The sequence below is a fragment of the Mustelus asterias genome, chromosome 15 (assembly GCF_964213995.1).
Source record: "Mustelus asterias chromosome 15, sMusAst1.hap1.1, whole genome shotgun sequence".
Classification (NCBI taxonomy): domain Eukaryota; kingdom Metazoa; phylum Chordata; class Chondrichthyes; order Carcharhiniformes; family Triakidae; genus Mustelus; species Mustelus asterias.
The window spans coordinates 96,905,905-96,977,993 of record NC_135815.1 but is presented as its reverse complement, the minus strand read 5'-3'; the positions used below and the strand labels follow the sequence as shown (position 1 = coordinate 96,977,993).

At 46.1% G+C, this 72,089-nt stretch overlaps 1 protein-coding gene across 2 annotated transcripts; it reads left to right on the top strand.

Moving 5' to 3' along the window:
- Positions 1 to 27,911: 27,911 nt before the first annotated feature.
- On the top strand, positions 27,912 to 44,284 carry mpc1 (mitochondrial pyruvate carrier 1). 2 transcript variants are annotated; one of them, XM_078230363.1, is made up of 5 exons: positions 27,927 to 28,102; positions 36,581 to 36,584; positions 39,344 to 39,440; positions 42,708 to 42,840; positions 43,809 to 44,284. In XM_078230363.1, exons 1-5 carry the CDS (start codon positions 28,032 to 28,034, stop codon positions 43,834 to 43,836), a joined length of 333 nt encoding a protein of 110 aa, XP_078086489.1. In that variant the 5' UTR covers positions 27,927 to 28,031; the 3' UTR covers positions 43,837 to 44,284. The 2 variants fall into 2 exon arrangements, with proteins under 2 accessions (XP_078086488.1, XP_078086489.1); XM_078230362.1 differs by lacking the exon at positions 36,581 to 36,584 and having other exon boundaries at positions 27,912 to 28,102.
- Positions 44,285 to 72,089: the final 27,805 nt, after the last annotated feature.

Here is a 72,089-nt window from a genome sequence, read left to right as displayed (position 1 = left end):
AGCAGCGCTCCGAAAGCTAGTGGCATTTGCTACCAAATAAACCTTTTGAATTTTAATCTGGTGTTGTTAAAACTCTTAATGAGGTGAATAGCTCATTCGGAGAGCCAATGGGCCGAATTGCCTCCCTCTGCATGCAATTCTATGAGAACACACAAAAGGACACTAAGTTATATTAAAGAAAGAGAAGAAACACTTGCGTCAGCAAGCATACCAAACCACTCTGTAGCCAACAAAGTTGTTTTGAAGTGTAGTCACTTTACACACTGTAAACACCCACAAAGAGCGATCTTTAATCACCCGGTGATGTTTTTGATTGAGGATTCAGTGTAATGGGTGGGACACTCGGGATAATCCATTGACTTTGCCTACACTTCCCGCTGCCTCGGCAAAGCAGCCAGCATAATCAAGGATCCCACTCATCCCGGACATTCTCTCTTCCACCTTCTTCCTTCGGGAAAAAGATACAAAAGTCTGAGATCATCTACCAACCGACTCAAGAACAGCTTCTTCCCTGCTGCCATCAGACTTCTGAATGGACCGACCTCGCATTCAGTTGATCTTTCTCTACACTCCAGCTATGACTGTAACACTACATTCTGCATCCTCTCCTTTCCTTCTCTATGAACGGTATGCTTTGTCTGTATAGCGCGCAAGAAATAATACTTTTCACTGTATGTGACATGTGACAATAATAAATCAAATCAAATAACTTCCCCTCTCTGCCGTGGGACCTTTCATACCCGCCTGAGGGAAAACTCAGCTTAATATCTCAACCGAAAGACGGCACCTCCGACAGTGCAGCACTCCCACTGGAGTGTCAGCCTAGATTTTATTGCTCAAATCCTAGATCATAAGACATAGGAGCAGAAATAGGCCATTCGGCCTATCGAATCTGCTCTGTTATTCAAAGAGAGTATGACTGTTCTTCTTTGATAATCCTCAACTCCACTTTCGCACCTTATCCCCATTACCCTCAATTCCCTTACTAATTAAAAATCTGTCTATCTCAACCATAAATGGACTCAATGACCCAATTTCTACAGCCCTCTGTGGAAAATAATCCATAGATCCACTACCAACTGAGAGAAAAAATTCCTCCGTGTCTCTGTCTTCAATGGGCGACCCCATTACTCTGAGATTATGTCCTCTGGTCTTGACTCTCCCACAAGGGGAGTGGGACCTGAACCCAAAACATTGTAACGCAGAAGCAAGGATGTTATCAACTGAACCATAGCCATCACTTATGCCAACCTGGTATAAATAGCTAAATTAGCTCCAACTAGGGTATTGGGGTGGACTTTCCCTTTCCACCCACCACGGGAATCGGAGCAGGCGAGAGGAGGACCATGGAAAGATCCATTGACCTTGTATTTTCTGGTTTCGGGGTGAATGCGGCCGGAAAACCCCACCCATTGTATCCAACTCCGAGTGCCACCCTTTAGGAAGGATGTGACGGCTTTGGAGAAAGTGTAGATGGGATTTACTAGGATGGTTTTGATTTGATTTGATTTATTACTGTCAGATGTATTGGGATACAGTGAAAAGTATTGTTTCTTGCGTGTCAGACAAAAATATACCATTCATAGAGTACATAGGGGAGAAGGAAAGGAGAGGGTGAAGAATTTAGTGTTACAATCATAGCTAGGATGTAGAGAAAGACCAGCTTTATGTAATGTAGGTCCATTCAAAAGTCTGATCACAGCAGGGAAGAAGCTGTTCTTGGTTCCAGGAGCAAGAGGACATCTGACAGAGATATTAGTGATCCTGAAGTGTTTGAATTGAATTCATAAACTGTGCCCAATGTCTGAGGAGTCGATGACCAGAGGGCACAGGTTTAATGTGATTGGAAAAAGAAACAGGTAAATAAAAACATTCTTACACACCAAGTGATTAGGATTGACAAGTTCGACAGAGAGGGCCTTATTGTAACCCTGAGCAAGTGAAAGAGTATTGAATGAGTTAAAACATCACTGAATCACAGCATGACACAGTGCAGAAGAGGCCCTTTGGCCCATCGAGTCTGCACCGACACATTAGAAACACCTGAACTCCCAACTAATCCCTCCTGCCAGCACTTGGCCCATAGCCCTGAATGTTATGATGAGCCAAGTGCTCATCCAGGTGCTTTTTAAAGGATGTGAGGTATCCCGCCTCCACCACCCTCCCAGGCAGCGCATTCCAGACCCTCACCACCCTCTGGTTAAAAAAGATTTTCTTCACATTCCACCCAAAACCTCCTGCCCCTCACCTTAAACCTATGTCCCCTCATGACTGACCTTTCAACTAAGGGCAACAGCTGCTCCCTATCCACTCTGTCCATGACCCTCATAATCTTGAACACCTCAATCAGGTCGCCCCTCAGTCTTCTCTGTTCCAAAGAAAATAATCCAAGCCTATCCAACCTCTCTTCATAACTGAAATGTTCCATCTTAGGCAGCATCCTGGTGAATCTCCTCTGCACCTCCTCCACTGCAACCACATCTTTCCGATAATGTCACCCAGAGTCTGAGGAATGTAACAAAAGGCTTGTGCAGTATCATAATACCGCCAATGCACCGACCTAGAGTCACTGATGCCTTTAGTTAAGAGTAGGGCCCTTCCTCTTAAACTCTGAATGCTGGGATAGCTCTACCTACCATTCAAATTCTCCTTTAGTGATACAGTCGGAGAAAGCTAGAGCAATGGTGGACTGAAGCTGGGAATTACCAGCGAATACAATTGTGATCATGGGATAGAAGTGCCACCAGGGGAGGCGATGGCCTCGTGGTATTATTGCCAGACTATTAATTCAGAAACTCAGCTAATATTCTGGGGACCCGGGTTCGAATCCCGCCATGGCAGATGGTGGAATTTAAATTCAATAAAAAATATCTGGAATTAAGAATCTACTGATGACCAAGAAACCATTGTCGATTGTCGGAAAAACCCATCTGGTTCACTAATGTTCTTTAGGGAAGGAAATCTGCTGTCCTTACCTGGTCTGGCCTACATGTGACTCCAGAGCCACAGCAATGTGGCTGACTCTCAACTGCCCTCCGAGGGCAACTAGGGATGGGCAATAAATACTGGCCAGACAGTGACGTCCATGTCCCACGAATGAATAAAATGCAGGAGTGTTGTGTTAAATAGTGGTTTGGTAGTGCAGAACTTGAGCATTGCTGAAAGAAAAGGGGACATACTATCAAAGCTTTTAATCTTGCACTCATCAGGACAGCTCGCCAAAAAATTGCCAACTGTTGACGGGGGAACAACAGCTTACACTCCATGAGAAGAGAGTGCTGATTGGTTGGCAAGTGGACTCTGACTGGTGCAGGCGTTGCCGTGGAGAATGCAGCATGAAACAGTTAACTGCCCAGCTTTGTTCAAATCCAAACCTGGGCAGTCGATGCTGATTGGTCAAGGCATTGCCTTGAGGAATGAACCAGGAAATGGCTGTTCCCCGAGCTTTTGTTTAGTTGAAAGAAGGCGCTGAAGGTGCTGACAATTTCACCGTTGTTACAACCACAAGATTCGAGCCAATGTTTTGATTTGATTTGATTTATTATTGTCACATGTATTCGTATACAGTGAAAAGTATTGTTTCTCGCACGCCATACAGACAAAACATACTGTTCACAGAGAAGGAAAGGAGACAGTGCAGAATGTAGTGTTACAGTCATAGCTAGGATGTAGGGAAAGATCAACTTAATGCGAGGTCCATTCCAATGCAATACCTTAATGCAAGGTAAGGCCACACTTGGGATTGGTAAGGCCACATATGGAAATAGTAAGGCCACACTTGGAATACTGTGTGCAATTCTGGTCACCCTATTATAGAAAGGATATGATTAAACTAGAAAGAGTGCAGAAGAGATTTACTAGAATGCTACTGGGACTTGATGTTTGAGTTATAAGGAGAGGCTGGATAGACTGAGACTTTGTTCCCTGGAGCGTAGGAGGCTTTGGGGTGTTCTAATAGAGGTCTATAAAATAATGAGGGGCACAGATCAGCTAGATCAGGGGTCTCCAAACTACGGCCCGCGGGCCACATCCGGCCCGCAGCGGGCTGCATCTGGCCCGCAGCCAGTGGGGCGGGACGGGATTCCCACTGCCGAAAACACTCCCGCGTCCGGAACCCCACTGCTGACTCAGGATCCGGATGTGGGGACGGAAGCCACAGGCCGGACATTTGCTGCCGCTCCGCGCGGTGTCTGATGGACCCAGGGGAATCCTTGCCCTCTTTACCGGCCTATTGTCCAATCAGAGCTGCCGTCCTGTGACTGACAGTTCATTAAACGAATCAGCAATTGAGACATCTGTTATCCAATTGCCGCTCTGCATTGCCTGAGTGACAGCTGCTTTATCCAATCCATAAGCTCCATCTGTCTGAAATGAGTGAGAACAATGACAATGATGGCGGCAATTCAGACCAATTCAGTTATGGAAAGAAAAAAGAAAAAAGTGGACAGTGAGTGCCGCCTGTTTAATGAAGAATGGGGTGTAAAGTACTTCTTTGTACAAGCAGGTGATAAAGCGTTGTGTGTCATATGCAACGAAACTGTTGCAGTTTTGAAGGAGTGCAATGTATGTCGGCACTATGAGACCAAACATGAACCAAGTTATTCCCAATTCACAGGAACACAGCGTTCGGAAAAATTTGAATCAATGCAACGCAGGTTGCTTTCCCAACAAGCTTTTTTTAACGCAGAAGATAACTGAAAATGAAGCTTTAACCAGGGCCAGTTACAAACTAGCTTATGTGTTGGCTAAAAGAGGAAAGCTATTCGCCGATGGAGATCTCATCAAAGAGTGTATAATGGAAGCAGTGGAAGAGTTATGCCCAGAAAAAGCAAATCTGTTCAAAATCATCAGTCTTGCGCCAAATACTGTTGCTCGTAGAATTGAGGATATCGGAAGCAATATATTTCATCAAATTGCAGACAAAGCAAGAAATTTTCAGTTGTATTCTCTCGCACTTGATGAATCAACTGATGTATGTGGCACATCACAACTCCTAGTATTCATCCGTGGCATCGACAGTGAATTTAATGTGAGACAAGAATTAGCATCAGTGCATAGCATGCACAGCACAGTAACTGGAGAAGACATCTTCAAAGAATTGCAGAAAACTGTGTTAGAATATAACCTGGAGTGGAATAAACTGCAATGCGTGACAATTGATGGAGGAAAGAACATGTCTGGGGTGAAGAAAGGTTTGGCTGGACAAATCACAAAAGCTTGTGAGGTTGGTGGATTCTCAAAGCCCATGTTTCTGCATTGCATTATCCATCAACAAGCATTGTGCGGAGAATATGTGGATATGTCTTGCGTTCTGAAACCTGTTGTTTCAACAGTGAATTCCATTCGATCTCATGGGCTTAATCATCGCCAGTTTCGTGATTTTCTGAAAGAAACTGATTCTGAGTTCAGTGACTTGCCTTATTATACAGCAGTTCGATGGCTTAGTTGTGGAAAGGTTCTATCACGGTTCTTTCAGCTCAGAGAGGAAATTGACTCCTTTCTCACAGAAAAGAATCGACCCGAACCACTTTTATCAAACACTGACTGGCTTTGGAAATTGGCATTTTTTGCAGACGTGACAGGCCGTAGGAATCAATTGAATCTGAAGTTGCAAGGTGAAACAAATTTGATTTGTGATCTATTCGCGCATGTCAAGGCATTCAGGGCAAAACCGATGCTATTTCAAGGACAGCTGAAAGTTCATAACTTGGTTCATTTTCCATGTTGTGAAAAATTTCATGAAGAAAGTGAAGCAGAATTTCCTTCTTCATTTGCAACAGAAATCATTAAGGACTTACAAAAACAATTTCAGGAACGATTTTCTGATCTTGATGGAAACACAGATGAAATAAAGCTGTTTCAAAATCCATTTGGCTGCAACGTTGAAACACTCTCAAGTCAGTTTCAAATGGAAATTATTGATCTCCAATCAGATGACATGCTGAAAGACATGTATAAAGAAGGAAATCTGATCCAATTTTATAAATCTTTGCAGCCTGAGCAGTTTCCAAATTTGAAGCGATTTGCTTGTGGATTTGTATCAGTTTTTGGTACAACGTACCTGTGTGAACAAACATTTTCAAAAATGAAGATGTCAAGTCCAAATATCGAGCAAATGTATCTGATGAGCATTTGAAGTCCATTCTAATAATTGGCTCCTCAAGCCTGAAACCTCAGTTCAGCAATATTTTGAAATTAAAAAAGCAGTTCCATCATTCCCATTAATCTTGTGCAAAACTTCATGATTTGTTGGTTACGATTGAAAACTCCAATTGCCAGAATTGTGTAGAAAGGTGCAGACTGAATTTATTTTTGTTCGACCTTTATTAATGGTTCAAGTTTATTTTGAATTTCTTTGCTTTGTTTTACTGAAGTTCTTTCTTGGGGTGTGTTTATTTTTCTTGTTGTGCGCCACAAAATTGGGCAAATTCTCATTTCAAGTAAACATTTGTAAATTTTCAGTAAATAAAATTAATTAAAAAATGAATAGCCTGCTTTTCTCATCTGTAGTTAAGTAATTGATTATTTTGTCAGAGCATTTGCTAATGTTTGACATTTTTATTCATTATATATCATTTCTCAGTGTAAGCACGGCATTGTTTCTTTGTAATTGTCACATTTCTCTTTTGTTCTGAATCATATCATGCTGATTACCAAGATGATCCAAATAAAACTTATTCATTCATTTAAATTTTATTCATTCATTTATAAAACTAATTTTTTTTCTTTGGCCCCCGAAAATGTGTAAAATATACGATGTGGCCCTTGTACTGAAAAGCTTGGAGACCCCTGAGCTAGATAGTCAACATCTTTTCCCAAAGGTAGGGGAGTCTAAAACTAGAGGGCATAGGTTTAAGGTGAGAGGGGAGAGATACAAAAGGATCCAGAGAGGCAATTTTTTCACACAGAGGGTGGTGAGTGCCTGGAACAAGCTGCCAGAGGCAGTAGTAGAGGCGGGTACAATTTTGTCTTTTAAAAAGCGTTTAGACAGTTACATGGATAAGATGGGTATCGAGGGATATGGGCCAAATGCAGGCAATTGGGACTAGCTTCGGGGTTTAAAAAAAAAGGGCGGCATGGACAAGTTGGGCCGAAGAGCCTGTTTCCATGCTGTAAAACTCTATGACTCTATTCAAAAGTCTGATGGCAGCAGGGAAGAAGCTGTTCTTCAGTCGGTTGGTGTGTGACCTCAGGCTTTTGTATTTTTTTCCCAATGGAAGAAGGTGGAAGAGAGAATGTCTGGGGTGCATGGGGTCCTTGATTATGCTGGCTGCTTTTCCAAGGGAAGTATAGATGGAGTCAATGGATGGGAGGCTGGTTTGTGTGATGGATTGGGCTTCATTCATGACCCTTTGTAGTTTCTTGCGGTCTTGGTCAGAGCAGGATCCAACCAGAAAGAATCTATCATGCAATTATGAAAGATGATGCACTGAAAATTCATTTCTTGAAGAGCGAATGTTCTCAAGGTTGTACGGGGAATGTAGTCTTTACTTGTTGCTGTCTTCTGTCTATCTCTTTTGTTGCTCGTTGGAATTAATGAGAACTGTTGTCGTTTTAATGTATACCATTCCTGTGGGGTTAAGTTTGGTGACTCAGTTGTTTATAATTCTTGTATGCCGTACAGCTGAGACTATTGTGAAACATTTCACTGTAGATCCACTCTCTCCCACTGAGCCTGGTGGCTGACAATTGCTTTATTTTTAGTGCTCACCCCCTGCAGTTTATCGGAATCTTGCCTTGCATGTTGACATTGCTGTCTTCCTTTCTGTCTCCCTTTTGTCCCTCCTGCTCTTTGCTTAGCTTCCATCTTTCACCTACCAGCCTTGTGTTACAGAACAACCAATGCCCCCCTGGTGAGAAGAACAGGGAATCGTCACATACATTGTCCTGCCCCTGAGTAAGAGGTGCCATGGGTTCATGGCCCATCCAGGCACTAAGCACATAATCGGGGAGGCCGACTGTCCACTGCAGTGAAGGCAGTCAACAAGCTTCCTGCTACATTTATATGATGCACTGATGCACCTGAGTATTCTTGCATAATTGTAGTTTGACCCCCTTCTCCCCTCCTGCCGCTATAGGATTGCAACAATGGCAGCCAGCAAAATAGAAGACACAGTACAACTTAGAACAAAATGCCTTCCATTACTGCACCACAGCATCACAATAAACCTGGCAGGCAGTGGCCTACTGGCATTATCGCTAGATTATTGATCCGGAAACTCAGCCAATGTTCTGGGGACCAGGGTTCGAATCCCGCCACGGCAGATGGTGGAATTTGAATTCAACAAAAAATATCTGGAATTAAGAATCTACTGATGACCATGAAACCATTGTCGGAAAAACCCATCCGGTTCACTAATGTTCTTTAGGGAAGGAAATCTGCTGGCCTGCATGTGACTCCAGAGCCACAGCAATGTGGTTGACTCTCAACTACCCTTGGGCAACTAGGGATGGGCAATAAATGCTGTAAGAGTTTTAGCAACACCAGGTTAAAGTCCAACAGGTTTATTTGGTAGCAAATACCATTAGCTTTCGGAGTGCCTCCGAAAGCTCCGAAAGCTTGTGTGGCTTTTGCTACCAAATAAACCTGTTGGACTTTAACCTGGTGTTGTTAAAACTCTTACTGTGTTCACCCCAGTCCAACGCTGGCATCTCCACATCAATAAATGTTGGCCAGCCAGCGACGCCCATATCCCACCAATGAATTTTTAAAAACACGCAAATAATTCCCCAGTTTTGCTATATGTCACAGAATGGTTACAGCACAGAATGAGGCCATTTTGCCCATCATGTCTGTGCTGGCTCTTCAAAGGAGCAATACACCTGCACCACTCCCCTGCCTTCTCCCTGTGAGCCTCCACATTCTTCCTTTACAGATAACGATCCCAACTCGCTCTCCAACGCCTCGATTGAACCTGCCTCCTCCCTCCTCTCAGGCAGCATATTCTAGAGTCCAAAAACTCGCTGCGTGAAAAAAATTCTCCTCGTGTCTTTTCACCAATTACCTTAAATCAGTGTTCACTGGTTCTCAATCCTTCCACCAATGGGAACAGTATCCTCCTGTCTACTCTGTCCAAACCTCTCATAGAGTCATAGAGGTTTACAGCATGGAATCAGGCCCTTCGGCCCAACTTGTCCATGCCACCCAGTTTTTACCATGAAGTTAGTCCCAATTGCCCGTATTTGGCCCATATCCCTCGATACCCATCTTACCCATGTAACTGTCTAAACGCTTTTTAAAAGACAAAATTGTACCCACCTCTACTACTCCCTCTGGCAGCTTGTTCCAGACACCCACCACCCTCTGTGTGAAAAAATTGCCCCTCTGGACCCTTTTGTATCTCTCCCTCTCACCTTAAACCTATGCCCTCTAGTTTTAGACTCCCCTACCATTGGGAAAAGATGTTGACTATCTAGCTGATCTGTGCCCCTCATTATTTTATAGACCTCTATAAGATCAGCCCTAAGCCTCCTACGCTGCAGGGGAAAAAGTCCTAGTCTGTCCAGCCTCTCCTTATAACTCAAACCATCAAGTCCCGGTAGCATCCTAGTAAATCTTTTCTGTACTCCTTCTAGTTTAATAATATCCTTTCTATGAGAGGGTGACCAGAACTGTGCACAGATTTTGAACACCTCCATAAAATGTCCTCTCAAGCTTCGTTTCTCCAGGGAAAACAGTTAGAGTATCTCCAATCTTTCCACATAACTGAAGTTCCTCATCCCTGGAAACATTTCCATGAATCTTTTCTGCACTCTCCCTGAAGCCTTCACATCTTTCCTAAACTGTGGTGCCCAGGACTAGATGCAGTGCACCAACTGAGACCAAATCAGTGTGCTTTACAGGTTTAACTTAGCCTTCTCGTTTCTGTATTGGTGTTAACAACGTGCATGATGAAAAAGACCCAAGAGATGTAAGGAAAGGAGGCCTGGCCAAGGAAGGTGTTGCTACAAATAAAAACTGGAGAAGCTCAGCAGGTCTGGCAGCATCAGTGGAGAGAGAGCAAGGGCTAACTTTTTGAGTCCAATGTGACTCTTCTTTCTAAAGGCCGGGATATGTGACCAAAGGTTAGGCCAAAGAGCTGGAGTTCTGAGAAGGGGAAGATCCACGGTGGCACAGTGGTTAGCACTGCTGCCTCACAGCGCCAGGGACCCGGGTTCAATTCCCGGCCTCGGGTCACTGTCTGTGCGGAGTCTGCGCGTTCTCCCCGTGTCTGCGTGGGTTTCCTCCGGATGCTCCAGTTTCCTCCCACACTACAAAGATGTGCGGGTTAGGTGGATCAGCCATGCTAAATCTCAATGTCAGGCGGATTAGCAGGGCGTTATGGGGATAGTACCTGGGTGGGTTTGTTGTCGGTGCAGGCTCGGTGACCGAATGGCCCCTTTCTGCACTGTAGGGGCTCTATAATTCTAAGAGGAAGATGGGGTAGATGGGGGACTTAGGCATGCGAAGGCACGGCTGGGGTACGGCTGGTAGTGGTCGCCACACTACCAGAAGGACGTGGAGTCTTTGGAGAGAGTACAGAGAAGGTTTACCAGGATGTTGCCTGGTATGGAGGGTCTTAGCTATGAGGAGAGATTGGGTAAACTGGGGTTGTTCTCCCTGGAAAGACAGAGGATGAGGGGCGACCTAATAGAGGTGTATAAAATTATGAAGGGCATAGATAGAGTGAACAGTGGGAAGCTTTTTCCCAGGTCAGAGGTGACGAACACAAGGGGTCACGGGTTCAAGGTGAGGGGGGCAAGGTTCAACACAGATGTCAGGGGGACGTATTTTACACAGAGGGTGGTGGGGGCCTGGAATGCACTGCCAAACAAGGTGATTGGGGCGGACACACTGGGATCATTTAAGACTTATCTAGATAACCACATGAACAGACTGGGAATTGAGGGATACAAACTAATGGTCTAGTTGGGCACATGAGCGGCGTAGGCTTGGAGGGCCGAAGGGCCTGTTCCTGTGCTGTATTGTTCTTTGTTTCTTTGTTTTGTTACTTGGAGCAGGGGTGCCCAATGCAGAGGAATGGAGAATACCAACAGATTCGGGAAGTTACAGAGATGAGGAGAGCATGACAGAAAGCTACAGAGATATGACAAACAACTGGGCTTTGCGCAGATAAGAGCAGCAAAAGTGTGAGGGCACTGATTTGAGAGATCCTAAGAAAGTCAGGGGATCGAGAAAAGCAAAAGATGCGTTCGCGAATGAGACGGTTTGAAAGTGCGGCAGGGGTGGCAAGCTACGATATTTACCCTCAAGTGACAGAGGCTTCAGCGTGGGAATGAATATGCAGAGGCCGAGATTAGAAATCTAGCCCTTGCCAATGATCAACTAAAAGAGATGTGACACAGAAGCTCGAATTTGTCAAGAGGGCAGCAAATTCCTGTTAAGCGGATGGAGCGTGTCTGACATCCAAATGCGTGAGTCATCTGCATGTGAGCAAATCATGGTTTCAGAAGCGGCGGAGGTGAGGGGGAGGGGGGGGGGAAGAAATAATGAGAAAAGCTTCCTCAGTCAAGTGGAAAACAGGACAATTTGTCATGAGAAATGCAAGTTTCTGCTTTCTGTCACTGCTGTGCGCCTAAGGAAATGTCGAGATGCGGGGCAAATACAGGAAAGGAACTGTGAAAATGACCCAAGCCATAGGCTGGAGAAACCTCTTCAGTGGACTTCTGATGCGGATAAAGAATAATTTTTCTGACAGATGCTTTTAGCAATGTTTAGCTGCACCAGAATCTATGATTGACCAAGGCACATTCAATGCATTATCCCACAGGAATTGTGGTTGTGGCCTTTGCAATCTTCCTTCGATAGATTAAGCATGCTTTCAGAGGAACGAATGAATATCTTTAAAATTATATTTTGTTTACCCATGTCACCCATAAATAAATTCCCACCAACGCATAAATTCCTGAAAAGTGAGAAGCTGGGCTGATAATTTTGCATTCTGAGCGTAAATACGATTAACTAAAGTATTCCTTTTTGAAAGTTAGATGATGGATGGTTATTAAGACATAAGATAAGTGAAGCAGTGAACAGAAAGGTTTAAGGGCATTGTGTGTCACATATTTTCAGAAGGTGCCATTCACTGGAAAATATGTGACTGGCCAGAACTGTCTAAGAGAGAACAGAATGTGAAATATGCCCTTTTCACCTGCACTGGAGTGCAAGCAGCAAACAGCAACTTGCACTTATACAGCAGCGCCTGTAATGCAGTAAAATGTGCCGAGGTACGTCGTAGGAGTGACACTGAGCCACGAGGACCATAGATGCTCTACAGTGCAGAAGAAAGTCATTCGGCCCATTTATTCTGCACCGACTCTCCTGCAGAGTATCTTACCCAGGTGCACCTTCTCACCTTATCCCCGTAACCCCACACATTTACCACGGCTAATCCATCTCCACATCTTGGGACAGAGAGGGAAACTAAGGTTCAGGAATACACCCAATAAAATTTGCTGATGCCCATGCTATTGTTTACTTTCCCATGCTTGGGGCGGCACGGTGGCACTGCTGCCTCACAGCGCCAGGGACCCGGGTTCGATTCCCGGCTTGGGTCACTGTCTGTGTGGAGTTTGCACATTCTCCCCCGTGGATTTCCTCTGGATGCTCCGGTTTCCTTCCACAGTCCAAAAGACGGGCTGGTTAGGTGGATTGGCCATGCTAAATTGCCGCTTAGTGTCGGGGGGACTAGCTACGGTAAATGCATGAGGTTACAGGGATAGGGCTTGGGTGGGATCGTGGTTGGTGCAGACTCGATGGGCCGAATGGTCTCCTTCTGTACTGCAGGATTCTATTCCATGCTATACAAAGAAACGTAAATTGCTAATAACACAATACAATTTGATCTTCCTAAATGTTCTCTTGAGTATTTGATTGCATTAATTATGACTGGACCATTGTACCTGCAAACTCAGCCAAACATTCCCTTGAATGTGCCATCATTGTAACGAGGCCTTCTCAGAACAACATTCAATATTAATAATATAACTACGAAGTTTGTTTAGCGTGCAATTTCCCATTCACATTGCTTCCAGTTCGATCTATTGTTCAAAGAGGCACAGAAATAACAAAATGTGACCATCTACATAATGCTTACCATCAAAGTTCACACCACACAAACGTCAAGCAGTGACCTTCATGCTCCCCCATCAATGAGAGAGTTTACCTTGACTTTTAACAGCATTAACATTACCGAATTCCCCCACTATCAACATCCTGGGGGTTACCAATTACCAGAAACTCAATCAACCATTTAAATATTATGGCTACAAGATTCGGCCAGAGGTTAGCAATTGCTGGTACCCCATCATCTATTTTTACACATGCACCAGAGAAAGCATCCTTTCCGGATGTATCACGGCCTGGAATGGCTCCTGCTCTGACAAGACCGCAAGAAACTACAAAGGGTCGTGACTGAAGCCCAGTCTATCAAGCAAACCGGCCTCCCATCCATTGACTGTGTCTACACTCCCCACCGCCTCAGAAAAGCAGCCAGCATAATTAAGGACCCCACGCACCCCGGACATTCTCTCTTCCACCTTCTTCCGTTTGGAAAAAGATACAAAAGTCTGAGATCATGTACCAACCGACTCAAGAGCAGCTTCTTCCCTGCTGCTGTCAGACTTTTGAATGGACCTACCTTATATTAAGCTAATCTTTCACGCCACCTAGCAATGGCTGTGACACTACATTCTGCACTCTCTCCTTTCCTTCTCCCCTATGTACTCTATGCACAGTATGCTTTGTCTGTATAGTGCACAAGAAACAATACTTTTCACTGTATCCCAATACATGTGACAATGACAAATCAAATCAAATCAAAAGGTTCGTCAAAGAGGTAAGCTTTAAGGAGTCCAAAAGGGAAAGTGCTGGAAAATCTCAGCAGGTCTGGCAGCATCTGTAAGGAGAGGAAAGAGCTGACGTTTCGAGTCCAGACGACCCTTTGTCAAAGCGTTTTGAGGAGTGTCTTAATGGAGAAGTTTTAGAGTCATTACAGCAGGGGAGTGGACCATTCAGCCCATTGAGTTCATGTCAGCTCTCTGTCGAGCAATCCAGTCAGTCCCTTATCCCCCCCCACAAGATTCCTGCAGCCACGCAAATTTATTTCCCTCAAGCGCTCACTCAATTTTCTTTTGAAATCACTTCCGGGGACAACGAACACGACACCCGCTCGGGGGTGGACACTCGGCAGAATCGGTCTCCACTCACTCCTCCCCTCCCGCCACACACTGGAAACAGATGCTGGCAAGGCGTTGTGAAGAGGAAAATTGGGCCCCACTCGGCGGGTTAGTTCATCCTCATCAGGACGGAGTTAATGGAAGTTTGACGATTAAAAAAATCACCCAATGGTAGAACAAAAGGCAGAACAAATAAACTTCCGAATAAACAATGGTATGGCCGGGCTCACTGTCCTCATCATACTGGAATCTCAATAAGCAGGCATGGGGTGATTGCCATCGCATGTTGCTTCAAGCTTTTGCCAGCTGAGTTTTATGAAGGCATGCATCTCCTTTGTCAGTTGGAATGAGAAACATACATAATAGCTGTACTGAAAAGTAGATTGTCTACGGACAGCTGATAGATACAAATCATCCTTGAAAGCTTCTGTTTAACAGAATTGCAGTTTATTAGGCCAAATTTAAATTTATATAATCTTCTCAAAATGAAATAGAAATGTTTGTACTCGGTCTAGATCAATTTTGCCAATAAAAAGATAACACAATTTCAACTGCTTCACAGTGCTGAGAACGCTTTGCAAAGCTACAACTTGTATTGCTTGCAGATTATTAAAATGTTTATTCGCTTATGAAGGATGGTAAGTTGTCTCTGAAAACAAAGATGCAAGATTGGAGTTATCGGTCAGAATTTTACCGCCTCTGAGGCGGGCGAGGCGAGGCGAGGCGAGGCGAGGTTCGCAGAACGGAATTCTCCGTTGGCCTCGGGTGGGATTTTACGAGCTTCGCCTCGGCGAGGTCGCAAAATGCTGGCAATCGTCATACATTTGTGCATGGGCGTGACATACTTTTGAGCTTCCCCAAATACTTGCCCCGGTTTTCTACTGCAACATCGGATGTTGTTTTATGTTTAACCATTAAATATATTTATTTAGCAAAAAAAGATGTTGATCAAGAAAATAAACGTTAACAAACAATAAACAAATATAATTTACTGTGAAAATTCCCCAGTTGCCACACTCCGGCGCCTGTTCGGGTACACTGAGGGAGAATTTAGCATGGCCAATCCACCTAACCAGCATGTCTTTGGGACTGTGGGAGGAAACCGGAGCACCCGGAGGAAACCCACACAGACACGGGGGAGAATGTGCAAACTCCACACAGACGGTGACCTGGTAGCACAGTGGCTAGCACTGCTGTCTCACAGCGCCAAGGACCCGGGTTTAATTCCCGGCTTGGGTGACTGTCTGTGTGAAGTTTGCACATTCTCCCCGTGTCTGCTTGAGTTTCCTCCGGGTGCTCCGGTTTCCTCCCACAGTCCAAAGATGTGTGGGTTAGGTTGATTGGCCATGCTAAATTGACCCTAGTGTCAGAGGGATTAGAGGGTAAATGCATGGGGCTATGGGGATAGGCCTTGGGTGGGATTGGGGTCCGTACAGGCTCGATGGGCCAAATGGCCTCCTTCTGTACTGGAGGGATTCTATGATTCCCATGAAGTTGGGAATCAAATCCGTGTCCCTGGCGCTATGAGGCAGCAGTGCTAACCACCGTGTCAGCATTACAGAAATGATTTCCTGCAGCACCAACCCGACATGTAGCTCAGGGGGCTGTGAGAGAGAGAGAGTGAGAGAGAATGAGTGAGAGAGACACCTGACAAGTTTCTTCCATGGTTGCAGATGCCATTAGCTGAAGGATAGCTCCAGTCATGCTAAGCTGTCAAAGAAAAAGCTGAAAGATATAAGGTCCTGTAAATGAGTACATCAATGTTAAAAGCTCTCAGCACCAACACAGACACCGTTTCTGATTGTGAGGAGTTATTAAATATGACAGCGCTGCCAATTCAGCTTAGACTTGCAGGTTCTTAGGGGGAACCACATTTTAAAGGCAGCAATCTTGAGAACCTGTCACAGCAATACTGTGAGTGCCTGTGCATCGAGCTGTATCATCTGACTTTAACCAACAGCCAACGCGACAACATCAAACCTAAAGGAGATTAGTATAATCTAAATAAACTGTCTTGCAACAGTTTAAATATCCTACTTGATTGTAAAGGGGGAAAAGGGAGATTAAAATAATTACCAATTGATGCTTGACAGTTCTTTTATATTCACAGCCACCTTGAGTTCTGCCTGACTATATATTCTCATCTGTTATCGTTAAGATTATTCAATAGAAAATCATCTTAGAAATACCAGGTTTAATTTTCTTCCCGGCAATTAATGCACTACCTGCTCCCTAATGATAAGGGGAGCAGAGCGAGAAACAATTTCAAGGTTTTATTGCTGAGATGTTGAAATCGGCAGAAAGTGTCCAAGCTTTCAATCTTCACTCTGAACGTGCAGTGGGTTTGTGCAAAGGATTAAATCAATGTTCCAATAAACGTGCAAGTTTATTTGCAGCTTCCCATAAATGGTCAATCAAGAAGCTTGACACCAGCCAGGACAAAAGCAACACCCCACTTACTGCCGCAAGCATTCACTTCCCTCCACCACCAGTACACAGTGCACGATGTACTGCACTGAATCCCCTCTGATAGCACCCGTGACATCTACCACCTAGCAGGATAAGGACATTAGACACATGGGAACACCACTAACTGCAAGAACCCCTCCAAGCCACACACCATCCTGATTTGGGAATATATTGCCCCGTCAAATTCCTGGAACCCCCTCCCTGACAGCCCCGTGGGCGTGCCTACACCACATCGAAATGTAAAAACAAAGAAACTGGAAGCATGAGCAGGCCATTCGGCCCTTCGAGCCTGCTCCCTAACCCTAACCATTCAGTTTGATCATGGCTGATCATGGCACATGGACTGCAGCAGCTCAAGAACGCAGCTCACCACTCATGGGTAATTAGAATCATAGAATCCCTACAGTGCAGGGAAAGACCATTCAGTCCATCGAGTCTTCTACCAACTCCCCGAAACAGCCTCCCAATCAAGACCTCCCCTCTGCCCTTTCCCCGTAACCCTAGATATTTGCCATGTGTTAAGACCCAGGCCAGAGACTCCAAAGTGTTTTGTGAAGTTAGCCCAGACCCTTGTTTTTGGCATTAGGGTGAGCATAAAGTGTTTCCCTCCAGATATGATTCAAGTGACCCACTCGGAAGCCTTTATCAAAGTTTATTTAAGAACACAGTTAGAATATAACAAAAAGAATTAGCATAACTTTTACCAATTATAAGACTTAAAAACAAAGCCGCTAGCTATCTCTGTTGTTCCAATTTAAAACATCCCACAGACATACATCCTTCTTCCGAATTAGTTAGCACAAAAACAAGTATCCTCGTGTGATGCCAGATTTTCAGCTTTGTCACACCTATGGTCGGAATTCCAAGCCAGCAGTTTCAGAGAAGGATATGTCCTCAAAACAGCAAAACCTCAGAGAGGTAAACACAGTCTCTGGCAGCTTCCAGTCGACAGATTTCAGAAAGGCAGGGGGGCGGGGGGGAAACAAAAGAGTCACTGCTCTCTCTCTTTCCGCTCTCTGCAGCTTCCCAAAACAGAAACACTTAGCCAGCAGAAACTCCAACTCCGGAAAGGGGGAAAAACATTGATGTCTCTCTCAGTTCCAAGCAACATCTGAAAAACAAAACTAAACAAATCTCAACGCAAACTGGAGGAACAGCATCTCATCTTCCGGCTGGGCACTTTACAACCTTCCGGTCTCAACATCGAATTCAACAACTTCAGATGATTTGCTCTATCCCACCTCCACCCCTTTGTTTTCATTCTTTTTTTTTAAACTGTTTTCTACCTTTTATTTCTTTATTGTTTTTCTTCATGTTTCTTCCCCCCCACTCTTTCCCCCTTACCTTTTCTCCCCCCCACTTCCCCTTTTCTACATTCTATCTCGGTCCCATATTTCCCCCTCTCCCAACATCTCCATCTGTCACAGCTTACAGCTTCTCTGCTGTTTGGCCATTCACACCCTTTATTCTCTCTGTGGGCTGCCATTAGCAGTCTTTTCCCCTGGTTTCTGTGGCTACGACTCATCTTTCATTCTCTCCCCCTGCAGTATAAATACCCCCCACTTTCTGTGCCTTTTAGCTTTGACAAAGGGTCATCTGGACTCGAAACGTCAGCTCTTTTCTCTCCTTGCAGATGCTGCCAGACCTGCTGAGCTTTCCCAGCATTTTCTCTTTTGGAAACAAAACTAAAACTGGACTTCCCAGTGAACACATAGTTGTCCCTAATCTTATGACCGTCTTGTCAATCGCCCCAATCAAGCTCTACTCTGCCATTCCAGTGGAATATTAAAGCAACAGAACACTGCATTAGTTCAGATTAAAACCAACATGATGTCAATCATACTGCTTCAGTAACAATAAAGGACACCGACTGCAGACAAAACGATGCCGACAAAATCCCAGGGACTGCTAAAACATCCTGCAGTGAAACATGATTAAAATACATTTCTTAAAAGCACAGTATCATCCCACCTCCCCCTTAAGGGGTGGCACGGTGGCACGGTGGTTAGCACTGCTGCCACACAGCGTCAGGGACCCGGGTTCGATTCCCGGCTTGGGTCACTGTCTGTGTGGAGTCTGCACGTTCTCCCCATGTCTGCGGGGGTTTCCACCGGGTGCTCCAGTTTCCTCCCACATTCTGAAGACGTGCGGGTTAGGTTGATTAGCCGTAGTGTCAGGGGGTTGACCCTACTTTCAGGGGGACTAGCAGAGTGAATGTGTGGGGTTACGGGAATCGGGCCTGGGTGGGATCGTGGTGGGTACAGCTCTGACCAAGGGTTATCCAAGACTGGAAACGTTGGCTCTATTCTCTCGCCACAGATGCTGTCAGACCTGCTGAGGTTTTCCAGCATTTTTCTATTTTTGTTTCAGATCTCAGCGTTCGCAGTATTTTGCGTTTACCATTAATACTTACCTTCTCTGAATGTTTAATTAACCCCAGAGACATGATGCTTCAACAACCACTCGTGCATTCAATAACTCTTTGTAGGATAAAAAATATTTCTCACCTCGCCTTTTATGCTTCCTCTTATTCGATTACAATTCAGCCTACTCGTTAACAATATACCAATTAGTGGAAAGAGTCTTTCACCACTCATTGCCTCTTTGTAAATTTCAAACTGTCCTGCGAGACCTGACCATTTCATCTTTCCGGCTTTGATGAATACGCTTTTAGTTCTATCAGCGTGCAGAGCTCGAGAATTATCAATTCGTCTTCTGGGGTTTTTCCATTTCTTCAGCATTAACACTGATGAGGTCAAAGTGGTGTTTTTACATTAAAAAACCCCATCAGGCAGTCCCCGATCCCAAATAGATCTCTGTCGTTGTACTCAGACAACATCTTTGAGCTGGGTGGGTGAGGGACTTGGGGGCTAATTTCAGAAAGGATACTTCAGTCCCTTCCACCTCTTATTGCTCCAGCCTTACTGGCAGTGGTAACCACGGGATCTGTGTTGTCAACGTTTCAATTATATCCACGCGTGCTCCGTCCCCTCATAGAATCTCTACAGTGCAGAAGTGGCCATTTGGCCCATCGAGTCTGCACCGACTCTTTGACAGAGTATCTTAACCAGGCCCCCTCCCCCAAAACCTCACACATTTCCCATGGCTGATCTATCTAAACTTACACATCTTGGACACTAAGGGACAATTTAAGCATGGCCGATCCACCTAACTTGCACATCCTCAGACATCAAGGGGCAATTTAGCATGGCCAATCCATCTAACCCACACATCTTGGTGACACCCAAGGGGCAATTTAGCATGGCCAATCCACCTAACCTGCACATCTTTGGAGTGGTGGAGGAAACCGGAGCACCCGGAGGAAACCTACGCAGACACGGGGAGAAGTGCAAACTCCACACAGACAGTGACCCAAGGCTGGAATTGAACCCAGGTCCCTGGCGCTGTGAGGCAGCAGTGCTAACCACTGTGCCACCGTGCCGCCCTCCCTATCTCTGCAACTTCCAACCAGCCCTAGAACAGGCGGATGTCCCCGCACACAACCAGTTCTCTTCCGCACCCCCTACTCGCCCCAGATTTTCATAATTCCGTCATTGGCGGCCATACCTTCAGCTGCCTGGGTCATGGCTCCATCCTTAAACCTCTCTGTCTTTCATCTCTTTTCTTTTCCTCTCAGGAACTTCTTAAAACCGACCATTTGACCAAGCTTTTGGTCACCAGTCCTGCTCCTTACTTGGTTGGGTATGAAATTGTTTGATTATGCTCCTGTGAGATGCCTGGAGTGTTTTATTACACTTAAGGTGCTATGTAAATGCAAGTTGTGTTACCATGACCCAAGGCGACTATCTAGGTTAGTAATGACTTCCTTGCATCTTAATGTCTTCTGATATTTGAACATTTTCCAAACTTCGTGTTTGCCATTCTCTTTAAATGTTATTTATATTTGCTTCTGTTCCAGTGTGAGGAAAGAATGGAGCATTTTTGGGCAGCTGTTTTCACCACACATTCATAAAGAGCTTCAAGTTTTTAGGTGTCCAGATCACCAACAACCTGTCCTGGTCCATCCACGCCAATACTATAGTTAAGAAAGTCCACCAACGTCTCTACTTCCTCAGGAGGCTAAGGAAATTTGGCATGTCCGCTACGATTCTCACCAATTTTTAAGGATGCACTATTGAAAGCATCCTTTCCAGATGTGTCACAGCTTGGTATAGCTCCTGCTCTGTCCAAGACCACAAGAATCTACAAAAGGTCATGAATGAAGCCCAGTCCATCTTGCAAACCAGCCTCCCATCCATTGACTCTGTCTACACTTCCTGCTGCCTCGGAAAAGCAGCCGGCATAATTAAGGACTCCACGCACCCCAGACATTCTCTCTTCCACCTTCTTCCGTCGGGAAGAAGATACAAACGTCTGAGATCACGTACCAACCGACTCAAGAACAGCTTCCCTGCTGTTTTTAATGGACCTCCAAATATTAAGCATATATTTCTCTACACCCTAGCTATGACTGTAACACTACATTCTGCACTCTCTCCTTTCCTTCTCTATGAACAATATGTTTTGTCTGTATAGCGCAAGAAACAATACTTTTCACTGTATTCCAATACATGTGACAATAATAAATCAAATTTTAAAAAATCAAATCAAATCAAAATATCATAAGAGGTGTGGGGATGTTGAGTGGGAGGTGGGACTGGGAAGGATGGATCGAACTGCCTCATGGCACAGCAAGTCTTTCAACAGGTGCTGAACCTGCCGGTGAAGTTAAACGGTCAAAGTGATGAATAACTTTAAATTTGAAGATTCTAATTGATGGTTAAAATTTAACTTTGAAATGGAAACAGTGGGCCCGATTTTAACATCGCATTGCACCCATTTTCAGGCACGAAAACTTGGTAAGGTTGGGTGTGAGGCGAGTAGTGATCCACGCCAATCTCCCTGCAGGTTCTCCCTTTACCAAGGCCCAAAAATGGCCGCGATCGGAACCGTGCCCGCAATGGGTGCGACGGCCATTTAAATGCATTTACCTGCATTTAAATTGACTTTGTGGGCTACACGCCCAACCTTACCGGCACTTCCCGCTTTACCACCGCGCTCGTTCATCCAGAATCGGCGCAAAACAGACAAGCTCCATAGAAGTCCGATTCGGGCCCTCCAGTTAGTGAGGAGGTAGGTGCCTGGTGTCCGATGGCTCTCTGCTTGAGATCAGTTGGGGGGGTGGGGGGTCCGCTGCCATTCTGCCTGAGATCAGTGAGGGAGGGGGGGGAAGAGGGGTCCGCTGCCACTCTGCCTGACATCAGTGAGGGAGGGGGGGGGGAAGAGGGGTCCACTGCCACTCTGCCTGACATCAGTGGAGGGGAAGAGGAGTCCGCTGTCACTCTGCCTGTGTTCGGTGGGAAGGGGGGAGGGGCCCATGATCAGTCTAGGTAGTGGGGGGGGCGGTGGGGGGGATAAGGGGGTCAGTAATGTTTTGGGGGTTGGGCAATGTCTGTAGGGGCCAGGGCGAGGCATTATCTGGCCCGGGAGGAATATGGCAGGGGAGCAGTATTCTATCATTTTTTTTTTGCACATGCTCAGTTGGAGGCACTGATCGGAGCTGCAGGATTTCAAGCGCGTTAAGCCCCGCCCACAGGCTGTGCAGCACGATTCGGAATCACTGATATATTTTCAGGCAGAGTGTGTATGGGGGCGCCTGAGAACAGGCCTAAAAGTCGGATCTGAAACACTCCCAGTTTCAAGTCCGCCCAGCACTTAGAATCAAAATGGTGAAATAGGGCCCAGTAAGAGCCATTTGCTGGGATTGAATCCGTTGAGAAACTGTCGATTTTCATACCAGTCTGGGAACATGGGAGGAGGCCATTCAGCCCCTCGAGTCTGTACTGCTGTTCAGTGAGATCCTGGTTGATCAGGGTTAAAACTCCACTTTGCCTCGTATCCCTTAACATCTTTGGATAAGAATTCCGCTGTTCCAGAGAAAGTAAAACCACCGGATTGTAGCCAGACCCTGACAAGCTCTACATTGCAAACCGTTTGCAGTCCCTCAATCTGCCTGAGGTTTCTGTGCCTCTTATGATTCAGAATTGTAGGTGAAGCATGTTTCCAGAACATGGCCTTGAGCAGATTTCTCTCTGTGCTGACTGAGCAGTCAGCCTATTACATAAGCGAAGCATTCTCCCAAAGAAATCCATATGCTATTTTCAGAAACTATTCTTCCTCAACTGAACCACTGCACGGAACATCCGATTCATTGCCGCTTCAATTATTCAGCATTAGGCACAGATAAGGCAGACTCGTCACAACAGTGGTCATTGCTGTTGTCAGTTGTTTGAGAATATCTCACCAACTCGGGGAGAATGAATGAGCATTAATGGTGAAAGGTCTTGGCTTACTCACAGCACAAGCTCAAGGCAAATGTCATATCACTAGAGAATGTACGAGACTTTTGTGTCAGGAGAAGGAGGTTAGGAGCCATTTCGGCCAAGTCAGTATCGCCCTCAGTTTTTGTTGTGAGGCTTTAAAAAGTTTATTAGTCACAAGTCTTACATTAACACTGCAATGAAGTTACTGTGAAAATCCCCTCGTCACCACACTCCGGCGCCTGTTCGGGTACACTGAGGGAGAATTTAGCACGGCCAATGCACCCTAACCAGCACGTCTTTTGGACTGTGGGAGGAAACCGGAGCACCCGGAGGAAAACCCACGCAGACACGGGGAGAATGTGCAGACTCCGCACAGACAGTGACCCAAGCCGGGATTCGAACCCGGGTCCCTGGCGCTGTGAGGCAGCAGTGCTAACCCACTGTGTCACTGTGCCGCTTTTAAAACTGTGCTTTGTGATGCTTGTAATAGTTCACATAAAATTCCGTTCAATAAAGGTATCGGCCGCGAATTTACCAGTTCTCCCCGCCCATGATGGGCAGAGCGAGCTGGTAAAACCGCGCGAGAGTAATCAGGATTGCACCCGATTCCTCAGCTCTCGCAATCTTACCGGCACTGGATTTCCGACGCAGTCAGCCTCATGCCCCTTTCCGGCGAGAGGCTGAATAATTTATTCAAATTTATGGTAAACGTCATTTCCATGCATTTAGCGAACGCAGCGCTCAATCGTCCAGCTCGCTTGCCTTTGTGGCCTCGCTGGGAAAAGATCTCTCCGGTGAGGAAAACACCTGCTCACCATGAATCGTCTTGCCCTTGCCAGTTGAACCGGAGGCTGTTGAGACTCCTGGGGAGGCCGAGAGCAAGGGGGGAAGAGTGCCCCTCGGGCAGTGCCATCCTGCCCGCGAATTTACCAGTTCTCCCCGCCCATGATGGGCAGAGCGAGCTGGTAAAACCGCGCGAGAGTAATCAGGATTGGCACTGCCCAATGGGCACCTTGGCACTGCCTGGCGGAGCCTAGAAGGGGCAGGACCTGGAGGGGGAGGGGCCTGGGTTGGCCCAATCAGAGGGAGGGGGGGGGGGCACTGTGAGCTCTGCTCGTGGGTGGGGGAGGGAGGAGAGGCCTGCTGCTGCTCTGCATTACGATTGGTGGGGCCACTGCACACTCTGCCTGTGATTGGTGAGGGGGGGGAGGGGGCGCGATCGGTCTGAGCAGTGGGGGTGATATTTTCGGGAGGTGTGAGGCTTGTGATCGGCCACGGGCCCCCGCGATTGCTGGGTGGGAGGGTGCTGTGTTGACACTAGCTCTAGTAACAGAGGCCCGAACAGATCTCTGTCAGGCCCCTGCTGTTGCTGTTGCAACTACAGAGGTCTGCACATGCACAATAGCTCCCTCTGCTGCCTGATCTGGCTGGCTGGCAAATTAAGCCCTGCCCCCTGCCTCATTTCCACTCCATCTGACGAAGGAGCAGCGCTCCGAAAGCTAATGGTATTTGCTACCAAATAAACCTGTTGGACTTTAACCTGGTGTTGTTAAAACTCTTACTCTAGTAGCTAGAAACAGTCTAGCCCATCCTTTCATGCACTAAGTACATAAGATTGGGAGTAAAAACTCACTCAAAAAACGGATCTGCAATTCTCCCATTTTCACGCTAGCTGGACACTTAGAATTTTTCTCGTTAAATTCTGCCCCCTCCCCCCCAACTAACTTGTTTTGATTCCTTAATTAAAACAACAATAATGAATATCAATATAGCACCTTTAATGTAATAAAGCATCTCAGAGAGTTTCACAGGAGTATCACAAAATAAACACTTAAGCAGATATTGGATGGAATTTTCTGAGAAAAATTCTAAGTGTCCAGCTAGCGTGAAAATGGGAGAATTGCAGAGCCATGCTTTGGGCAAGTCCAAATTCAGTCGGTCAGATGAGCAAAAGTTCAAAGAGGTAGGTTTTAAGGAATGTCTTAATGGAAGAATGTGAGGTGTGGGGAGAGAATTCCAGAGCTTGGGGTCTAGGCGCGACCATCAGTTTTGGAGCAATTAAAATTGGGAATGCGAAAGAGGGATGATGTAGAAAAGCTCAACGATCTCAGAGGGTTGTGGGGCTGGAGGAAGTTCCAGCGACAGGAAATGTTGGTTGGTGTTCTTGCCACATGCATCCTCACACTGGGCAAGACAAAACATCAGGGGTCTGAACTCACAAACTTATCCCTTCTTTTTATTTTATTTTGTTCCCTATCGTAGAGCTTTTTTTGATATAAAAATAAGCTTTATAAGCCTAAAATAAGTTGCCAGACTCACTAAGTTAAGAGCTCTGCTTTTCCAGAGGTATTGGCATTTTGTCGAACTTACATTTCAACCCTGTAGCTCTCTGGATGCGCGAGTTGCATCGCTGGGGATTCATGTGCAACTTCTTCCCAATTATTGGCCTCTGGTGCAGTATGGTCAGGATTTTCCACAGCAGCTGCTGATAGAATGAAGAATGGGGAAGATTGAGTTTTCCACGTTAGACTTGTAAAAAGAGACAGGTGTGTGTCTTGTGCCATCCAGTGTCGAGCTGTAGTAATGACAAAGGGAGGAAGATGCTGTATTTACCCAGCATTTGAGGGGGTCACATTTACAATGCAGTTAATCAATGAGCTGCTGTCATTTTTACAGGGAAATTTGAGAACCATATCTTCCCTGCTGCCTTTTGAATGGTCCTATCATATATTAAGCTGATCTTCCACTTCACCCTATTGATCATGTCCTGCACCCTCTCTTTTCCTTCTTCCCTTTGTACTTTATGAATGGTGCTTTTTATCTGTACAGCTCACAAAAAACAATAAACTGACTCAAGAGCAGCTTCTTCTCTGCTGCCATCAGACTTTTGAATGGACCTACCTTATCTTAAATTGATCTTTCTCTACACCCTAGCTATGGTTATAACACTACATTCTGCACCCTCTCCTTCCCCTCTCCCCTATGTACTCTATGAGTACGCTAAATGTCCTGCTCTGTCCAAGACCGCAAGAAACTACAAAGGGTTGTGAACGGAGCCCAGTCCATCACGCAACCCATCCATTGACTCCGTCTACATTTCCCGCTGCATCGGAAAAGCAGCCAGCATAATCAAGGACCCCATGCACCCCGGACAAACTCTCTTCCACCTTCTTCCATTGGGAAAAAGATACAAAAGTCTCAGTTCAAGTACCAATCAATTCAAGAACAGCTTTTTCCCTGCTGCTGTTAGACTTTTGAATGGACCTATCATATATTAAGCTGATCTTTCTCTACACCCTAGATGACTGTAACATTATATTCTGCACCCTTTCCTTTCCTTCTATCTGATGGGACGCATGGTAGCACAGTGGTTAGCACTGCTGCTTCACATACCAGAGACCTGGGTTCAATTCCTGGCTTGGGTCACTGTCTGTGTGGAGTTTGCACGTTCTCCTCGTGTCTGCGTGTGTTTCCTCCGGGTGCTCCGGTTTCCTCCCAGTCTGAAAGATGTTCAGGTATATTGACCCGAACAGGTGCCGCAGCGTGGTCACTCGGGGAATTTCACAGTAACTTCATTGCAGTGTTAATGTCAGCCTTACCTGTGATTAGTAAATAAACTTCAGGGTTGTGAACATAGCCCAGTCCATCATGCAACCCAGCCTCCCATCCATTGACACCATCTGCCTTGGAAAATCAGCCAGCATAATTAATGACCCCCACGCACCCCGGGCATTCTCCCTTCCACCTTCTTCAATTGGGAAAAAGATACAAAAGTCTGAGGTCACGTACCAACTGGCTCAAGAACAGCTTCTTCCCTGCTGCTGTCAGACTGTTGAATGGACCTAGCTTTTATTAAGTTGATTTTTTTGTACACCTATGACTGTAACACTACATTCTGCGCTCTTTTCTTTTCCTTCTCCCTAATGTACTCTATGAACGGTATGCTCTGTCTGCATAGCGCGCAAGAAACAATGCATTACACTGTATCCCAATGCATGTGACAATAATAAATCAAAACAAATCAAATAAGTGGTTTCACAACACCGGGTTAAAGTCCAACAGGTTTATTTGGTAGCACAAGCTACCAAATAGCACGAGCTACCAAATAGCACGAGCTACCAAATAGCCTGTTGGACTTTAACCTGGTGTTGTGAGACTTCTTACTGTGCCCACCCCAGTCCAACGCCGGCATCTCCACATCAAGTCAAGTAATAATGAATCAAATTAATTGAATTCAGAGTGTTGGACCCCACCAACAGCAATGAGATGAAGGGTTATTTGGCTGTGGAATATTGCCTCCTCGGGAGGGGAATGAGCTTTTATGCAATGAGTGTTGTTGTTTGCTTTTATCACCACTCTATATTCTATATTCTGAGGAAAGTTTCCTTAGGCTTATGGTTGAGTGCCTCATGCCCCTCTCCATTCTGACTCTGATGCTCCCATTGTCACCCAGTCAAAGCTCCAGCCCTCTTCAGGGGACTTGACCTACCTGCAGCATCACACAGAGGTTGCCAGGCAACGCAGTTGACCCCTCCCCAACCAGCTCCCCGCTCGCGCAGGCGCAGTCGCGCAGCTGAACTCTCTCCTCTCATCGCCCCACCCCCCCCAAAGCGCGCGGTTGCCGGGCAACCCCGCTGACCCCACCGCCTCCCGGTCACGTCGCGCTTCCAGGTTGCCCCGGCAACCAACTGACCCCGCCCCCTCATCGCGTCACGACTGCATTACGTGACAAAATTGCCGAGCAAATCACGATGGCCAAGGCTCAGCCCTGCGCATGCGCAATGTTTCCCCACCCCCTGCAGGTCCTGGCCCCGCCCATGGGCTCACCGGTTGCGCATATGCGCACTCCCCCTCCGCCGCGCCCCCCTCTCCTCTGAGCGGTGATTGGCTGTCATGGCAGTGGGCAGCCACCAATCAGCGAGCTGGGATGACCGCTGGTCCTCCAGAGCTGGCCCGGCAATCCCGGCGTGCCCCGAGCGGGAGGGGAAGGTGAAGCCGGTGTCCTTCAGCGCCGCTTGTATCGCATTTGCTCCGTCCGTGACAACTCCCCCCTGAGCCGCCGCCATGGCCGGGACTCTGGCCCGCAAGGCCGCGGACTACCTCAAGAGCAAGGATTTCCGCGACTATCTCATGAGGTGAGCGAGCAGCCCCGGACTCGGAGGGAGAGGCCCAGGTTTCCCTTCCTGGGGGAGAGGCCTGGTCCCTAGCCCCCCCCACCCAGGGAGGCTGAGTGAGCCACTGGCCACTTTGCTTCATGTCTTCATCAACCTTCATGTGCAGGTCCAGTCCGCAGTTAGGAAGGCAAATGCAATGTTAGTATTCATGTCGAGAGGGTTAGAATACAAGAGCAGGGATGTACTTCTGAGGCTGTATAAGGCTCCGGTCAGACCCCATTTGGAGTATTGTGAGCAGTTTTGGGCCCCGTATCTAAGGAAGGATGTGCCGACCTTGGAAAGGGTCCAGAGCAGGTTCACAAGAATGATCCCTGGAATGAAGAGCTTGTTGTATGAGGAATGGTTGAGGACTCTGGGTCTGTACTCATTGGAATTTAGAAGGATGGGGGGGGGGATCTTATTGAAACTTACAGGATACTGCGAGGCCTGGATAGAGTGGACGTGGAGAGGATGTTTCCAGTAGTAGGGAAAACTAGAACCAGAGGGCACAATCTCAAGCTAAAGGGACGATCGTTTCCTTTAGTAGGAGAGACTAGGATCTGACGGCACAGCCTCAGAATAAAGGGACGACCCTTTTAGAAATGGGATTAGGAGGAATTTCTTCAGCCAGAGAGTGATGAATCTGTGGAACTCATTGTCACAGAAGGCTGTGGAGGCCAGGTCATTGAGTGTCTTTAAGACAGATAGGTTCTTGATTAATAAGGGGATCAGGCATTATGGGGAAAAGGCAGGAGAATGGGGATGAGAACCATGATTGAATGGCGGAGCAGACTTGATGGGCTGAGTGGCCTAATTCTGCCCCTATGTCTTATGGTCTTCTGTCCTCCTGTCTCTATTAAAATCATTGGTTTAATTATTGATCACTTAACAAATCAGGAACCTGTTGTTCAGTATAAATCTCTCTGAAATTTGGGTGTTTGTCCTGATGACAAGAAGAAAGTTTATTCATTAGTGTTACAAGTAGGCTTTCATTAACACAGTGAAGTTACTGTGAAAATCCCCTAGTCGCCACACTCCGCTGTCTGTTTGGGTACACTGAGGGAGAATTTAGCATGGCCAATTGCACCTAACCAACACATCTTTCAGACTGTGGGAGGAAATTGGAGTACCTGGAGGAAACACGTGCAGACTCCACACAGTGGCCCAAACCGGGAATCGAACCTGGGGCCCTTGTGCTAACCACTGATTCAACACCATCTCTCTTTTTTCAGCAATATTCAAGCTCTGTACTTCCGACTTGTAGAATCATAGAATCCCTACAGTGCAGAAGGAGGCCATTCAGCCCATCGAGTGTGCACTGACACTAACAGGAGATCTTACCCCAGCCCTATCGCTGTATCCTCACGTATTTACCATGGCTAAACCCCCCCCCACCACATCCCCAACTTACACATCTGGATGCTAAGGGACAATTTAGCATCTACCCAACCTGCACATCTTTTATTATTCATAAAGCCGGGGAAGCAGTCACAGTGCGATGTCAAGGTGAACAATCCAGTCAACACTTCCAGCTGACAGTGTGAATGGTCATGAAGTCACCAGACATGGATCTCTCGGGGCAGGTGTTAAATATGTGGACGATGGACTGATTTGGAAAGCCACAGTCACAATTTGAGCTGCTTGTCACAATATAACGTAATAGTAATGGCATATTGTTTCAGAAACATATTCACAGCCTGATGCCAAATTGCAGTGCAGCCAGTGCAAGGGTAAAATAATCGGGTTTAAAAACATCACAATCATGTTTTAACTAAAATAAACAGGTTTAGTTAATGGAGGTGTTCAATTGTGGAGTTTGCACGTTCTTCCCGTGCCTGCGTGAGTTTCCTCCGGGTGCTCCAGTTTTCTCCCACAGTCCAAAGATTTGCAGGTTAGGTGGATTGGCCGTGCTAAATCACCCTTTAGTGCCCACAGATATGTAGGTTAGAGAGATTGACAGGCTAAATATGTGAGGTTATGGGGCTAGGGCCTGGGTACGATGCTCTGACAGAGTCGATGCAGACTCAATGGGCTAAATAGCCAGCTCCTGCACTATAGGTTTCAATGATTGAAATGATAGTTATATTAAAATGAAAACTTCAGTACACTGTTCCTACATGACAAATACTGAAGTACATATACATTAAGTACTTTGAGGACGTGACAGGAACTACTTAAGCAATGAATAGAGCTCTGTTGGTACCTTCCTGTCCTGTATCTTAGAGGACAGAGTCCAGCCAAATTCCTGAGTAGCCTTGATTGCTCTCGGCAAGTGAGGGGGCTCATTCTGAAATTGGGTAGATTGTGTGTAAGGGATTTTCTTAACTCCTGTACAAACATATATCAGGAGGATCCTCTGGAGACCCAGGAGAGTAAGGCATGGTGGAGTGTCACATTAGCCTAAAAAGAATTTCCATTTCTCTGGGCAGCTTTCACTGCTTCCCACCCTCTCCTCCCACCAGGATCTCTCCAGTAGCTGTCTGGACAATTCGCTGTATCTCTTGCTCTTTTGTAGGCAAATACCAGAGCCACGCTTGTGCACAGCGACCTGCCAAAAGCTGCAAAGGGTCAAATGTGCTGTTGATGATTGTGGCTGAGGGATAAATTGTGACCAAGGAGATTTCCTCTTCCCTTTTTATTTGTCTGTAAGAGTGTCACAGAAACCCTTTATAAGGAATGTCTAGTCCGAGGGATGACACTTCTGACAACTCAGTATTCCCTGAGTATGCCATCTTAAAACATCATTCTTTACAATCTGCTCCACATCCTGGAGTTGGACATGAACCCATGACCTTTGACTCTGTGGCAAGACTGTTATTGCTGCGACAAAGTGCTCCTGGCAAGATTATTTCCCTGATCCCAGCTCCGATTATTCTTTTTGTGTAAAGCATGTCCACCATTAAAAGTTTATTATTTGCGGTTGTTTAATGATTTACATTGCACTACTTTCAAACCACGAAAGCAATACACCAGATTCCGTCCCACAGCGTGAACACTGCATTTCTATTTAGTGAATTTTACATTGCTTACATCACAATTCTGTTCACTGTTAATGGGAAATCCTGTGTGTTGTGGGGCATCATCTTTATTGTGTGAATATGTGTGATTGATAGGGAGATATCCAGTGTAATGTAAATGGAGACATTTGTCTCTGTCTCTTCCTCAATCTGTGAGCTTTCTACATTTGTCTTAGTGTGATAGGCAGCACAATACACTCTGGAAAAGATTAAGCCCAAGGGGTGTCCAGGTAGAGGTCATTGAGATTATGGAAGAGGTTGCGAGGATAGACCTATAGAAGGTGTTTCCACGATAGGCGGCACAGTGGTTAGCACTGCTGCCTCACAGCGCCAGGGACCCGGGTTCATTTCCTGGCTCGGGCCACTGTCTGTGTGGAGTTTGCACGTTCTCCCCGTGTCTGCGTGGGTTTCCTCCGGGTGCTCCGGTTTCCCCTCTCAGTCTGAAAGACGTGCTGGTTAGGTGCAATGACCCGAACAGGTGCCGGAGTGTGGCGACTAGGGGAATTTCACAGTAACTTCATTGCAGTGTTAATGTAAGCCTTTCTTGTGACTAATAAATAAGCTTTTTAAAAAAAAGTTTAATATATCCAAGTGTAAATTCAGGAGAAACCTCGTTCCCTGGAGAGTGGCGAGAATATGGGACTTGCTGGCCAGGGAATAGTAGAAAATAATATTGATTCATTTCAGAAGAAACTCAAATATATGTGGAGAAAGGATTAGTTGGATGTATTGATGGGGTGAGGTGAAAAGATGCGGGAGGGGGCGCATTGAAGCAGAAATACCAGCATAGATTTGTGGGCTGAATGGCCTGTTCTAATCGATGTAATCCTTCAGTAGGTGGTCTGAATTAAAGGTTTTTAGAAAGTTTCTAGATTTTCCAGTTATGGTGATTTTAAAAAGTTCAAGAACTGAATTTTTGCCCAGAACAATCAGTTATATAAAGAATCCACAGCACTCATGAGTTCTGCACTGTCACTTGTTCTAATTTCCTCCCATATAGCGTATTAATTGTTTCCTTTTCTCTCCAAATATGTTATGAATTTATCCCTATTGCCAAGTTGTTGTAACTGAATGGTACAGTTTGGATCCAGTCTTCCCCGGGGAGTAATTACAGTAGAGCGCATTTACTATATTAAGCGCTAGCTATAGTTTTCAGTTCCAGCCAGGTAGAACCCTTCCTGCATTGCTCAGTTTGTGCCAGAACTTTACCTGTACCATCTAGAAGAGCCTTGTCTGTACCCGAATACAGACAGTGCTCCAATCTCACTTCCGACAGCAAGCAAAATCCCTTCTCTAACTAAAATGAGGTGAGATGGGCATTAAAAAGGCCCAGGAGAACCAACGTGCCTTCCAAACATCTTTAAATTTTGACACTGTCCTCAATTTACAAATCTCGTTTGACGCCCCCAAGGAGTCTCACCGTTTTATCAATGTGTAGCTTTTACTTTGTTAGCATAGAATTAAGACCATAAGCTATAGGAGCAGAGTTAGGCCATTTGGCCCATCTAGTCTGCTCTGCCATTCGATCATGGCTGATAAGTTTCTCAACCCCATTCTCCCGCCTTTTCCCCATAACCTTTGATCCCCTTACCAGTCAAGAACCTGTCTATCTGTCTTAAGTTCTGATGTTCCATGTCGCTATTGAGTAGTTTGGAGGGTGAAGTGCCTGAAAATGACTTTTGAAAGTCTGTGCATCTCATTTATTTAAGGTATCATCATTTTTAGTACAGGAAATATTTGTGAAAGCCAGTTCTGCCTGTTGGCGCTCTGCTCTCATTCATTCTTTTCCAATACTTCGTCACTCAGCCCATCTCTGTTCTTGCTTTGTGCATAATCCTGTTGTTGATTTGCCAGAATAACCTTTTGTCTGGTTTTCCGAGTATAGTTACATGAGCTCAGTGGTGGAATTTTAACTGATCCCTTTTTATTTTTGAAAGCGTGATTGAGTCTCTTCTCCGGCTTTAGTGCAGTGACTTTGAGAGGTACTTTTACAACTGCTTTCTGAAACTTTTATCAGACACATGGTGCCAAAAATTGAATTGATTATATTTTGTTAAATATGAATTTGATTCAGTGAATTAAAAACAAATTGAAATTCTACAATATTAAAACAGTTTGGGGCTCTGTAGCCACTGTGTGACTTCTCTTCAAAGGATTTTCCTTTAAACCATTAGGCCCATTGAGGCTGCACCGATTCTTTGACAGAGGATCTTTCCCAGCACCATCCCTGGCCCATCCCCATAACCCCACATGTTTATTCCACTACTCCCCATGATCTGCATATTTTGGGACACTAAGGGACAATTTAGCATGGCCAATCCGGCACACCTTTGGACTGTGGGAGGAAACCGGAGCACCTGGAGGAAACCCACGCAGACACGGGGGGGAAAATGTGCAAACTCCACACACAGTGACCCGAAGCTGGAATTGAACGCGAGTCCCTGGCGCTGTGAGGCAGCAGTGCTAACCACTGTGCCACTGCGCTGCCCTAAATGCATATACTTCTAAGAAAATACAAATACTCGTGTGACTAACACCAGTGAGTGGGGGAAATCTGAACAAAGATGCCTTGTCACATGACATCTGAACCAGTGCCAGAAAATCCTGTAGTACAATAACTGTTGAGCACTACGATGTATATGATCCTCATTTATTGTCTTGTGTTGTTTAAGATCTTGCCAACGTCCAACTTAAAACTCCTGTTTTTAGCACAAGAAATTATATCATCTATCTTAGCCAAAACACACTCTTATTTGTCAATAACACATTGCTGAATGTTTCAAAACAGTGCTGTGACATTTTATTGGGGCACTGCCATTCTGCAGTCAAATATTCGTAACAGAAAAAAATGTTAAAAACAATTGGTCTTGGGGTGAAGTGGGACAGGGGATGATGGATGACTGAGCCGAGATGAGCAGATGTAACTTTTTTTATAGTTTACGGCACGGTGGCACAGTGGTTGGCACTGCTGCCTCACATGTCAGGGACCTATATTTGATTCCCGGTTTGGGTCACTGCCTGTGTGGAGTTTGCACGGTCTCCCTGTGTCTACGTGGGTTTCCTCCGGTGCTCTGGTTTCCTCCCACAGTCCACAGACATGCTGGTTAGGTGCATTGGCCATGCTCAATTCTCCCTCAGTGTACCAGAATGGGTGCCGGAGTGTGACGACCAGGGGATTTTCACAGTAACTTCATTTCAGTGTTAATGTAAGCCTAATTGTGACTAATAAATTTACTTTATTATTGTCACAAATAGGCTTACATTAACATTGCAATGACGTTACTGTGAAAATCCCCCTAGCCGCCACACTCCGGCGCCTGTTCGGGTACACTGAGGGAGAATTTAACATGGCCAATGCACCTAACCAACATGTTGTTCGGACTGTGGGAGGAAATCGGAGCACCTGGAGGAAACCCGTGCAGACTCCGCACAGACAGTGACCCAAGGTCGGGAATCGAACCGGGTCCCTGGCACTGTGAGGCAGCAGTGCTAACCACTGTGCCACCGTGTCGCCCTCCACCCCCAGTTTAAAGTCATCTGTTTTGTGTCAATTTTTAATATTTGCTGTTAATACCAGTGCCCCCTTTGGCTTTGGGAAGTTTCAGATACACCATACAGGTTTACATGGGTGATTTTCTTTCGAATTCTGGATGTATGAACTTACTAAATAATGGGAAAAGTCGACAGTGCTCACAGGCCTCGGGTTTTTAATGCGCTCCAAGAGGATCATTTGTAGTATTGCACACTGGTGAGTTGGAGAATATGGATCCCTTAACTCATTCTGCCCACTTTATGCAACATACAACATCTCACATGTACGAAGCACACTTGAAATCGATACCACTTCGATGGCAGGGCCGTTGGATTTTTTAAGGGAATCGAGTCTTATGGGGCTAAGGCGAGAAAGTGGAGTTGAGGATTATCAGGTCAGATCAATGATGATCTCATTGAATGGGGGAGCAGACTTGATGGGCCAAATGGCCTACCTCTGCTATGTCTAATGGCCTTGGGTTTCAGTGATATCTGGGTTTTCTTCCATTTTAAATAAAAATCTTGTTCAGAATTGGTTTTGAAGATGGTCGTGCTGCTTTCTTCCTAGGCGGTGTTTCAAGGAATTTGGTAGATGAATTATATACAAAAATATCTAGCTCCAGTTGAATGACTACTCTGTAATCTCATTTGTTCATGTTTATATTAGTTTTCCTACATTATGGGTGGGTGTAAATGCTAGAACTTTTCTTGAATGCAAACTTGTAAATAGCCAAAAGTTCTTACTGAGCGATTGTATGATGTTCACTGAGTCACTACAAATATTTTGATCTGTTTTTAAATGCAGCCCAACACAGGTTTTAAGATGGCCCATTGCTAAATTTTTGTTAAACTTTTTTAATACATTTTAAAAATGCACCTTTTTAAAATCATTTTGTTGACAAACTTGTGCTGCAATTTGTAATTCCTAAATAGTGATAACTTGATTCAGCTTGCAACAGAATTGCAGTAACTGGTAACGGTAAACTGCAGAGTTATGTGCCCGCGTCTAATTTTAGATTCAGAAATTTGAGCTCGAGTTGCCTGTTCTTCTGTAATAGCTGAGGCTGATTGCCTGTCGATATCAGCTGCCAGATTATGTACCTGTTTGGCCGTTCAGTAAACATCATGTGATTTGACTCCTCAAGACCTCAAAAGTCTGGACCCAACCACATCCAGTTCCGTTAATACTGGTTTTAACCAAGGCTGAGATAAGGTGGAAGGTCAGGCATGATTATGTTGACTGGCAGGGAAGACTTGAAGGTCTGAGAGACCCACTCCTGCCCCTATTAAGTTTTCACGTGGGCAACTTTGAGCTATTTTTTTTTCCCTTAATACATCTACTATGTCCACTGCTGCAGGCTATTGGTCATATTACTTTTCTTAATTTCATCAATTTTCTGAAAGAAATAAGATTTGGAGGAAAATGACAGTTTATAACTTAGATGTTCTGTTGCTTGAACAGAATGAAAGAGCGATCATTGTTCTAAATTCAAACTTTGCGATAAAGTAGCCTATTACAGAGTAGGCAGATGTCACAATTTTGCATTTGTTAATTTTTTTTTGAATCAAGGCCAATTTTAGTAATTACTGTCTTCAAAACAGGATTTGCCGCAAAAACACCGCAAAACCAAAAATGCCCAGCCCATAAGCCAGGTAGCTTTCAAATCCCAGGCCACAAAGCTGACCCATCACTCCTGTTTGGTGTGTTTGAAGGAGGACTGCTTGGTGCTGTTGCCTCATTAATAAATTCATTCCCGGGTGCAAACCAATATCTTGTTAGTATTAAAACTTGGGGCACATGCAAGTGGAGCATTGCTTTGATCTTTATGCAACTAGGGGATTTACACAGTAACTTCATTGCATTGTTAATGTAAGCCTACTTGTAACACGAAATAAACTTAAACTGGGACAGCACGGTAGCACAGTGGTTAGCACTGTTGCTTTACAGCGCCAAGGACCCGGGTTCAATTGGGTCATTATCTGTGTGGAGTCTGCACGCTCTCCCCGTGTCTGCGTGGGTTTCCTCCGGGTGCTCCAGTTTCCTCCCACAATCTGAAAGACGTGCTGGTTAGGTGCATTGACCCGAACAGGCGACGGAGTGTGGTGACTAGGGAAATTTCACAGTAACTTCATTGTAGTGTTAATGTAAGTCTTACTTGTGACGAATAAATAAACTTTACTTTTACTTTACTTCAATAAACTTAAACTTCAGGGGCTTTATGGAATCTGCACCTATGCAACCGAGGGGACAAATAGATTAGGCACCGTGAAAACTGCCTTCACGTGACATGTATATGATACTGTTGTAAAGGTGGGGGCAATGTGCAGGTTATTATCTTTTTAACTGTTGCTCCCAGAATGTTTTGCTTAAATCTTTTTTCCAAGGCCAGGATTAACTTTTATTTCTTGATTGTTGTGCACTTCTGTCTGTTAAACAAAGCCCATCCTCCTTTAAAATAGGTTCCGATGATGGCTGTGTGTATAAATTAGGGAAAGTTAGATGGGACCTGTGAACTCTTAAGGATGTAGGGGGCACTGTTATAAGATCCGGTCACTTCCATTGTTGCCTCAGAAGCACAGACTGGACAGTCTTATTTGGATGTCTGGATTATTGAATCATGTACAATATTATTGAGCATTTTTGCATTACAAAAATTAATGATCTCTTTTCTTCTCTTTCTCTGTTCCATGTGAACAAACATTATACTGGACCATCACTTTATCAGCACGGTAAGCCAGTCATTTTAAATACGTTGCTTAGTTACTTCAGTAGTGTAATTTTTCTCAATGATGCTCCAACCTGCCTCAGGTAGCAGTTAACAATCTTATCTGTTAAATAGGGAGTTACACCCCCTTCCCCCTCTACGCACCCCACCCTCCCCACATTAAAATGGTGGGAAGAACTGTAACCATATAACCTTTTGAAATGCAGTTTATCTGAACTTACAGAGGACTTGGGAACAGGAGTAGGTCATTCTGCACTAAGAGTCTGCTCCGCCATTCAGTAAGATTGTGGCTGATCTGGTTGCGGTCTCGATTGCCTCCCTGTAACACAGCAGGCTTTTCTGTTGGGCAGCATGGGCAGTATGCAGTGAGGTGGATGAGCCCATCTGTCGGCTGAATGGGTGATGCAATTCATCAACTAGTTCTGAAGCTTGCAGAGTAAATTTATCATGGATGCTGAGCAATGCAGTCACATGGGCGCAAGTGTAGGGCAGCCTGCCATTCAGTTAAAGCAGTAGATTTGCACTTTGATTTATTATTGTTACACGTGTTGGGATACAATGAAAAGTATTGTTTCTTGCACACTATACAGACACAACATACTGTTCATAGAGTACATAGGAGAGAAGGAAAGGAGGGGATGCAGAATCATAGCATCCCTTCAGTGCAGGAGGAGGCCATTTGGCCCATCGTGTCTTGCACCGACCACAATCCCACCCAGGCCCTATTCCTGTAACCCCACACATTTACTCTGCTAATCCCCCGACACTCGGGTCAATTTAGCATGGCCAATTAACCTAATCCACTCATCTTTGTGGGAGGAAACCAGAGCACCCGGAGGAAACCCACGCACGCATGGGGAGGATGTGCAAACTCCACACAGACAGTGACCCGAGGCCGGAATCGAACCCGGGTCCCTGGCGCTGTGAGGCCGCAGTGCTTGCCACTGTGCCACCCAATATAGTGTTGCAGTTACAGATAGGGTGAGGAGAAAGATCAGCTTGAAGTTTAGAAGAGTTGGAGTTCAATTCTAAGAGCACAGAACGGGAATAAAAGATGGAATTAGAGGCTATGCTGGGGACAGCTCATAAGAAGTCACCTCGCCATTTTTTTCCCTTTTCCTGCCTATGTTCCATATCTCTTTGCACCCATACCCAACAAAAATAGATCGATCTAAGCGTTGTGAGCAAGGATTGACCCAACTTCCACAGGCTTCTGGGGAAACATTTCAGGTTTCTGCCACCCTTTGTGTGAAAAGGTGCTCCTTCTGAATGGTCTAGCTCTATTTTAGGGAAATGCCAATGAAACCATCAGAGACTTAAATCGGCTGTCCCTCATCCATAGCTCCGTTAGTTCTAGACCTGACTGTTCCAAATCTGTGCGGCTTGGAGTCTTCATCTTCCACCACCTCTGGAACTCATCCAAAGCTCTGCTGCCCGTACCCTACCTTGCACCAAGCCCCTTTCACCCCTATGCTCACTAACCTGTATTTTAATAGTGTCAGTGTAAGACCAATTTAATAGGCTGCAATGTCTTTTCTATGTTGGCTGTTAAAATATAACAGCAAAATTCAATGAGCTGACATCATAGATTCCCTACAGTACAGAAGAGGCCATTCGGCCCATCCAGTCTGCACCAGCTCTGACAGTGTGTCTTACCAGGCCCCCTCCCCTGCCCTATCCCTGCTAACCCACACATTTCCCATGGCCAATCCATCTAACCTACTCATCTTGAAACACTAAGGGGCAATTTAGAATGGCTAATACATCTAACCCGCACATCGTTGCATTGTTGGATATACTATTAATTATTTTACCTGTTAATGAAAGGGTGAGAATTTTTAAGATGTACGTGGAATCGTTTTGAGCTTGTGACTTTTAATGTTTGATTCATTAAGCAATGTGTTCATTTGATTTTGATTCTCTTATTGTTTTGGTTATTGTTTTTCTAGCACTTTTGGGGTCCTGTTGCTAACTGGGGGCTGCCCATTGCTGCTTTTAGCGACATGAAGAAAACGCCAGAGATCATCAGTGGCAGGATGACATTTGGTAAATCGAAGCTTCCTGAAACTCTACATACTGTGTGGTAGCAAAATGGTGCAGCAGTGAGTCTGCAATTAAACCCTCACTCGACCCTCTTATTTGTTTGAAAATGGTCAATTCACAATCCGCAGCTCGGGGTAGCGTGTAGAATACGAGGCAGGGAGAGGGTGGCACAGTGCTTAGCACTGCTACCTCACAGCGCCAGGGATCCGGGTTCAATTCCCAGCTTGGGTCACTGTCTGTGTGGAGTCTGCACTTTTTCTCCCTGTATCTGCGTGGGTTTCCTCCGGGTGCTCCGGTTTCCTCCCACGGTCTGAGAGATGTGCCGATTAGGTGCATTGGCCGTGCTAAATTCCCCCTCGGTGTACCCGAACAGGTGCTAGAGTGTGGTGTCTAGGGTATTTTCACAGTAACCTCGTTGCAGTGTTAATGTAAGCCTACTTGTGACACTAATAAATAAGCTTAAAAAAAAACCTGAACTTAAAACTTAAACTTAGCTTTAAAACTGCTTGAGTTATACTTTTTTAAAAATTGAATCGATGGTTCTGAATGAGCTATCCATGACTTGACACTGTTCAAACTCGCACACTTCATTCAGCAAAGATCCTTAGACAGCACCTTCCAAACCCACGACCACTTCCATCTAGAAGGACAAGGGCAGCAGATACATGGGAACACCACCACCTGCAAGTTCTTCTCCAAGTCACTCACCATCCTGACTTGGAAATATATCGCCGTTCCTTCGCAGTCGCTGGGTCAAAATCCTGGAATTCCCTCCCTAACGGCATTGTGGGTCAACCCACAGCACGTGGACTGCAGCGATTCAAGAAGGCAGCTCACCACCACCTTCTCAAGGGCAACTAGGAATGGGCAATAAATGCTGGCCCAGCCAGTGACGCCCATGTCCCACGAATTGAATTTTAAAAAAATCCTTAAGCTTGGAAAAAAAAAGGAAGGATGTTTAGAAATGTGATAAGTTCCAATTTTACAGTCTGCGCTTCCTCCTTGCTTTAAGATTCTGGTGGTTTTCCTGCAGGGTGCTATGATTTGGTGCCATGACTCTCCCAAAGCCACTCTTAATTGTTGACTGGAAGGAGTGGGGAAAGTACCGTGGTTAATTTTGTGCTGTTCTTTTTTTTCCCTGAGGAAGCAGCTGTGCTTCGTACCATTTTATGGTGGCTTTATTTCATTGGGAGTTCTTGTGCAGAATATGCTAACGTGTCCTCCCAGTGCTCTCTTTGTAATTAAGAAATGCTGCTTGTGCAAGTTCTTGGATGTGTCAATATTATTTTGAAATAAATGTTTGACACATGGTAAACACACCAGTGTTCTGTGGGTATGTCAACTAAAATTCAAACTAAAAGTAAATTGTTCTTATGCCTGAACCCCTCTTGTTTAATACAATATATACATAGAAATGGTGTCACAACTGATTGAATAGTGTTCCCTATGTGTGCCTGCATTGTTTCCCCCCTCTCGTGTTCTATATTAGATTGTATTAGTAATTTAGGTGGACTCCAGTTATCTATATCTCTTTTAACATGAGTGGGGCACTATTTCATTTATTTACACACCGTAGTTTGCAATCCTATCTTTAGTACATACTGCTGCACTGATCTTTGGAATCGATGCACTATGCCACACATTGATTCATTCCCCACAGAATCAACTTCTCTCAGTTTGCTGTGAATTTGTGCTCTATATAACAGTTTAGCAAACTAACCATTTTTCTAATTTCTCATGTATTCGATCAGTCACAATTCATATTGATAAATCAGAGAATCCCTACAGTGCAGAAGAGGCCACTTGGCCCCTCAAGTCTGCACTGACTCTCTGACTTAATACCTTACCCAGGCCCTATCCCTGTAACCCTACACATTTGCCATGGCTAATCCACCTAACCTGGACATCTTTGGACAAGAAGGGGCAATTTGGCCTGGCCAATCCACCTAACCCGCACATCTTTGGGCTGTGGGAGGAAACCGGAGAACCCGGAGGAAACCCACGCCGACCCGGGAAGAAAATGCAAACTCCACACAGACGGTCACCCAAGGCCGGAATTGAATTTGGGTCCCTGGCGCTGTGAGGCAGCAGTGCTAACCACTGTGCCACCATAATTATTTAGACATTGTAATTAGTTTTGAAAATGTGCGTAATTCTTTGTGACGAAGGCTTTCAATAGGAGTCAACAAGGTAATCAGATCTCTGTCCATTCATGATGATTAATTTAGGTTTTCCATGTAATTGGGATGTTGCTTCGTCCTAAGTTTTTTTCCTGCGATTCCTGCACCGTTTTCCATTTGATAACTGATAGCCTAACTTCCAGAAGACTGCCAAGTGGAGTGTGAATCTTAGCAATGGATTCATTGCCTGAAAGTTGTGTGGAAGCCGTTTGTGCAGATTGGCCGGAATTTTAACGGCACGCCTGCCCCGACTCTGGAGGCGGGCGAGGCTCGGAGAACGGCATTCTCCAATGGCCTCGGGGGAGATCGTACAAACCTCGGGCGGACATGCCGCTAAAATTCCACCCATTGTGTTTGTCCACAGCTGTAATTTCTGTTCATTTTGAAGAATGTCTCTATTTAATAAGTTTTAGCTTTTCACACAAATCCTGGGAACCGTTGAGAACAACTTGCTCTATTCAGTAGATTATTGATAGTGTTTGAGCAGATTGCTGTAGTTTTTAAGCTTACTGATAACCTAATATTTAAACTGTAATCGCCCTTCTGAGCTCTGCTGCTATAGATTGCATCTGATTTAAATAAAGCTGACCTTTATCTTGCATTTGATCAGTGGTGCAGATAAATAGCATTTTCTTTATTACTTTTGCCATGGACTGTTGAGATTTGATCAAATATTGATCATATTTGGGGCGGCACGGTGGCACTGCTGCCTCACAGCTCCAGGGACCCGGGTTCGATTCCCGGCTTGGGTCACTGTCTGTGCGGAATTTGCACATTCTCCGTGTCTGCGTGGGTTTCCTCCGGGTGCCCCAGTTTCCTCCCACAGTCCAAAGATGTGCGGGTTAGGTGGATTGGTCATGCTAACATGCTAACTATTTGGGGTTACGGGGCTAAGACCTGGGTGGGATTGTTGTCGGTGCAGACCCGATGGGCCGAGTGGCCTCCTTCTGCACTGTATGCTTTCTATTTCTACATGAACACTCCTGTGGGTTTAGCATTTGCCGAGCGATTTGCAGACTGGATGTAGTGTAAACGTTTAGTAATGCAGTGCCCTGCGTTTAAAATGACCGTCTCCTATTCTCTCTCTCAGCACTTTGCTGCTACTCTCTGCTTTTCATGCGATTTGCCTACAAGGTACAGCCCAGAAATTGGCTCTTGTTTGCCTGTCATTTCACCAACGAAACGGCACAACTCATTCAGGGAAGTCGGCTGATCAAATACAAGTAAGTGTCCTTTGTTTCTGAAAACAAGTTTTTTTTGGGGGGGGGGGGGGGGGGTTGGGGCATGCTATAAACACCTTTGCCCCACTAATCTTTGGATTGACTTTGGGAACTGCAATGTTGATGAAATCTAGCTCTTTCGCAGTGAGCGGTGGACTTAATCGTGCATTCAGATTGTGTGGACAAATCCAAAAGAAGCATTTGGAGGGTTAGGCTTTACAGCAACTCAAATTCACGCTGCATTGTGGGATTTAGAGAAGTATTCATGATATCATCCAAAGGCCGGAATTGAACCCGGGTCCCTGGCACTGAGGCAGCAGGTGCTAACCACTGTGCTGCCCTTTATCAATTCCCCAGATGCGCCCTCTGTCGTTATCATCACAGAATTATAGAATCCCTACCGTGCAGAAGGAGGCCATTCGGCCCATCGAGTCTGCACCGACCACAATCCCACCCAGGCCCCATCCCCATAACCCCATGCATTTGCCTTAGCTAGCCCCCGCTGACACTAAGGGGCGATTTAGCACGTCCAATTAACGTAACCCACACATCTTTGGACTGTGGGAGGAAACCCACGCAGACACTGGGAGAACGTGCAGACTCCACACAGACAGTGACCCAAGCCGGGAATCGAACCCAGGTCCCTGGAGCTGAGAGGCAGCAGTGCTAACCACTGTGCCACCGAGCCGCCCATGGTTCACCCCGCCATACTGGTTGCTGACAATGCCTGGATGACCAAACTGAGAATCAAAGTGTTCCAACCCAGGAACTGTTAGCCATCAAGGTGGAGGACATATAAACTTCAAAAGTGCGGTTGGGAGAGAGGGTAATTGGTGGGGGAATCTCTTTTTTTAAAAAAAAATCATCTCCAGGAAAAGAATCAATGCCAACTGCATTTGCCCAACTCAGTTTTGCAGCTATACTGTTGACTCGTGTTCCAGTGCTAAGTGTTAAACGTTCTGTTTTTGTAGTGCTCAGAAGAAGATGCATTCCGAGTAATGTCAGACGCAGCACTTTATCGCCTCGAGATCCACATGTCACCAATATTACGCACAAGATTCTATAAACTTGACCTAAGATCCTGGATGGCTAATTCTTCGATATTTAATCCCAACTGTATTTTGTAATTAATTTTCGAAAACTGTTTTATCATCCCTTTCTAATATGGCCTTAAATTTTCTAAACTGGCCTTAAATTAAGATTGACAAGCATATTGCTATACACATGGGTTCTTAACATTAGTCATGTACATATTTTTCTGTTTTTAAAACGGATACAGACTAGCACTATATATCTGTACGTAATAATGCTGCAAGAATTGGTTTATGATCATGACCGTTGACTTGTGTTGTTGGTAGATCAATGGTTTTCGCAGTTTCAAGCTGCTTTTAATGGTTTGTCACATGCCAGACTGCTGTCCATTAAAAGATGCCAGATTAACGACCAATTGTTGGACCTGGTGTTTCTCTCCCAAAGCAATTTTTGGCCTCGGATAAAAAAGTCATGTGGCTGGATTATTTCTAATAATGGAGTTCTTCCTGCCACTGGAGAGTGGAATGGTTGGGAAAACCAAAGGAGCCAGTCCTGTTAAACCAATACCTTTTTAGAATGCTGTGCTGTTAGAGTTGAGGTTCCGATCAGATCATTAGCTGGATGGCCGGCGTGGAAGAGATTGGTGCTCTCGGCACGGGGATTTGATCCCCAACCTACCTAGGGTGAATTTGGGACCAGCATCTTTGCCCTATCCATGGTGGAGGTCAGGGTGCTGTGGGTCAGTCCTGTCTTTGAGCAGAAAACCGAATAAGGAGGAAGTCTGAAAACAGAGCTGTTATCGATTGTCTGGCTTGAGTGACTAAAAGGGTGTTCAAGACCACTGCCCTCAATTCTCTCATTTAAAAAGTACGTTCTGTACTTGACCACTGCTTCTAAACACTGTCCCGTTTCCAACAACTCTGTCCTATCCTCTAATGTGCCTTTGCCAATTATCTTCAATGCACAACTTCTTGGGTAGGGCAGTGGATGTTGTCCACATGGACTTCAGTAAGGCCTTTGACAAGGTACCTCATGGCAGACCGGTACAGAAGGTGAAGTTGCACGGGATCAGAGGTGAGCTGGCAAGTTGGATACAGAACTGGTCATAGAAGACAGCGGGTAGCAGGGAAAGGGTGTATTTCTGAATGGAGGGCTGTGATAAGTGGCATTCCTCAGGGATCAGTGCTGGGACCGTTGCAGTTTGTAATATATATAAATGATTTGGAGGAAAATATTACTGGTTTGATTAGTAAGTTTATGGACAACACAAAGGTTGGTGGATTTGTGGATAGTGATGAGGACCGTCCGAGGATATAGATTGGCTGGAGACTTGGGCAGAGAGATGGAGTCTAATCTGGACAAATGTGAGGTAATGCATTTTGGAAGGTCTAATAAAGATAGGAAATATACAGTAAATGGCAGAACCCTTAAGAGTATTGACAGGCAAAGGGATCTGGATGTATAGGTACAGGTTACTGAAAGTGGCGACGTAGGTGGAGAAGATAGTCAAGAAGGCATACGACATGCTTGCCTTCATCGGCCGGGGCATTGAGTTTAAAAATGTGGCAAGTCATGTTGCAGCTTTATAGAACCTTAGTCAGACCGCACTTGGAATATAGTGTTCAATTCTGGTCGCCACACTACCAGAAGGATGTGGAAGCTTTGGAGAGGGTACAGAAAAGATTTATCAGGATGTTGCCTGGTATGGAGGGCATTAGCTGTGAGGAGAGGTTGGAGAAACTTGGTTCGTTCTCACTGGAACGTTGGGGGTTGAGGGGTGACCTGATAGAAGTCTACAAGATTGAGGGGCATGGACAGAGTGGATAGTCAGAAGCTTTTTCCCAGGGTGGAAGAGTCAATTACTAGGGTGCATAAGTTTAAGGTGCGAAGGGCAAGGTTTAAAGGAGATGTATGAGGCAAGTTTTTTACACAAAGGGTGATGGATGCCTGGAACTCGCTGCCAGGAGAGGTAGTGGAAGCAGATACGATAGTGACTTTTAAGGGGCGTCTTGACCAATGCATGAATAGGATGGGAATGGAGGGATATGGTCCCCAGAAGGGTAGGGGGTTTTGGTTCAGATGGGCAGCATGGTTGGTGCAGGCTTGGAGGGCCGAAGGGCCTGTTCCTGTACTGTAATGACGAATTGTTATTAATTTTTGAACTGGAGATTTACAAGAAGTTTAAAGTTTATCAGTGTCACAAGTAGGCTTACATTCATCCTGAACTAATAAACTGACAGCTTAAACTTTATTATACATTAACTGCAGAGGCCTTTTTGTCACTCGGCCAATGAAGCTCCGCTTGGGTGCTGGTATAATGTCGATCATTGGTACATAATTCTGGTCGTATCATCTTTTGAATATTTTGGGATCCATTTGTTAGCCCGCTCTCTTACAACTTTATCCTTTGTCCTCCTGCTCTTTTTAATTGAGAACAAAATAATCTTCAAGGGCATCTTGTTTAATTTTTTTGCTCTACTGTATCATGTAGGCCAGATCCTTCCATTCCTTGAACATAACTCCACATGTTGATATTAAGCCTGATAACCCAACCAAGAATATTAAAGACTCATCAGTCAAGTGGCATTGACTGAAGATTGGCCACTTCCCCTCAGGTACTGATTTTTCTGTACTCTTAGCGTTTTGAGGAGCCGTTGGCTAGACCAGTATTTATTGCCCATCCCTAATTGTCCTTAAGATGATGAGCTGATTTATTGAATCGTTGTAGTTCATGTTGTGTAGGTAAACCTATTGTGCTGTCGGGAAGGTGTCAGTGTGTGTCAATATATACATAACCACAATGACCACAACATCTTTGTAAGATCCTCGTGTACAAGGCAGTTGCCCTCCCAACTCTTCTATATGGCTCAAACTTGGACTATGTACAGATGCCACTTAGGCACTAGAGAGGCTCCATCAACACTGTCTGAAGATGGATTCTCTGCATTAGCTGGGAGCATAAGTGTATTGACATCAGCGTCCTTGAAGGAACCAAGAGTACCAGCACTGAGGCCAGGATCATCTGAAACCAACTCAGCTGGGCTGGTTATGTGCTCAGAATGTCAGAGTCCCGACTGCCAAAGCAAATCTTCACCCAGCTCGACGAAGGCTCCCCAACAAGATGAGGACAAGGGAAGCACTTCAAAGATACCATGGAGGCTTACCTCAAGAAATACAACAGAGACGTCAACGCCTGGGAGACCCTTACTCAGAACAGACCGACTTGGAGGAGCTTCCTGATTGAAGGGACAATTCTTCCGGGACACCTGACAAGGGGAGGCCCGGAAAAGGAGCCCGAGAATAGATCGCTGGCAATCCTGAGTCCCAGCATCGAACCCACGTCCCAGGAACATCTGCCAAGCATGCGGTCGGAGATGTGGCTCTGGGATTGGGCTCATCAGCCACGCAAGAACCCTGGGAACCCATGATCAGAGTGCCGTCAATGGGATTTTGTGGTCCTGCCAACGGCACACCCCTGCCATGAGTTACACCACCGTTGGCCCAACTTTGCCTGCCCAAGACCCAGGACTTTCCTGATCCATGGGTTGCCTCCCTTCGCACTGGCTGCAGTACTGGCAATGAGCTCTTGGTGCCGCTGGAGCTGTGGACAATCAGACCCATTAATGAGAGAAGGAAGACATATGTACATGAATAAATATTAAAGGTGCTTTCTGCAGCTTACTTGATATAAAATTAGATGGTTCAAATAAGAATGATAAAAACCAACGACAGTAGATGTGTGGTGATTGAGGCAGTTTCTGATCTTTTACACGGAGCATTCTGCTTTCTCGAAAGGATCTGACCAATTTTTCTTTTCAGTTCATTTTATTTTCACTGCCTCTTCAAGTCATGTTGTACATTATACTAAAGTATCACTAACACACAAGCTGGTGTGAACTAAACCCTGTGTGGAATGGGTCTACTATCAGCAAGGGGGTAGATTCAGCAGTCTCTCACTGGGCCTCTGCTAAACATTCCTAATGCCTGTCTATTTTACTTCCACACCTCAGATAAGCATGAATGAACAATGTTTATTTAAAATGACTTTAGGATGGTCCTGTCTTCACACTAAATGATGCAAGTTTTGACTCAATTTTGCTGCAAACAGCGTAGGATTATGAATTGTCAAACAAAACTCAAGTGGAACTTCCAGCTCGTCAAATTGTCCCTTACGTTCTTCAATTATTTCCACCTAACAACTCTTAGAATCACAGTATCTATAATGCAGAAGGAGGCTATTTAGCCCAGCGGGTCTGCACCGATCACAATCCCGTCCAGGCCCTATTCCTGTAACCCCTCATACGTACCCTGCAACTCCCCCTAACACGAGTTAACCAGCACGTATTTCAGACTCTGGGAGGAAACCGGAACACCTGGAGGAAACCCACGCAGACTGGGAGAATGTGCAAACTCCACACAGACAGTGACCCAAGCCAGGAATTGAACCCAGGTCCCTGGCGCTGTGAGGCAGCAGTGCTAACCACTGCCGCTGTGCCACCCACCTGTTGAATTTGGTTTTCCTTTGCGTGTAGATGACTCCAGTGTTAACTGCTCAGTAACTATTAACTATCGGGCGGCACGGTAGCACAGTGGTTAGCACTGCTGCTTCACAGCTCCAGGGACCTGGGTTCGATTCCCGGCTTGGGTCACTGTCTGTGTGGAGTTTGCACATTCTCCTCGTGTCTGCGTGGGTTTCCTCCGGGTGCTCCGGTTTCCTTCCACAGTCCAAAGATGTGCGGGTTAGGTTGATTGGCCATGCTAAAATTGCCCCTTAGTGTCCTGAGATGCGTAGGTTAGAGGGATTAGTGGGTAAAATATGTAGGGATATGGGGGTAGGGCCTGGGTGGGATTGTGGTCCGTGCAGACTCGATGGGCCGAATGGCCTCTTTCTGTACTGTAGGGTTTCTATGATTTCTATGATAACTATTAAAATGTTTGTTGTTGATTAATTAGTCACTGCGTCTGTGGGCAGTGTACTGCCTTGCATACATGTGCTGAAATTTTGCATCAGTTCACAGTGGCGAGATCTTATGGTACCACCAACAGCACATCCCTGCCACGAGTTTCCCCTCCGCTGGCCCAACCTTGCCTGCCCAAGACCAGGACTTTCTCTGGTTCCATGGGCTGCCTCCCTCGGCACTGGCTGCAGTACTGACAATGAGTTCTTGGTGCTGCTGGAGCTGTCGGCTGGTCCAATTGGCCAGTAGCTCCTGAGGCTGGTACTTCCTCCCCAGTGATGAGGAGGGGAGGTCCCACCGGCAGCCTAATTAGCCCTCCCATACTGTTAGGCTTTGGAGTGGGCTGGCGTGGAGCAAGTTGGTGAGGACCCTCCCCTTCTCCCACCTCCGCCTCCAACGTAGCCTTGGGATTCAGTCCAATGTGCTGTGGTAACCTAAGGAAACTGGCCACCTTGTGAATTGTTACACGTTTTGTCACAATGAGTTACCTCTCCACCGCACAGTGAAACATTATTGATATCTTTGCAATAAAATGCAGTCTATATATATTTTTTTCTAAACAGCTTATACTCCAGCACCTTGTCTGGTTTCAGCAAGCGTTCAGTCACGGTTCAAGGTTCAGGGACAGGATTTCGTAATGCCAGGATTTGTGCAGTTGGTGTTGTAAGCAATGACATAAGCTCGTCCTCTGAAGCATTGAGTACACACATCCCATTCACTTCCACCAGTCTGCAATGAAACAGGAAACATACACATTAAATACCCGCATCATTGCTTGGAAATCCCAGTCTTGGATCATGAGGACAACGCGATGATAAAGTTACAAATGGCAAGTAGCATTCGCGCCGCACAAGTGCCAGGCAATCATCATCTCCAACAAGAGACAATCTAACCCATTGACCATCGCTGAAACCCCCCATTGTCACAATCCTTGGGGTTACCATTGACTAAAGACTCAACTGAACTCACCACATAAACACAGTGGCGACAAGAGCAGGTCAGAGGCTAGGAATACTGCAGCGAGTAACTCACCTCCTGACTCCCCAAAGCCTGTCCACCATCTACGAGGCATAAGTCAGGAGTGTGATGGAATACTCCCCACTTGCCTGGATGGGTGCAGCTCCAACAACATTCAAGAAGCTTGACACCATCCAGGACAAAGCAGCCCACTTGATTGGCACCACATCCACAAACATCCACTCCCTCCACCACCGACGCTCAGGAGCAGCAGTGTGGACTATCTACAAGATGCACTGCAGCAATTCACCAAAGATCCTTAGACAGCACCTTCCAAACCCACAACCACTTCCATCTAGAAGAGCAAGGGCAGGAGATACATGGGAACACCACTACCTGCAAGTTCCCCTCCAAGCCACTCACCATCCTGACTTGTAAGTATATCGCCGTTCCTTCACAGTCGCTGGGTCAAAATCCTGGAATTCCCTCCCTAACGGCATTGTGGGTCAACCCACAGCACGTGGACTGCAGCGATTCAAGAAGGCAGCTCACCACCACCTTCTCAAGGGCAACTGGGGATGGGCAATAAATGCTGGCCAGCTTGGCCTCCAGAGCAGGTTAGAGACGAAGAATGCTGCAGTGAGTAACTCAGCTCCTGACTCTCCCAAAGTCTGTCCACCATCCCATTCCTATTAAGTAAGTGAAGAGTATTCCACCACACTCCTGACTTGTGCCCTGTAGATGGTGGACAGCCTGTTCCACCATTCAATAGGACTATGGCTGATCCAACACTCTTCATGCCCACTTTCTTGTCCTTTCCCCGTAACCCAAGGGAAGCTGGGACATGGTTGGGATTAATTGCCGTGCTAAATTGGCCCTTAGTGTTAGGGTGAATACGTGAGGTTACAGGAATAGGGCCGGGGAGGGATTGTTGTCGGTGCAGACTCGATGGGCCGAATGGCCTCTCCCTGCACTGTAGGGATTCTATGTCGCACTGTCATTTATGTTGGCTCACTCGGTGGCACAGTGGTTAGCACTGCGGCCTCACAGCGCCAGGGACCAGGGTTCGATTCCCGGCTTGGGTCACTGTCTGTGTGGAGTCTGCACGTTCTCCCCCGTGTCTGTGTGGGTTTCCTCCGGGTGCTCCGGTTTCCTCCCACAGTCCGAAGGACGTGCTGGTTCGGGTGCATTGGCCATGATAAATTCTCCCTCAGTGAACCCGAACAGACGCCGGATTGTGACGACTGGGGGATTTTCACAGTAACTTCACTGCAGTGTTAACGTAAGCCTCACTTGTGACACTAATAAATAAACTTTACTTTTCATTTTTTCTGCAAATGGCAAGGTTAGAATGGACAAGAATTGAGCTGCAAGGTGTGATTAAGGATAATGAGAATGTCAGGTTGACATGACAGGTGGTGCTTTAGTTTGGAATTCAAGTAATGCAATAGGCTGCAATTAAGAATTAGCTGTGAAGGATATTGCCAGAAACAACAAACCAAGCTTCTTAAGAGGCAGCAAAACAGCAGGATAAGCAGAAGTAGCGATGTCAGGTCATTGATTCAGGTGCAGCTCTCAATGTGTTCCAAAAGCCAAGCAACAAATTGGTGAACCGGTGCAAACCAGCTAAACAACATCTCAGGAGCCAATATCTTCACATGGAGACTCAACCTGCACGATTTCCCCCTCACAGACAGGAGCTAATGCTTTGCCACTACTCATTTGAACCTGAACCTTGGCTGTAAATCCAAACTTTGATATGACCTAGGCACCTCCCGCTGAGACTTGGGGGGGGGGGAAAAGAAACGTGAGCTTATCGATTAGATGGAGGGACAGGGAGATATTGTCAAAACTGTGAAATTGTCCTCTGGTCAGTTTCCTGGCTGGTGCTGGACTTGTCGTTGCTAGGGGGATGGCCTGGTGGTATTATCACGAGACTATTCATCCAGAAACTCAGCTAGTGTTCTGGGGGACCCGGGTTCGAATCCCGCCACGGCAGATGGTGGAATTTGAATTCAATAAAAAATATCTGGAATTAAGAATCTACTGATGACCGTGAAACCATTGTCGATTGTCGGAAAAACCTATCTGGTTCACTAATCTCCTTTAGGGAAGGAAATCTGCCGTCCTTACCCAGTCTGGCCTACATGTGACTCCAGAGCCACAGCAATGTGGTTGACTCTCAACAGCCCTCCAAGGGCAACTAGGGAAGGGCAATAAATGCTGGCCCAGCCAGCAAGGCCCATGTCCGATGAATGAATTTTTAAAAAGTACAGAGTGCTTGAGCTCCCGAGAACGATACAGGTCTGATTTAACTTTCTTTCAAACTCCACTCACCACCTTTCTTAGCTCAACTTGTCCATTAGACTCACCTACTCCTCCCTTAAGAACATAAGAACTAGGAGCAGGAGTAGGCCGTCTGGCCCCTCGAGCCTGCTCCGCCATTCAATAAGATCACGGCTGATCTTTTCGTGGACTCAGCTCCACTTACCCGCCCACTCACCACAACCCTTAATTCCTTTACTGTTCAAAAATTTATCTATCCTTGCCTTAAAAACATTCAATGAGGTAGCCTCAACTGCTTCACTGGGCAGGGACTTCCACAGATTCACAACCCTTTGTGTGAAGAAGTTCCTCCTCAATTCAGTCCTAAATCTGCTCCCCCTTATTTTGAGGCCATGCCCCCTAGTTCTAGTTTCCCCCGCAGTGGAAACAACTTCCCTGCTTCTATTTTATCTATTCCCTTCATAATCTTATATGTTTCTATAAGATCTCCCCTCATTCTTCTGAATTCCAATGAGTATAGCCCCAGTCTACTCAGTCTCTTCTCATAAGCCAACCCTCTCAACTCTGGAATCAACCTAGTGAATCTCCTCTGCACCCCCTCCAATGCCAGTATATCCTTTCTCAAGTAAGGAGACCAAAATTGTACACAGTACTCCCATTGCAGCCTCACCAGCACCTGATACAGCTGCAACATAATCTCGCTGTTTTTAAACTCCATCCCTCTAGCAATGAAGGACAAAATTCCATTTGCCTTCGTAATTACCTACTGCACCTGCAAACCAACTCCTTGTGATTCTTGCACAAGGACACCCAGGTCCCTCTGCACAGCAGCATGCTGCAATTTTTTACCGTTTAAATAATAATCCATTTTGCTGTTATTCCTACCAAAATGGATGACCTCACATTTACCAACAACCTGACGCTATTCCCACTGAACCATTGACTAAACTACACCCTTCTTGGTCCCCATACTGGCTGCTACTATAACTGTCCCTCACATCCTGCTTCCCTTCCTTTCAAAATCCCTCTCAAAAATCCCTCCCCACCCACCACCGAACCACACGCTTCACTCTGAACTCAAGTGTCTCCTATCTCTCCAAAGTCCTTAAAGTGTTGTCACCTTCCAGCTTTGTCCATCCTTGCTTCAACACCATGTTCCTATCTCAGATTAGGTGTTGGACCTTGGTCACAGCAGTGAAACGAGCCATAATCAGTCGCAAATTATGGCGATGACTGAAGTGCACTATCCCTCCTCACCCTTCTCAACCTCTCTGCTGCCATTGAAGTGGCCAACCACACCACCCTTCTCCTCTAATGCCTCCACTCTGATCCACACTGTTGTATCTAATTCATCTTCATGAATGTCTCCTCTCGTTGCCATCACCATTTTCTCTTCATTACCCCAAGGATCCCTTCCACTTCCTTGTTTACAGGCTACTCTTTGGCAACTGATGAAATGGGGTTAAGTCCTACAAGCAATTGGGACTAGCTTAGTGGTTCTAAAAAAAAGGGCGGCATGGACAAGTTGGGCCGAAGGGCCTGTTTCCATGCTGTAAACCTCTATGTGGAGATGCCGGCGTTGGACTGGGGTCGGCACAGTAAGTAGTCTCACAACACCAAGTTAAAGTCCAACAGTTTTATCTGGAATCACGAGCTTTCGGAGCGCTGCTCCTTCATCAGGTGAGTTATCTGATGAAGGAGCAGCACTCCAAAAGCTCGTGATACCAAATAAACCTGTTGGGCTTTAACCTGGTGTTGTGAGACTTCTTACTATAAACCTCTATGAGTCTAAGTACTCTGACAACTCCTTGCCCTACATCTCTGCTACCCCTCTTGACCCCTCCAATTCCTCTGTGCTAGCAGACCGCTGGTCTGAAGTCCAGTCAGAGATAAGTCACAGTGTTCTCCAGTTGAACACAGTGAAGGTGAGGCTTTGTTACCAACCCGTGCCCCTACCCCACCCCCTCCACTCTCCCTTCACTCTCCCTCCCAACCCCACTTTCACCATCCCTTCCCCTTTCCTCCAATGTCTCCATTTGACACAAACCGTTGCAACCTCAGTGTCCTATTGATCCATGACCTATGCTTCCGATCCCATATCCTCTTCCATCTCTTACCATCAACACTGCCCCGTCTGTTCCTGATTTTCATTCATGACCTTTTTGCCACCACCCCCCCCCCCGCCCCCGCCCCGCTGCCAGATTCCAGCACCTGCCCGTGTTTCAGTTTTAGTGGCTTTGATATAATTATTAGTTACCTGTCATTGGGTTGTAGATGTGAGTCCTCCACTGCCACAACCTGCGGTCCGTGGCCTGCACGCCAGCCCACAGTGAACCCATAGCCATCAGCCCTTGGCACTTCCTGCACTGCCACCAGGGTTGCAGTTGGATGCGGGGCAATGAGCTGTGCCAATGTCATCGACTGTCCATCACTGTCTGGCTGTAATCACACAGAGAAATCAAGTCAGCTCCAGGCATCATTACCAGGAAAGGTTCTCCACACAGTCATAGAAATCATAGAAACCCTACAGTACAGAAAGAGGCCATTCGGCCCATCGAGTCTGCATCGACCACAATCCCACGAAGGGCCTAACTCACATCCCTACATATTTACCCACTAATCCCTCTAATCTACACATCTCAGGATACTAAGGGGCAATTTTAGCATGGCCAATCAACCTAACCCGCACATCTTTGGACTGTGGGAGGAAACCGGAGCACCCGGAGGAAACCCACGCAGACACGAGGAGAATGTGCAAACTCCACACAGACAGTGACCCAAGCCGGGAATCGAACCCAGGTCCCTGGAGCTGTGAAGCAGCAGTGCTAACCACTGTGCTACCGTGCCGTACCGTAATCACAAAGAGACTGTAGGTATAATGCCACGACGCAATCACAGGCAGCCTTCAAAGTCCAACCAATCAGGAACGCTGATGTTATGGAGACATGAGTTCAAATTGCACCATTTTAAGGTTTTCCTTTTATTTATTAGTCACAAGTAGGCTTACATTAACACTGCAGCGAAGTGACTGTGAAAATTCCCTAGTCGCCACACTCTTTTGGTACTCTGAGGGAGAATTTAGCACGGCCAAAGCACCTAACCAGCATGTCTTTCCGACTGTGGGAGGAAACCGGAGCACCCGGAGGAAACCCGCGCAGACACGGGGAGAACGTGCAGACTCCGCACAAACAGAGACCCAAGGCTGGAATGGAACCCAGGTCCCTGGCGCTGTGAGGCAGCAGTGCTAACCACTGTACTACTGTGCCACCCATGGTGACTGGGTGGGGAACTTAAATTCAATTAATTAATAAATCTGCAGTGGATGCAGTGATGAAGTATTGTCACTGGACTAGTATTCCTCCAGAGACCCAGGGTAATGCGCTGGGGACTCGGGTTCAAATCCCACCACGGCAGATGGTGAAATTCGCACCTCAGTTCTAAACGATTTACCCCTTATCCTCAAACTATGACCCCTAGTTCTGGACTCCCCCACCCTTGGGTTGAGGTTCCAATGCCTCTACTTTCTCAGGAGGTTAAGGAAATTCAACATGTCCACCACAACTCCCACCAATGTTTACAGATGCACCATAGAATACATCCTTTCTGGTTGTATCACAGCTTGGCTCCTGCTCTGACCAAGACGGCAAGAAACTACAAAAGGTTGTGAATGTAGCCCAATCCATCACGCAAACCAGCCTCCCATCCGTTGACTCTGTCTACACTTCCCACTGCCTCAGAAAAGCAGCCACCATAATCAAGGACCCCACGCACCCCAGACATTCTCTCTTCCACCTTCTTTCATTGGGAAAAAAATACAAAAGTCTGAAATCATGTACCAACTGACTCAAGAACAGCTTCTTCCTGCTGCTGTCAGACTTTTGAATGGACTTACCTCGCACTAAGCTGATCTTTCTCTACCCCCAGCTATAACTGTAACACTACATGATGCACCCTCTTCTTTCCTTCTCCCCAATGTACTCTATGAACGGTATGCTCTGTCTGTATAGCGTGCAAGAAACAATACTTTTCACTGTATCCCAACACGTGTGACAATAATAAATCAAATCAAATAATACAGAGGAAGCCCCATATGGCATTTGCTTTGTATCAACTTGGTCCTTGATGTAAGTTTGTGTACATTACAATCAATCCTATAAGAAAGTGAGCATTAAGTCAATTTCTGAATGTTACTGTAACAAACTGGCTGAATAAGACACATGGCAGATATTATTATAAACTTTAACTTACCTTTAAGCATCAATAGATTAAGTAGGGTACAATATGGGGCCAGCATTCGCTTGTAGTAATTCAAGATCTCAGCGCTAGCAAAGAATTGTTCAACATTGTGGTAAATACTTCAAAGGAAAGTGTACTATGTTGACTAAATTGATAGTGCCAAAATATAAGATTGGTGAAGTTTATTAATGTTACGGGGTGACTATCTTCATGAAATGTACAGTAAGAAGTCTCACAACACCAGGTTAAAGTCCAACAGGTTTATTTGGTAGCACAAGCCACAAGCTTTCGGAGCACTGCCCCTTTATCAGGTGAGTGTCGATATGCGCGATCTTCTTGGAGATCCTCTCCACTTGGAGCCGGCAGTTTGCGGTGTCGATGGTAGCCATAATGTGGAGATGCCGGCGTTGGACTGGGGTAAGCACAGTAAGAAGTCTCACAACATCAGGTTAAAGTCCAACAGGTTTATTTGGTAGCACAAACCGCAAGCTTTCGGAGCGCTGCCCTTTCATCAGGTGAGTCACTTTAACCTGGTGTTGTGAGACTTCTTACTGTGCCCACCCCAGTCCAACGCTGGCATCTTCGTGAAACGTATCCAGCAAGTTGGCTTGATCTGATAAAAAATCGCAACGCAACGGTAAATGTAAATCTTGTGGAAACACCTTTTCACGTGCCTGCATTGTAAAGAAATAATGAATGGTTCTACTCTCCCTCCTCTCTTCCCCAAAGCCAAACAAGCTTTGGGATTTTTTTTTGCAGCCTTTCAGTTTAAAGAAATCTCCTGTTATTTTCAATCCCTTGTGTTATTTGTACCCAAACATGATCCTTTCAGGACATTTGTTCCCAGTGTATTATTACTATCAAAAATGACTCCATATGAAGATTAGACCACTAATTGTGGAGCGTATTCGTATTAAATGATTTCCTTGGTGTTTACCAGCACATTTCATTGAATGCATTAATCCCTTGCTAATCTGTACTGAGAGTGACTCTAACACTAAAGGAAATTTCATTTGTCACAACGAGCAGGCAATACAATCCGATTAAATTTCTCTGACAGGAGATGTGTATATTGGCGGGATAGAGCGGGAAGCAAATGAAAAGCAATCATATTCTTTTTGGCTACCTTAATGGTTTACCAGCCATTTCAACACAATTGTCTATTCCTGAGAATGATATAGAAAGACACAGAAGAAGGCCATTTGGCCCATTGATTCTGTACTTTTATTTCATAAAGCTTTCCCAATAGACTATCTATTTATTCATTTGTGGGCGTCGCTGGCTGGCCAGTATATATTGCCCATCCCTAGTTGCCTTTGAAGGGCAGTTGAGAGTCAACCACATTGCTGTGACTCAGGAATCACATGTAGGCCAGACTTGGTAAGGACGGCAGATTTCATCCCCTAAAGGATATTAGTGAACCAGATGGGTTTTTCCGACAATCGACAATGGTTTCATGGTCATCAGTAGATTCTTAATTCCAGATTTTTAAAAAATTGAATTCAAATTCCAACATCTGCCGCAACGGGATTCAAACCCGGGTCCCCAGAACATTAGCTGAGTTTCTGGATTAATAGTCTAGCAATAATACCACTCGGCCATCGCCTCCCCTGGTCACTCAATCTTTCCACATATCCCTACAAGACTGGACAGTGATTGAAACTTGGTAAGTACTTCAAAAGACATTTCAGGATGTGGCAAAAGGACTGTTTTATAAGCAACATGTTATAGGGATGAAAATCTGGTAGTGGGTCTTTATGTGAGGAAATGTCTCTGCAATGAGCTCAGTTCATCCCTCAGCTGTTCGCGGTTCCTTTATCATTAACGTGGGCCGTTCAGTGGCACGGTGGTTAGCAGTGCTGCCTCACAGCGCTAGGGACCTGGGTTCAATTCTGGCCTCAGGTCACAGTCTGTGTGGAGTTTGCACGTTCTCCCTGTGTCTGCATGGGTTTCCTCCGGGTGCTCCAGTTTCCTCCCAAAGTCCAGAGCTGTGCAGGTTAGGTGGATTGGCCAAGATAAATTGCCCCCTAGTGTCCAAAGATGTGCAGGTTAGGTGGATTAGCCATCCTAAATTGCCCCTTAGTGTCCAAAGATGTGCAGGTAAGATAGATTGGCCATGCTAATTTGCCCCTTAGTGTCCCAAGATATGTAGGTTAGATGGATTAACTATGGAAATGTGTGGGGTTATGGGGATAGGGTGGGGCAGAGGGCCTGGATAAAACGCTCTGTCGGCGAGTCAGTGCAGACTCGATGGGCCAAATGGCCTCCTTCTGCACTGTAGGGATTCTATGAGTCAAAAACAGCATTGACTTGCAATTTTTACCCTTGCAGCTAAATATAAATGATGGTTACCCCTGCCAGGAACACTATCCTGCTTAAAACCCTCTCGGAGCCACCCAAACAGATTTACACTGCCACTGATCAGGACTGTTGGAGACAAAGTGTAATTGGCTTCCCTGCCACTTCAGGGAAGTGGGTCTCTCAGAGGGTCGTCAGCCTTTAGAATTCTCTTCCTCAGAGCACACTGGAGGCTGCTGGGTCACTGAGATTACTCAAGGCCGAGTTAGAGAGATGTTTGATGGACTCCTGGGAGTGAAGGGTTATGGGGGGAGGGGTGGAGGGGGTCAAACAGGAAAGTGGAGTTCAGACCGCAAACTGGTCAGGCCTGATCTTAACAATATGGCAGAGCAAGCTTGAATGGTCGACTCCAGCTCGTAAGTCCCACCTTCCTCTCAATTGACAGGAAATTGAGACATTCCATGGGATTGCCCAGAGAGGGCTTGTCACCTGGGCCTGATCCTGATCTCGCTTGGTCTAACTGAGAGCTCTGTCCCTCCTCAGATCAGCATCAGGTGATCTGAGAAGCCCTGGATGCTTAACTTTTCCCACAGACTCTCCCACACCTGGAGAAAATGCCAAGATATAAGCGGGAATCCTTGTGATCGTCTGTAATAATAACAGACACTTCATTCCACATCACACATCTTCAGGCTGATTACCCGGGACAGGTGTGAGAAAGTCTCTGATCTGTTCAAATAATTGAGTTAAATGGATGAGTCCGATCTCATTATCCGGATGACATTAGTCATCTGTATAAACAATTGTGAATGTGACCAATTGAAGCGATTGTCTCATTGGCAATGAATCATTGAATGTTCAAAATGATTCAATATTCATAGAATCTCTACAGCGCAGAAAGAGGCCATTCAGCCCATCGAGTCTGCACCAACCACAATCCCACCCAGGCCCTATCCCCGTAACCCCACATATTTACCCTGTTAATTCCCCTGACAGGGTTAATTTAGCATAGCCAATCAACCTAACCCACACATCTTTGGACTGTGGGAGGAAACCAGAGCACCCGGAGGAAACCCACGCAGACACGGGGAGAATGTGCAAACTCCACACAGACGGTGACCCAAGGCCGGAATTGAACTCAGGTCTCTGGTGCTGTGAGGCAGCAGTGCTAACCACTGTGCTGCCCTCATAATAGTCAAAATACTAAAGGAAGTTTGTCGTTGCAGATTATATTTTAATCCTACTTTAAACTTTCCTTTTAATCCTCTGAACATCAAATACCTACAATGGTCCCACGTGATGAATGCTGGATGAGTGCAGCTCCAACAACACTCAAGAACAGGGGTGGCCCAGGGGTCACATGCGGCCCCTCTGGATCCTGCATGCGGCCCCCAAGAGACATTTAGTTGACCGTTGCCCAACGTGCGGGGTTGCCACATTCCGCTGATTTCCGTCCACATAGTTTTATTCCTACCGGTGTGACTGAAGTGATTCACACGTCCAGCAAGGGCGAGTGGAGTGGGGTAAGTGCTGGTTGCTCACAACATTGACTGTGAGAGCCGTGCGCTCCTTCTGTGTCCAAAGCACCAATATTTGTTTTTACCATTTGAAGTTGATGACAGTTCTGTTAATGTATAAATGATGAAGCATTTTCTATAAGTCGTTATTGAATATTCGGCGTGTATTAAATGTATTTAATCTTATTTATGGGGTCACAGTTAGTGAACAGGCCCGATTTCAATCTTGTGGCCACTGAGATGAAGGAGGGCCACTCACGGGGCCTACTCAGTCGCCTAGGTTGCCCATCACTGCTCAAGAAGATCAACATCATCCAGGACGTAGTAACATAGAAACTAGAAGTAGGAGTAGGCCATTTGGCCCTTCGAGCCTGCTCCACCATTCATTTTGATCATGGCTGATCATCAAATTCAATATCCTGATTTCGCCTACCCCTCCATATCCCTTGATCCCTCTAGCCCCAAGAGCTATAACTGAAAATCACACAACGATTTGGCCTCAACTGCATTATGTGGTAGTGAATTCCACACATTCACCACCCTCTGTGTGAAGAAATTTCTCCTCACCTCAGTTCCAAAGAGTTTACCCCTTATCCTCAAACTATGACCCCTAATTCTGGACTCCCCCCACCATTGGGAACATTCTTTCTGAATCTACCCTGTCTAACCCTGTTAGAATTTTATAAGTTTCTATGAGATCCCCTCTCACTCTTCTAAACTCCAGTCAATATAATCCTAACTGACTTAGTCACTCCTCATATGACAGACCTGCCATCCCAGGAATCAGCCTGGTAAACCTTCGCTGTACTCCCTCTATAGCAAGGACATCCTTCCTCAGATAAGGACTCAAAAGGAGCCTGATTGGTTGACACCCCATCCAGCATCTTAGACCCCCCTCTCCCCACCCCGCACCACAATGCCCTCTACCACCGATGCACAGAGGCAGCAGTGCGTAAGCTCACGTTCTCCATTATTTTCCTCATGACCTCGACTCCACAGCAGTAAAGATTCATCTCATCTTTATACTGTGTGCAGAGGTCAGTAATCGGGACTGGATTCAGTACTGATCTACAGTCTGCCATGACTTCTTCCAACTTATACTCTGCTTTAGTGAGATGACATCCTATTGGCCTTGTTGAGGGTGGCTCCTCATTCATAGAATCATAGAATCCCCACAGTGCAGAAGGAGGCCATTTGGCCCATCGGGTATGCAGCGACAACAATCCCATCCTATCCCTGTAATCCCATGTATTTCCCCTGCTAATTCTCCTGATGCTAAGGAGCAATTTAGCATGGCCAATCAACCTAACCTGCACAGAGTGTGGGAGGATACCAGAGCACCCGGAGGAAACCCACGCAGACACGGGGAGAATGTGCAGACTCCACACAGACAGTGACCCAAACCGGGAATCAAACCTGGGTCCCTGGCGCTGTGAGGCAGCAGTGCTAACCACTGTGCTACCATGCCGCCTTACAAACAGGAGAATTGCACCCAAAGTTTTTGACTGATCTGATTATAGTTCTTTGCTTCTTGAGTTCCTTGCCAAGGACAGGTCTGATCCACAGCTCCATGACCCCCGCCATAAGTGAACAAAGAGGCACGGTGACACAGTGGTTAGCACTGCTGCCCCACAGTGCCAGGGATCCGGGTTCGATTCCTGGCTTGGGTCACTGTCTGTGCGGAGTCTGCACGTTCTCCCCGTGTCTGCGTGGGTTTCCTCCGGGTGCTCCAGTTTCCTCCCACAGTCCAAAGATGTGTGAGTAAGGGGGATTGGCCCATGCCAAATTGCCCCTTAGTGTCAGGGGGACTAGCTTGGGTAAATGCATGGGGTTATGGGGATAGGGCCTGGGTGGGATTGTGGTCGGTGTGGATTCGAATGGCCCACTTCTGTACTGCAGGATTCTATGACTCTATGATTCCGAATCTGCCCCAGCTAGAATGGGGATTGAACCTCGTGTGGTTGGCAGCAAATTAACACTGACCATCCAGTTAACTGCAGGCTCGATGGGCCAAATGGCCTCCTTCTGCACTGCAGGGATTCCATGATTCTATGACATGAGGAACCTCCAATCTACCTTCAGTCATTATATATTGTGATGCAATGCAGTAATTTATTAAGATTCAAAGGCACCATTTGTTCACATCATTGTTATGAAAAAAGTTAAAGTTAAAGTCTATTTATTAGTCAAAAAGAGACTTACATTAACACTGCAATGAAGTTACTGTGAAATTCCCCTCGTTGCCATACTCCGGCCCCTGTTTGGGTACACTGAGGGAGAATTCAGCACGGCCAATGCACCTAACCAGCACGTCTTTCAGACTGTGGGAGGAAACCGGAACACCCTGAGAAAACCCACGCAGACACGGGGAGAACGTGCAGACTCCACACAGACAGTGACCCAAGTTGGGAATCGAACCCGGGTCCCTGGCGCTGTGAGGCAGCAGCGCTAACCACTGTGCCACCATGCCGCCCCAGCATAGTGTCTGGGCGATTCTGAATGTACCTTATTCCTCTGGAGCTGCTGAAGATTCTCCCATTCCTTTTGTTTCTGATAAAAATGGAGGACTTTTTCCTTCAAGGTCTGGTAGTCCAGCTTCATTCGTTCAAGGACACCTTTGTCAAAGCAACTGCATCACAGATAAAAGAACAACTTGTATTTGCGATTGCCATTCATTGAATGAACAAACTCAACCCTGCTGCAAATCGAGGAAAGCTACGGTTTCTCAATGTTCAATTCATTCTCCTGAAATTCCTTTCCGCCAACACGCTGTTAAGTTTATTTATTAGTGTCACAAGTAGGCTAACATTAACACTGCAATGAAGTTACTGTGAAAATCCCCTAGTCGCCACACTCTGGCACCTGTTCGGGTACACTGAGGGAGAATTTAGCATGGCCAATGCAGCCTAACCAGCACATCTTTCGGACTGTGGGAGGAAACTGGAGCACCCGGAGGAAACCCACGCAGACACGGGGAGAACATGCAGACTCCGCAGAGTTCACTCCATCAAATCAGACTGGCACTCACCCAATTCCCGCTGGATGTTTGTATTTGAATTGAATGTCCTGCTTTCATTCCCGAACATCTCAAACAGTGAAAGTTCAGCACAGTGGCTCAGTGTCGGAAAAACCCATCTGGTTCCTTTAGGGAAGGAAGGTGGCACGGTGGTTAGCACCGCTGCCTCACAGCGCCAGGGACCCGGGTTCGATTCCTGGCTTGGGTCACTGTCTGTGTGGAGTTTGCACATTCTCCCCGTATCTGCGTGGGTTTCCTCCAGGTGCTCCGGTTTCCTCCCACACTCCAAAGATGTGCAGGTTAGGTTGATTGGCCATGCTAAATTGCCCGCTAGTGTCAGGAGGACTAGCTAGGGTAAATGCATGGGGTTGTGGGGATAGGGCCTGGGTGGGATTGTGGTCGGTGCAGACTCAATGGGCCGAATGGCCTCCTTCTGCACTGTAGGATTCTATGATTCGTAAGTGCCCATCGAGTCTGCACCGACACGCAAGGAACACCTGAACTCCCATCTAATCCCATCTGCCAGCACTTGGCCCATTGCCCTGAATGCTATGATGTATCAAGTGCTCATCCAGGTACTTTTTAAAGGATGTAAGGCAACCCGCCCCCACCACCCTCCCAGGCAGCGCATCCCAGACCCTCACCACGTTTTTCCTCACATCCCCCCTCAACCTCCTGCCCCTCACCTTGAACTTGTGTCCCATCGTGACTGACCTTTCAACTAAAAGGAACAGCTGCTCCTTATCCACTCTGTCCACGCCCCTCATAATCCTGTACACCTCCATCAGGTCACCCCTCAGTTTTCTCTACCCCAATAAAAGAAACCCAAGCCTATCCAATCTCTCTTCATAACTTCAATGTTCCATCATCCTCGGCAGCATCCTGGTGAATCTCCTCCGCACCCCCTCCAGTGCAATCACATCCTTCCTTTGATGTGGTGATCAGAACTGCACACAGTGCTCTATCTGTGGCCTCGCCAAAGTTCCATACAACTCCATCATGACCGCTCCTTCTTTTGTAATCTCTGCCTCGAATGATAAAGTGTCCCAGCAACAACTCCATTTTAAAATTCTCATCCTTGTTTTCAAACCCCCCCCCCACTCTGTAATCTCCTCCAGCCCCACAACCCTCTGAGATCTCTGCACTCCTCCAATTCAGGTCTCTCGAGCATCCTCGATTTTAATCGCTCCACCATTGACGGCCGTACCGCCAGCTGCCTGGGCCCAAGCTCTGGAATTCCCTCCCTGAACCTCTCCACTTTTCCAACCCGCCTTCCTCCTTTAAGACGCTCCTTCAAAACTCCCTCTTTCAGCAAGGTTGCTTTACATCTCAGCATGCGGCTCGGTGTCAAATTTTGTCTGATAACCGTTCCCGTGAAAAATCTTGGAATGTTTTCCTATGTTAAGGATGCTTCACAAATGCATGTTGTTGTTGTGTTACTGCAGATGTGAGGTTCCTGTGTGAAACCTATCTCTCTGTCATCTCATTTAAGCTGTGGAGCTGTTTGGTGGGAAACAGGCTTTTTACTAAAACCAAGTCCTATTTAAATGAATTTGTCCAGCATGCTTGATAGAAACTAGAAGCAGGAGGAGGCCATTCGGCCCTTCGAGCCTGCTCCGCCATTCATTTTGATCATGGTGATCATCAAATTCAATATCCTGATCCCCCCTTCCTCCCATATCCCTTGATCCCTTTATCCCCAAGAGCTATAACTAATTTCTTCTTGAAATCACACAACGTTTTGGCCTCAACTACTTTCTGTGGTAGTGAATTCCACACATTCACCACCCTCTGGGTGGAGAAATTTCTCCTCACCTCAATCCGAAAAGGTTTATCCCTTATCCTCAAACTATGACCCATAGTGGGTGGCACAGTGGTTGGCACTGCTGCCTCACAGCACCAGGGACCCAGATTCAATTCCAGCCTCGGGTCACTGTCTGTGTGGTGTTTGCACGTCCTCCCCGTGTCTGCGTGGGTTTCCTCCGGGTGCTCCAGTTTCCTCCCACAGTCCAAAGATGTGCTGGTTAGGTGCTTTGGCCATGCTAAATTCTCCCTCAGTTTACCTGAACAGGTGCCGGAGTGTGACGACTAGGGGATTTTCACAGTGACTTCATTGCAGTGTTAATGTAAGCCTACTTGTGACTAATAAATTAAGTTTACTTATTTTACTAGTTCTGGACTCCTCCACTATTGGGAACATTCTTTCTGAATCTACCCTGTTAGAATTTTATACGTTTCTATGAGATCCCCTCTCACTCTTCTAAACTCCAGGGAATATAACCCGAACCCACTTAGTCTCTCCTCATATGACAGACCTGCCATTCCAGGAATCAGCCTGGGAAACCTTTGCTCATGGTGTCATGGTGTTATTGAGTGGAGGAGCAGGCTCGAAGGGCCGAATGGTCTACTCCTGCCTCGAGTTTCTACGACTGATCTGATCTTGGCTTCAACTCTGCTTCTTGTGTCTACCCCACACAATTCTTGACTCCCTTGTCAGTTGAAAATCTATCTAACCCAGCCTGAAATGTATTCATTAATCCACTCTCCGCCGCTCGCTGCGGAAGAGAATCCCACAGAGAATCCCACAGGATCCCACAGATTCTGGTCGCCTCATTACAGGAAGGATGTGGAAAAGATTGAAAGGGTGCAGAGGAGATTTACAAGGATGTTGCCTGGATTGAGTGGCATGCCTTATGAGGAATAGGCTGAGGGAGCTCGGTCTTTTCTCCTTGGAGAGACGTAGGATGAGAGGAGACCTAATAGAGGTGTATAAGATGTTGAGAGGCATAGATCGGGTGGACTCTCAGAGGCTTTTTCCCAGGGTGGAAATAGCTGCTACGAGAGGACACAGGTTTAAGGTGCTGGGGGGTAGGTACAGGGGAAATGTTAGGGGGAAGTTTTTCACACAGAGGGTGGTGGGCGAGTGGAATCGGCTGCCGTCAGTGGTGGTGGAGGCAAACTCAATAGGGTCTTTTAAGAGACTCCTGGATGAGTACATGGGACTTAATAGGATGGAGGGTTATAGGTAGGCCTAAAAGGTAGGGATATGTTCGGCACAACTTGTGGGGCCGAAGGGCCTGTCTTGTGCTGTAGTTTTTCTATGTTTCTATGTTTCTATTAATGATCTACTGAGCAGGAAAAAAATCCTTCTCATCGCCATCTTAAATGGGCGACGTCTTATTTTAAACTGTACCTCCTTAGTTCAACATTCCCCCACGAAGGGAAACATCCCCTTAGCATCTATCCTGTCCAGCCCCCTCAGAATCTGAGAAATTTTAAGGAATATAGGCCTAAACTACTCAAGCTTTCCTCGTGTAGGAGTCTTTATTCACAACATCATTGCTGTATAGGTGTATAAAAATACAGAAAACTTCTCCGCACGTACACCAGATGGCTCTGCACTGTGATTCTATAGTGAACGAATCTCTTCATTGCTTTACCAGCGAGAGCAATCCCCACGGAGAATTTCTGTCAACATCACGAGAAGCCAATTTCATGTCGGTAGGCCCTGTCATAGAACAGTCAAGCCGAGAAGGAGGCCATTCAGCCCATCGACTCTGTGCCAGCTCCCTCAAAGACAATCCAAGCAGTCCCACTCTGCCCCTGCTCCTGCCCCACCCAGAAGGAGTAAAATTTGGGAAGTGATTATTTTTTTACTATTCATTCGTGGGACATGGGCATCGCTGACAAGGCCAGCATTCACTGCCCATCCCTAATTGCCCTTGAACTGAGTGGTTTGCTAGGCCCATTTCAGGGACAGTTAAGAGTCGACCACATTGCTGTGGCTCTGGAGTTAGTTGTAGGCCAGACCAGGTAAGGACGGCAGATTTCCTTCCCTAATGGACATCAGTGAACCAGATAGATTTTTACGACAATCGAAAATGATTTCATGGTCGGCACTGTGCTGCCCTACTGGCGGCAAAGTGGCACAGTGGTACAGTGGCACAGCGGCACAGTGGCACAGTGGCACAGCGGCACAGTGGCACAGTGGCACAGTGGTTCGCACTGCTGCCTCACAGCGCCAGCGACCCGGGTCCAATTCCAGCCTCGGGTCACTGTCTGTGTGGAGTTTGTATGTTCTCCCCATGTCTGCGTGGGTTTCCTCTGGGTGCTCCGGTTTCCTCCCGTAGTCGAAAGATATGCGGGTTAGGTTGATTGGCCGCGCTACATTGTCCCCTCAATGTCAGGGGGACTAGCAGGGTAAATATGTGGGGTTACGGGGATAGAGCCTGGGTGGGATTGTTGTTGGTGCAGGCTCGATGGGCCAAATGGCCTTCTTCTGCACTGTAGGGATTCAATGATTCTATGACCTGTCGTGATGGGATTTGAACCTGGATCTCTAGATTCCTAGTCAACTGACAATACCACTATGCCCCGTCTTCTCCATTGGCCTGAAATCATTTCATTGACCTTAAAATGGAACTCTAGTGCAGACCAGTACTAACCAGTTCCGCTTGTGACTGGTTTTTCCTCTGGATCTCATCCCTGCGATTTTCCCCCTTCAAGTATTTATCCAATTCCCTACTGGAAGCCTCAACTGGATCTACATCCATGACCCCACCGGGCAATGCATTCCATATCCTAACCACTCATTGTGTAAGAATGTTCTTCCTCATGCTGCCTCTGGTTCCTCGAGTCACTCATTATCTCATTTTGCCAGTATTCTGCGCAGGAAACACTATCTGAACACAGCCCTAGGCCTCAATAAGTCAACACAGCACAACTCTTCCAGCAGATTCAGAAATATTCTGTTCAGAAATAAAGGGGGGAATCATTTGTTTTGAGAAACTTATTGAGGATGATCTTACCAAAAAAATTCTAAGTGCTGAACGAGCGTGAAAACAGAAAAGTTTCAGATCCGTTTCTTCCACAAATGAAATCTTGTGCCACTTAGTGCAAAAATTTTCCCTCAGTGTACCCGAACAGGTGCCGGAGTGTGGTGACTAGGGGATTTTCACAGTAACTTCATTGAAGTGTTAATGTAAGCCTACTTGTGACACTAATAAAAAACTGTAAACTATCCAAAAGAGAAAATGCTGGAAAATCTCAGCAGGTCTGGCAGCATCTGTAAGGAGAGAAAAGATGCACTACAACATCACTACGCTACTCTTTTCTGTCCTTACAGATGCTGCCAGACCCGATGAGATTTTCCAGCATTTTCTCTTTTGGTTTCAGATTCCAGCATCCGCAGTAATTTGCTTTGTTAACCATAAACTGTCCTACTGTTACTGAAACAGCTTCCACTCCTTTACTCTATCAGAGCCATTTATGATTTTGAATATCTCCGTCCAATCCCCTCTTCACCTTCCCTGCTCTGAGGAGAACAATCTTAGCTCCTCCCATCTCCCTGCGTAACTGAAGTCCCTTGTTTCTCGGACCATTTCAGTAAGTCTCTCCTGCACACCCTCCAAGTCCTGAAGTGCAGTGCTGAGAATGAAAAGCAAGGGCAGGATTCTCCGACCTTGTTTGCCCTGCTGCCACCGCCACTACGAGAACGGAGAATTTAGCCCTCAGCCAAAACTCCATTCACTGCAGCAGGAGCGGAGAATCCCAGCCGCGGGCGAGGTCGGAAGTTTTAGGCAAATATCTCTGGCTGAAGCCCCATCTATTATTCTCTCGATAGTCCAATTGATTGAATATTGTATTTCAATATGTGACATCTACAGCCTGTACCTTTCATCGTCCAGCTCTTGATGGGCCAACGTTAGGTGTTGGATAAAGGTTTCTCTCTTGGTTACTTTGGCTTCAGTGTTGCACGAATACTCCCGGGGGTTTGTAGGGAAGGCAGACTCGATGAGAAGATCCACTGCCTCTTGGTGCAGAGAGTGAAAACCCTTCTGAAGCTCAAGGATCTGGAGTGAAAGAAATCCTCACACAGGAATAGTTCAATTTCTTTTATTCATTCATTAGAAGTGGGTGTCGCTGGTTAGACGGGTATCTGCTCCCCATCCCCAATTGCCCCTTGAGAAGGTGATGATGAGCCACCTTCTTGAACCATTGCAGTCCATGCGGTGTTGGTACACCCACATCACTAATAGGGAAGGAGTTCCAAGATTTTGACACAGCGACAGTGAAACAACTGTGGGATATTTCCATGTTTGAGTTATAAGGAGAGGCTGGATAGACTGGGAGTTTTTCCCTGGTGCGTAGGAGTCTTAGGGGTGATCTTATAAAATAATGAGGGGCATAGATCAGCTAGATAGTCAATACCCTTACCCAAAGGTAGGGGAGTCTAAAACTAGAGGGCATAGGTTTAAGGTGAGAGGGGAGAGACATAAAAGGGTCCTGAGGGGCAATTTTTTCACACAGAGGGTGGTGAGTGTCTGGAACAAGCTGCCAGAGGTAGTAATAGAGGTGGGTAAAATTTTGTCTTTTAAAAAGCATTTAGACAATTACATGGGTAAGATGGGTATAGAGGGATATGGGCCAAATGCGGGCATTTGGGACTAGCTTAGTGATTAAGAAAAAGGGCGGCATGAACAAGTTGGGCCGAAGGGCCTGTTCCCATGCTGTAAACCTCTATGACTCTATGACTAAGTTGGAATGGGCCGGGTGATGGTTTTCCCATGTGCCCACTGCTCTTGTCCTTCTAGGAGGTCAAGGCCGCGGGTTTGGAAGGTGCTGTTGAAGGAGCCCTCAGAGCAGCTGTAATGCATCTTGTAGATGGTACACACTGCTGCCATTCTGGGTTAGTGATGGAGGGAATGGATGTTTAAGATTGTGGATGGGGTGCCGATTAAGTGGGTTGCTTTATCCTAGTTGATGTCAAGCTTCTCGAGTGTCATTGGAGACACTAATAACTGCGATTTGGTACGGTCTGATTCAGAGGAAAGGAGATGTGAAGATCTGATTCGCTTAGAAGTCGGGAGAAGTTAGTTCTTCCACTTTAATTCATTGGGTGGGATTCTCCGGCCTCCCGGCCGCGTGTATCCCGCTGGCGGGAGGTGGTGTGTTGTTTGCTAGCGGTGGGATTCTCTGGTCCCCGCAGCTGTCAATGGGAATTCCCATTGGCATTACCCTATGCCGGCGAGATACCCACGGGGCCCTGCCGGCAGGACCAGAGATTCACGCCGGCGTGAATGGCCGAAGAATCCCGGCCTCTATCCTGAGCTATTCCCGACCCACAAAAATTCCACTTCAGCATGGAAGGTAGAAAAGCCTTGGATTCCAACGCCACCAGTTATTTTCACTGGGCAGTTTGATTGGGTAAATGATGGTAGCTATTTCAGTCGAGTGCAGTGGGAAATGTACAGAAGCTCTTATCAGGTCTGAAGCGTGAAGGTATTTATTCTAAAAGGTAAAAGATGCGTTTGATGCACTATAATGGAAAAAGGTCGTGAGGAGTTTGACGATTACTCTTCAAGTCCGTTTTTCTTTCCACGGCTAAGTGGGCAACTCAATCACAATTACTGATGCGTTTGAAGGTGAGGGATTTGCTGAAGCCATTGCTAATTAGTGTGACAAGAACCATTACCTGCTGCTGATTGGCTCTGAGAGTCTTTATGAGCTGATTTAACTCCCTTATCTCATTTTCCTTAGCTCCCAATTGTGTCTGGTAGTCCTGGAGTCCATTCTGTGGATGGACGCGAACTGTAACTGGAGCAAGACCAGACTCTGGTGCTTGGGCAGATTGGACAGAACCATTTGTCAAATCTGATTGTGCCTGTTCAAAACGTATAAGACAATGAATTTAGTTAACCATCCAAATCCCCAATCAAAGCACATGGTCGCAATAGGGGAATTAAGTTAAAGTTTATTCACTAGTGTCACGAGTAGAGTTATATTAACACCATAATGAAGTTACTGTGAAAATCCCTGTGAAAATTGCATGAATAAAGGTTTAACTTTTCATAATTTAGCCAGTTACAGTCCTGTATATGATGTTTTAATAGCATCAGTGAATTCGAGAATGATACAACATTGCAGAAGGCCATTCAGCCCATTTTTGAAAGAGTTACCCAACCAATTCCACTGCCCCGCTCTTTGTGGACGGCACAGTGGCACAGTGGTTAGCACTGCTGCCTCACAGCGCCAGGGACCTGGGTTCGATTCCTGGCTTGGGTCACTGTCTGTGCAGAGTCTGCACATTCTCCTCGTGTGTGCGTGGGTTTCCTTCGGGTGCTCCGGTTTCCTCCCACAGTCCAAAAGACGTGCTGGTTAGGATGCATTGGCCCAAAAAAGCGCCAGACTGTGGCGACTAGGGATTTTCACAGTAACTTCATGTAACTTAATGTAAGCCTACTTGTGACACAAATAAATAAACTTTCCTTCTTTATTTGAATTTATAGTGATTGTTAAAGAGAAAAATAATTTGTTGTGTGGCCATAATTCAAACAGTGAACACTCACACTCGCCACTTTCATACAAAATACCGACCGACTCAAGAACAGCTTCTTCCCTGCTGCTGTCAGACTTTTGAATGGACCTACCTTGCATTAAGTTGATCTTTCTCTACACCCTATCTGTGACTGTAACACTACATTCTGCACCCTTCTCCCCTATGTACTCTATGAACAGAATGCTTAAAGTAAAGTTTATTTATTCGTCGCAAGTAGGCTTACATTAACACTGCACTGAAGTTACTGTGAAAATCCCCTAGTCGCCACACTCCGGCACCTGTTCAGGTACATTGAGGGAGAATTTAGCACAGAATCATAGAAACCCTACAGTGCAGAAGGAAGCCATTCGGACCATCGAGTCTGCACCGACAATAATCCCACCCAGGCCCTATCTCTGAAATCCCACATATTTAACCTGTTAATCCCTCTAATATACACATCCTGGGACACTAAGGGGCAATTTAGCATGGTCTATCAAACTAACCTGCACACTTTTGGACTATGGAAGGAAACCAGAGCACCCAGAGGAAACCCACGCAGACACGGGGAGAATGTGCAAACTCCACACAGACTCCAACCAAGCTGGGAATCGAACCCAGGCCCCTGGAGCTGT

Excerpts from the sequence above, each read along its gene's own strand:
- mpc1 (XM_078230363.1), top strand. The coding sequence starts at position 28,032 with ATGGCCGGGACTCTGGCCCGCAAGGCCGCGGACTACCTCAAGAGCAAG. Across the intron at positions 39,441-42,707 it reads CAGTGGCAGGATGACATTTG|CACTTTGCTGCTACTCTCTG; the intron begins GTAAATCGAAGC and ends TCTCTCTCTCAG. Across the intron at positions 42,841-43,808 it reads AGTCGGCTGATCAAATACAA|TGCTCAGAAGAAGATGCATT; the intron begins GTAAGTGTCCTT and ends CTGTTTTTGTAG.